Below are 52,405 nucleotides of genomic sequence, written 5' to 3' on the forward strand. Positions count from 1 at the left end.
AATATTAATTTCAAAATTTACTAATACATTACTAAAATCTTGTTAACATTAGTTAATGCACTGTGAACTAACATGAACAAACAATGAACAACTGTATTTTCATTAACTAACATTAACGAAGATTAGTAAATACAGTAACAAATGTATTGCCCGTGGTTAGTTCATGTTAGTTATTATATTAACTAATGTTTAACTAATGAACCTTATTGTAAAGTGTTACCAACGTTTGTTATTTGAAATACAATAAACTTTAGCTGAAAAAAAAGTATAAAAATACTTCTTTTATTTTAGCTAGTTGTCAAGGTAACATTTCATAGCAGCTCATTTTCATTTAGTTTAAGTTGTTATACTAGACTAATTGAAATTTTTATTGAATAAAACTATATATATTGAAAAAGAAAAACTGATGAGAAAAAAATACAATAAAGTTACTAAAACCAACTAAAATGAAAACCAAATCAAAATAATAAAAACTATAATAGTATTTCAATGATACTACTGGCGCTTTTCCACTGTGTGGTACAACTCGGCTCGCTTTACTTGCAGTTTGCTTTTCCACTGCGGTTTAGTACCGCTTCAAAGTGGGTGGGATTATAGGCTGATCGTATAGTTGCGCCGCCTCTACTGCCGTGGATCCGCTCCTCGGCTACCAACAAGTCTGCACCTCGTTTACTGACCATGATACAGCCATTTCTTTTTTCAAGTTGTGTGCAACATTCGATTAAAGCCAAACGTAGCGCAAACAAATGATACTGTGGTGGCTGTTACTGAATATTTAAATCTAGCAGGTTTTGGTGTCTCGTGTTTCAAATCCAATGACGCTGGTAGTGACGATTCTTTCTGACCAATCAGTGGTCTGCAGTGTTTACATGTCACATTTAGTATCGGTACGGCATGCTTGGAACCTCCACCGAGGTGGTACAATTTAAGCGAGCCGTACCGAACCGTACCATGCAGTGGAAAAGTGCCATAAAATAACACTGCATAAAATCCAGACCTCCATTTGTACACTGCACTGAGAAACTGACACTCAGACCATATAACGTTGGGATCCAAACAACATTGGACCCCACTGACAATCAATGTATGAAAAAAAAACGAAAAAAAAAAACAAAACACTGAGACATTTTTCAAAATATCTTTTTTTCTGTTCCAAATAAGAAATAATTTTCATTTATGGGTGAAATATGACCTTAAGCATCATGAGCATTGTGCCTTGAAAATACCCTTAAAGGATTAGTTCACTTCAGAATTAAAATTTCCTGATAATTTACTCACCCCCATGTCATTCAAGATGTTTATGTCTTTCTTTCTTCAGTCGAGAAGAAATTAAAGTTTTTGAGGAACACATTCCCTGTTTTTTTCTCCATACAGTGGACTTCAACAGAGTTCAACAGGTTGAAGGTCCAAATTGCAGTTTCAGTGCAGCTTCAAAGGGCTCTACACAATCCCAGACGAGGAATAAGGGTCTTATCTAGTGAAACGATTGGTCATTTAAAAAAAAAAAAAGTATGTACTTTTTAACCACAAATGCTCATCTTGCACTGCTCTGTGATGCGCCACACATTACGTAATAACGTTGTGAAGGTCACGCGTGATGTAGGCAGAAGTACCAAGCAAGTGTCTACAAGAGAACATGCAAAGACTGTCAAACTGCCTTTACAAAAAAATTAAAACAAAGATGTCGGACTATTTTGAATTAGGTGGAGAAAATGAGTTTTTCGCTTTACCACGGTACTTCCGCCTACGTCACACGTTACCTTAGTGCAAGACGAGCATTTGAGGTTAAAAAGTATATCAATTTTTTTTTTTTTTAGAAAATGACAGATCGTTTCACTAAACAAGACCCTTATTCCTCGGCTGGGATGGTTTAGAGCCCTTTGAAGCTGCACTGAAACTGCAATTTGGACCTTCAACCTGTTGGTAGACGTTGAAGTCTACTGTATAGAGAAAAATCCTGGAATGTTTTCCTCAAAAACCTTAATTTCTTTTTGACTGAAGAAAGAAAGACATGAACATCTTGGATGACATGGGGGTGAGAAAATTGTCAGGAAATTTTAATTCTGAAGTGAACTAATCCTTTAACCATGTAGGGCATAGTGCCACCTGGTGATCAAAAGTGATAACAGTTTCTCTGCATAGATTTCTTGAGCTTATTGAGTATAATGATGTATTTGTGTGTGTGCGTGCATACATTTGTGTGTAAAATATTGAAGAATACACCTACACATTTTATCTAATTCTCTACAAAATCAAAAGTAAAACAAATGCACATTAGGACACAGATGTTCTTCTAAAGTGATTGTTTTAATGTAAAAAACATGCATATGTGATCAATATTTTTGCATCTGTACATCATTATTTATATATACAAACATTATTTTATGTCTTTTTCTACTTCATTTCTAAATTAGCTTAAACTGTTGCATAACCTTACAACAGTTTAGGTTAAGAGTGACTGTTGCATTTCTAACTTAAGGAATATTAAAGAATAAGATCACAACTTTCAATCAATTTAAGAGGTTCTTCGATATAGAACTAGTCCTTGATCAGTTTATTTGAATTATTGTAAAATCGTATTTACATTTTATCATATTGTCAACAATATCTTAAAATAAATCACTTCAGCACTCACAAACTAGCATATAAAAGCATGTAGGCTAATAAGAGAAAGAAAATCTTTATTGTAAAGCATAACATGATATCCTGATGTAAAATGATTAACATATTCATTCAAATGTCAAGGTGCTTGAGTCACTGAAGCCATAAAAACAGGATGATATGAGAATCATAAAGGCCTTCTGAAAACGAGAGTAGAAAAAACCATATATCAGTGGATTACAAGTGGAGTTAAAGTATCCAAACCAAACTAAAGCATCAAAGATACTAGCTGGAGTCACAAAATTAAGACAGGAGTCAATGATAGTAGCAATAAAAATAGGCAGCCAGCAGAGATAAAAAACACCCATGACAATGGCCAGAGTTTTCGCTGCTTTTCTCTCTCTGTGTGCAGAGCTTTTGCTCTTCAACCCTCCTGTTGCTGCCACAGTCACTCTTTCTGACATAACCTTTGCATGTTTTCTTGCAACACAGAAGATTTTCATATACAGAGAGGTCATGATTGTTCCGGGAAGGAAGAATGTAAGAATTGGACATATAATACCCCACTGTTTGTTAAAAAACAGAACACAACTTCCCACACAGTAAACCTGCATGATAAACGACTCCAAGCCAATTTTGTTCACCCCTGAAAACACAATAGAAAAACTGTAGAGAAATGAAAACAGCCATGTGAAGGTAGTAAATACAGTCACAGTGTTGTTTGTGACCCTCATTTTGTACCTTAAAGGATCACAAATGGCCCAATACCTGTCAATAGATATTAAACCGAGATGTAGTATGGAAGAGATACAGAAGGTCATGTCTAAACTAGAATGAACTTTACACACAAAATCTCCCAGATACCAGCAGCCTTCAACAGATCGCACCATGCTGTACGGCATGACCAAAGAGCCCAGCAGACAATCACTGGCAGCCAGAGAGCGAACGATCAGATGAGTTGGAGACTTTAGATGTTTGAAGTGAGAGATGGAGATGATGATCAGCAGATTCCCAAAAACTGTTGTGAGGATCATCAGCACCATGAAAACATACATTGCCACTTTAACTACAGTGAGATGTTGCAATTTCGGACAGGAGTCCAGCAGGAGTGGATAGCAGAGAAATATATTTTCAGTGTCAGTCGCATTTGAAGTCATCACATTTGGCCCAGTTGCAGAGATGATTTTCTTAGTAATCGTAAAAAGGCTAACAATTATAAACATAAGTATAAAAAGAACAATTTCATGAATTACAGTTTGGTAAAGACTAATATCCAAAGAAAGATAAACATATATATAGTACATGCCCATCCAATTTAACTCCATTGATGGACTCAGAGCAGCTCAGTTGTGCTCATATATACTCTCATATTCGAAGTAACCCTCCTACACCTGTCAATTTAACCTATGGTTACAAAAACATCATGAACTCTGGAGATTATAAAAAAAATTAAAAAAAATCAGACCCCATTCATACAATGTGGGGGGAAAAAAAGAAAAGAGACCATCATTATTACATTATTAAAAGTAAAATACTAGCAGCTAAGGATGCACAGACAAACATTTTGGCAAAAACCAATTCAAATCTCAATTCAGCAACTGCTTACCAACCACTTAGAACAACATAGCAACCAGGTAGCAGCCTCCCAGAACACTTTAGTGACCCCATAACTTTTTAAATTGGTGTAAATTTACTTTAATAAACAATTTTCACTCAGAAATTGCTGGTAAATTTCACTAATAATTAAAGAAACGGCAAGTAACACACTGGATTAAACATGAAATTTTGAAGTATAAAAACTGAAATGGTAGCCTATTTTCTTGTAAAACATACTCTAGTAATCTTTATTTGTTTATTTATTTATTTTTTGCAACTTCAAAAAACACAGACAGACGGCCAGATTACAGTCTGACACCCTGTCGCCAAACCGGCGACAGGGTGTTGGGCGACCAAGGCTCATCAATGCACAAGGGCAACGAAGGCTATCCCTTCTGGTCAGAGCCAACAGAAGGTCTACTGTGGCACAAGTCACACAAAATATTATGATGGTTATGGAAGGAATGTGTCACGACACACAGTGCATCACACTCTGCTGCATAGCCACAAACTAATCAGAGTGCTTATGATGACCCCTGTCCACTGTCAAAAGCAGCTACAATGGGCATGTGAGCGTCGGAAATGGACATTGGAGCAGTGGAAGAAGGTTGCCTGATCCCGTTTCTCTTTTACATCAGTGGATGACCGTGTACATGAGCGGCGTTTACCTGGGGAAGTGATGGCACCAGGATGCACTGTAGGATGATGACAAGCCGGTGGAGGGAGTGTGACAGTCTGGGCAATGTTTTGCTGGGAAACCCTGGGTCCAGCCATTCACGTGGACATATATTTTGACATATTTATCTAGGTAAACCCCTTCATGACAATGGTGTTCCTAGTTAAAATGGCCTTTTTTTTTAGCAGGGTAATGCACCCTACCACACTGCACACATTGTTAAGGAATTGATTAAGCAACATGATAAAGAGTTCAAGGTGTTGCCCTGGCCTCCATATTCCCCAGATCTTAATCCAATTGAACATCTGTGGGATGTGGTAGACTAACAAGTTCAATCCACGGAAGCTCCACCTCGCAACCTACAGGACTTGAAGGATCTTCGGACTTGAACGTCTTGGTGCCAGAGACCACAGGACACCTTTAGGGGTCTTGTAGAGGTCATGCCTCAGCAGGTCTGCACTGTTTTGGCAGTACACAGAGGACCAACAGCATATTAAGCAGGTGATCATAATGGTTTGACTCATTAGTATGTGTATACAGTATATATAACATTTAACCCATTCTAACTAATACTTCCAAGAGTCACAATTCTTTGGCATAAAAGCAGTGGCAACACAAGGTCTAAAATATTCTCCTTTTTTTCCACAAAGAGACACAATCTATGCATACAAATTTTCATTATCATAATCTTGAGAACTTTTCAAAGCTATCCAAAAGAGTATAAAAGAGCAAAAAAGATGGTGAGGCCGATCAATGAACTGGGTGTACATGTAAGAACACAAATGATTGACTGAAGGATTCTTGTTCCTAATGAGAGCTTTTTTTCAAATATACCATGATAATATTTTACATTTTAAATTTCATGAAAATGAATTTAATTCACATTAAATTACATTTGCTTTTGCTTCATGTCTATTGTCACATAAACACACATGCATAGGGACTAAACAAACTCCCCGTACTCACAAACACACTCCTCTGCAGTGATGTAATGTTTTCTGTTATTTTGGTGAACAAAAGTTCCCATGAGACTTGTTACAACCACTCCATTTTAATGACTCTCAAACATGCCTCAAAATCCAAATGTGTGAAGTCCCATCATTAACACTGTCAGTCATTAGGATGAATACAACAACAGCCTCCTCAGCACTAATAACCCATCAGGTGCAGTATGACATCAGCCTGTTTACCCATAATCACCCACTGATCTTTATCCCAGGCGTGATATGAAATGGCAGTCAAGAGACGAACAGCGCACACCAGCACTTTGATCCAAACTTTCGAATCCAACAGCAGATTAAATGAGTCGAGTGAAAGCGTTTAACATCATTAAGAGAGAATTATCTAACTAAAACACAAACAATCATGTAACAGATGGCCTTGGACTCTAAAAACAACATAAACAGCATGAAATAATACTATATTTAGTATTAATTAAATCATACAGGAGTGCATTATTATAAATCATCAGCATAAATGCATTTAAGTGAGCATTATAATGATAGCACCCATACTGTTTCATAACAGAAAATGTTCACAAATAAGCTGCTTTTGTTACTACTATTTTAGTCATGATCTGTTCAGACAGAGTTTGAATATCTGACAACCAGTTATTAACGCAAGTGACTCTCTTTTGGACACTGACGTCTCTTTTGAGGTGCACTGCAATAAATTCACTGTAAAATCTCTCCAATGTAGTATTTCCTTATTCCAGCCTGCTTCAAAATAGAAAAGTATGGCTTACCAGGGAAGCACCATAAAAATGATTTAAAAATGAAAAAATAAATAATTGAATCTTCTGAGGCCATATGACAAATAACAAATGCAAAAATACATTTGAGAGCTGCCGCAGAGAGGAATATTTTTTAAATGGAAAATGCAGTCTTTGCATCACATAAAACTTCAGAGGACTTGGAATGTAGTGTAGTGCACAAACTGTATAGACTATGTTTGTGGTTTTTATGATTTTTCACACAGTTAAAATTCAAACGGAAATATCATTTTGGGGTAAACTATTCATTCTGAAAAAGTTTGTTATATATGATGTTGGAACATGACTCAACTGCAAATGATGAATATGAAATAGCATACATGAGCACTGCTCTTACTATTACTGCCATGTATAGTATAAGATACAGCAAGATGTTAAGAGTAGTGATGTGCACTTTTGAAACTGCTTCGTGACACAAGACTTTAGCAGTTTGATACCTGCACAACAAAAGATTCAAAACTGTGGTTCGGAGCGGGTATCAAACTGCCAAAGTCACGTGATTTAATCAGCAAGTATGGCTTCGTTACGTCACAGCTGTTTTGGAAAGTTTCAGAAAGGTTCACTGCTAGGGGGAGCGATCTCAATTTTGAATTTCCGGGTCGAATTTGTAATGTCTTTCTTACTTTGGAATATCATTCTGAAATAAATTGATTCTGAAATGTACAAATTAATAAAAGAACATATTATACAGACATTACATGGTATTATGAAATTGCATTTAAAAAGAAACCAAGAATAGTGTGAGAACACTGGGTTTAACGTTTTTTGGCTTTAAACCAATCTTCAGCCGACAAAGTTTTGTCTGGCTAGCGCGCTTCCCATAATGTTTAGGCATTAGGTAAGCAGGCGGAGAGTAGGCGGTCTTCTGCGGCTGTTTGAAATGCATTTGACCACATGAGCGTCTACACTAGGAAAGCAATCCGGTCGAATGTGTTTTCGACTACCTCTGGAAGTGGTCGAAAGTGGACAAGCTCAAAACATTTTACACCCCGTTTACATCTGTGTTTAGCGTCGTCCACTTGTGATTCAATTGACCAAAACGCATCTTAATACCAGGTGTAAACAGGGCCTTTTTGAAGTAAATTAACTGGCCCAAATGATTCGTAGTAAGAGTAGTATGCTATTCTGAATTAGGCATTAGTTAAGTAGTTTAACTGTTTTCTGCTGCTATTGTTTTGAAATATTTCCCCAGTTACTATAATCCTTACAGCTTTTCTGAACCAAGAATACATGAATGCATAAATAAAAGGATTTAAGGTGGAATTAACATAGCCAAACCAAACAAGTGCATCAATCAGCATCGGGGGAGTTGTGTAGCCAATAAAAGGATTCAGGATGTTACAGAGGAAAAAGGGAGTCCAGCAAACCAGAAAAACTCCAACCACGATAGCAATCGTTATTGTAGCCTTCCGTGCCTGACGTCGTGTGCTTCCCGATGAATAACTTCTCCTCAGCTGGTTCAGCTGATGACTAATAGATCTCGCTTGCTTTTGGGCCACCATGTAGATTCTAGAATAGATCCCAATAATGACAAAGCCAGGGATGTAGAAGGAAACCAGGGAGGTGATCACCGCCGGACCGTGACTAAAGAAGACGTGGCATCCTCCCACACAGCGTACATGTGTTTCATAGAAGTCCTTACCGCCCTGGAGGTTGAGCTCGAAGAAGGTAATCACGTAAGCGAATATGGCAGGGATCAGCCAGCTTGTAGAGATCATTAACAGCACCGTTGGAAAACCGATGCAGGAATGATATGTTAGTGGGCGACACACGGCACAGCAGCGCTCAGCAGACACACTCACGAGGTGGAAAATTGAAGCGGTGCTGAGAGTAATGTCAATGCATGTGTGTAACTTACACAAGAAATCACCAAAGTACCAACAGCCCTGAATGGAACGAACAGCACTCAACGGCATTACAAACAGCCCGAGCAGAAAGTCACACAGAGCGAGAGACAGAATCAGCTGGTTTGTTGGTGTGTGGAGTTGCTTGAAATGCCCTATGGAGATGATGACCAGTAAATTCCCAATCATGGTCACAAAGGTGATCAACATCACAGCGATGAGCATCGGAATGTGGACGCTGTACGGTTGTATATACTTCCCACAGGATCCATTCAAAGCCTCATAACAGAGATCCATTTTATTGTTTGATAGTCCATTCACCTTGACCCTCGATGAATCCGTTACATGAAGCAGAAACTCATGAAAACAAATAGTCCCATGGAATATGATGGGCTAGTTTTAGTCTGTTTAATTCAAATAGTTCTGTTGACATTTGTACCATCTACATTGTAAAACGGCTATAAATAACCACATGGTTTACATTAAACTGCTTTCCCAAAAAAATAGACTTTCTCCCAAGGGAGAAATAAATTTTCCTGAATTTTCCTTTTAAGGAATTTCAATAGAAGGAGCTACTATAAACAGTAGTCTTTTCAACATTTCTCATGAAACATTAATAGACTTCCTCCAGAAAGAACTGAATGTGTCTGTCCAGCTTCTGTTAGCAAATAAAACACATATGAACATCTTTAATTTATTAATTATTTTTAGGTGGAAACTATTGTATATAACTATGATATATAGATAGATATCATCTGTATATCATAATTTCTTTCCAAAACAACTTGCAACCTTCTGCTTAAAAAAAAGTGCAGCAGAAAGCCCTGCTGCCACAGAAAATGACTGGAAATGTCCAAGTGCCACCTCATGAACCAGCAAAAATAAGATATTTTTTCAGCAATTTGTTTTTTACTGTCATGCTTTTTAACTATTATTCATTTCCTCTTATTTAGGCCTGAAGACTACATCTCATTTTACATTACAGCGATCTCATTACATTATAGCAACCTGATTCTTCACCAGTTAACAATTTGCTCTTAAAGGCATGAAATGTGTTTTCCTATGTTTCAAGTGGTTCAAAAATTAGTCACATGGCATTTACAACTCAAAATAAATGTTTCTAGAACTGAGTTCAATCTCTGAAACTGCAAGAAAGTGACAATGACAATGACAACGCTGATTGGTTGATGGCATCACAAGAATGCACAAAGTCTCAAAGAAAGCAGACAAGGAAAAAAATGTTTAATATTTAAAGAAAAGTCTATTTCATGATTTAAAGGGTATGTTTACATGAGAACGATGTGCTAAAAACGGTAAACAACTAAAAACGCTGTATTATGCATGCCAGGCCAGTAGTTAGCGATGTAACTTGTTAAAGAAACACTATGGGCCCTATTTTAACGACCTAAGCGCATGGTCTAAAGCGCACTTAGGGCATGTCCAAATGCACTTTCGCTAGTTTAACGACAGGAAAAATGGTCGGCGCGCCCGGCACATGGTCTAAAAGGGTTGTCCCTATCCTCTTAATGAGTAATGGGTGTGTTTTGGGCGCAACATACAATAAACCAATTAGAGTTTTATCTCCCATTCCCTTTAAAAGCCAGTTGCGCTCGCGTCATGGCGAATTCGCTATTTGTATGGTGTAATTTGCAAGCAGAAAAAATTAATGCTTCTCTAGCAAGGAAACAGATCTGCTCGTACGTGAGGTTAAAGCGTTCGAGCAGACCATCTGCGGGACAAGCCGGATTCCACCAAAGTATTTTTATCTTTATGCACACAATAATAATCTTTTACATTGTAATCCTTTTATTTTTAATATTTGGCATGTGTGCTGCTGCACGTCCCTGTGTGTGTAATAAGCAGAGTGTGCGCGCGCTGTGCACCCGCCTATAAGTGCAGTAACACGCTCTTTAAATGACAAAATATAAAAAATTACACCATTGACTTTAGACCAGGTTTCAGTTGGTCAATGGCGCAGTCTATTTTAGTTGCCTCAAAATAGCAACACGCCAACAATGCGCCTGAACACACCTCGTTTTCAGATCAGCATGCCCATGGGCGCACAAATGGGTGCAAATGCATTTGCTATTTAAACAACATGGGCGCTGGACGTGAAAAGATAACTGCATTGGGCTGAAACTAGCAAAAAACACTTGCGTCATGCCTGGCGCCGCACTGCGCTGGGTCTTCACAAATTAATGTTTTTGTAGTTTACACAGAGATGATAACGCTATTGTTTTCAAAAACTTGCACTTTGAAACCCGTTTTCAAAAGTCTGCGTTTTCAGGCCCCCAAAACGCTGTTGTCGTGTAAATGAACAGCATAAAAAGTTTTCCGTTTTTAGTTAAAAACACTGTTGTGTAAATGGTCCCTAAGAGTCTTTCAAAAAACAAAAATCATTAGCAAAACATACTTTAATATAATTGCATAATAACTGGACAACAAGCCAAACTGACACTAGAAACACACACTCTTTTTTTACTCTTACTCTTTTACTCTTACAACATCTTGAGACCCGAAAGCCAATTAGGAATTCCTTGTAATCACATGACAAAAAGAAGCCCTTTTTTATTGGTTCAGAGAAACACACTCTCTTTGTGAAAGTATTCAAAAGGCAAGAAAATACAGACGTTCCATCAGCTGCTCAGGACATAGGAAGTCTTTCTGTGGTAAGATTACAAAAAAAGGACACTCACACACACACACACACACACACACAAGACACTCACTTATCAAATTGTAATCTTGTGTAAAAATAAGATGTAAATTTAGCAAGCTATTTTTATATTTTAAGTATGTAATTTAACGTTATATTTTTTAAAATTAATTTTTTTACGTTTTTTTATTGTCTCACTGGGTCTTTATACAGTATTTTCTAGTATTTTCTTTACATCAAAAAAGAGGCCTAATCAAGTTGTTTTCTCATTCTAGGTATTAAAAGTGCCTGTACAATGACTCAACTATGGACAGCAGAGTCTTTCGGCCTTTGTTTCGAATCCCTGAACGACTCATGTGTAAAAACTGTCTATTCTCCTATCATTCGTGCTCCCTTCTACCTCCTCTTTGCTATAACCATCATTGTGATTGTATTCGGCAACCTGTGGGTCATCTGCACCATCTCCTGTTTCCAGCAGCTCCACACACCCACCAACTACCTGATTGTCTCAATGGCTGTATCCGACCTGTTCCTGGGCAGCTTTGTCATGCCCCCCAGTATGGTGCGCTCTTTGGAGACATGCTGGTACTTTGGAGACTTCTTCTGCAAGTTTCACTCCGGCACTGATTTTACGCTGTGTAACGCATCTGTTTTGCACCTCACGTTTATCTCAATTGACCGTTATTATGCAGTTTGTCAACCACTGCAATATCACAGCAGAATAACCACACGTGTGAGCGTAGCCATGATCCTGGTCAGCTGGTGCTTCTCTGCCTTTTTTGGCTTTGGCATCATATTCTCAGAGTTGAAAATCGAAGTAAAAAGAACCGAGGAGCTGCATGTTGCTTGCAAGGGAGGGTGTTTAGCATTGCATGGAAGAGAAATTGGAGTGACATATTCGATTGTGTTTTACTTCCTCCCTATGTTTATAATTGTCAGCATTTACAGCAGGATTTTTGTTATAGCACAGAAACATGTTCGTGTTATTAATAACTACCCTTCAAGCTCATCAGTTAGTAAAAAGGATCTGAAAGCCACTAAGACGCTTGCTATTGTCATTGGAGTTTTTATGTCTTGCTGGACACCTTATTTCATGTGTAACATCATAGATCCTGTTGTTAACCACACAATACCAGCACTATTATATGAGGTCCTAATGTGGGTGGCTTATTTGAACGCAGTGTTTAACCCTTTGATTTATGCTTTCTTTTACGGCTGGTTCAGAGAAAAATCCAAACTTCTGTTCAAAAAACTATATAAATTGTGCTAATTGTGCTCCTATTATAAAATCTAGAAGCATATGTTATTTCATTTTTTTTATTCTAAATGCTTTCTTATTATTTCATTAACGTCATTTTCATTGCATGTGAAGCTTCTATTTATTATAAAAATGTTTTTGAACCACATTATAATCATTATAATTAATATAATTATTAAAAAATAATTGTAATGAACTATGATACTTTTATTTAATATACAGAACATGCATGCACTTATTTAGTCACTGATGCAAATTCCTACTGCCTTTTTACATATTTAATGCTTCTTGAGCATCCAACCTGTGTTTGTCTTGAAATCAATTATTTGTGACAAGCAAAACAGTCATACAATACATAAAATAAAATATTCTGTGTGTTTTCACTCCCTAAGGATCAGCTGAGGCCTTTTGACTCATATAGCCTCCCAATCCTGTCCTATTGTTCCTTATCATATGTTGGCTATAAACCCATCTGTGGTATTTGGCACTTTCCCCATTTTCCTTGACAGCAAAGAATGTTATCACTAAATCTCAATAAAAATTTCACAATATTACTTGGTAATTTGCATTTAAAATGTTTTAATTAAAAACAAATGGTCCTCTTAAATCCTGAATCATATATCACCAAATAATTTGTGATATCTAATATAAGTACTTATCAATTGTAATATGACATAATTATTAAATTAATACATGTTGCAAATAGATTTTTCAACATCTACTATAACTCTCACTTTACACTTGTATGACATTTAAGGTATAATATTATTGACCTCATAAAATCACAACTGGCCCCCCAGTTAAAATGGTCTAGGAACAGAACAATAGTGAATAGTGGTCCTGCAATGCTCCCCATCCCAACTTATGTGAATAATTATTATAAAGATGCAAGGGCATTGTGACAAAACTGATTAATTAAACTGATCTATTTAAGTCCATTATACTGTAATGAAATATTTCTGATTTAAATATTGCTGCACAATTCACACTTACAAATAAGTCACATAGAGTAAATGGTAAGCGTATTTGGTGTGCTTTCCGAGGAGAGGGCTCCGGGCCCGGTATTTACTAGTATTTCCCCCGTATTCCTGGCTGTGGAACCAGCCAAGAGTGAGGAGTCACCCCGGTAAAGGGATGCTAAAAAGCTCCGATTAGTCAGCTGGACCAGTGTGTTGTTATCGGTCAAGCGCTTCCACCATGTTTCGGAAATGTCACGCCTCTTACCATAAACATGAGTTTCAATACACTACAAACACAACTCAACCAGGCCTCGCCCCTTTATTACGTATGCCTTGGGCAGGAATTATTTATATGAGGAATATTTTGACTTGTTTGTTCTCGAAAGAAAACTCAAGACTACAATCGAGGCGTTTCAAGGAGTTCAGAAACAGTGCTTACTCATATAGAGAATAACTCCCTTTGGAGTGATTTTGTTCTTTGTAACTTTCAGACCCTTTTTCATTTTCAAACAGCAACACTGAACACTAAAGAAATTTGAATATTAAAAAAAAAAAAAAAAAACATAATAGGACCCCATTAAGACTGCACTGCAAAAAAATGCATTTCTTATTTAGTATTTTTGTCTTGTTTTTAGTCTAAATATCTATGAATTCTTAAATCCAGATGCTTGTACTAGATAAGTTAAAAGACATAAGATATTTTTTCTTGTTTTCTGAAGAAAAAAAATCTAAATCAAGTGAGTTTTTGCTTAAAGAAGCAAACTTATCTGCCAATGGGGTAAGAAAAATAATCTTCCCAAATAATGTCCCAAACAGAAACAATATTATTTTTCTTACCCCACTGGCAGATAATTTAGCCTGTTTTAAGCAAAAACTCACGGGAAAAATTATCTAATGTCATTTAACTTATCTAGTAAAAGCATTTGGATTTAAGAATTTTTAGATATTTAGACTGGAAACAAGACAAAAATAATAAGTAAGAAAAGCATTTTTTTGCAGTGTGAGCTTGCTCTAAGTGTAGTTGAAGTTAAGTGTATATTCACTCTGTTTATACCCAAGACAGCCTGTGTGTGTGTGTGTGTATATATATACACACACACACACACACACACACACACACACACACACACACAGGCTAAAAATTACACAAGAACGAACACACTTAAGGATTTTTATGACATTATATTGCTTATTTCCTACAGTTTGTCTGACTGGGATAGAGTGGATCAAGATCATGCAGTTTTACCGATGGGTCTCTGCTCTGCAAAAAATCCAATTTTAACAAATATTTTTGCATTAGTTTCCAGGTAGAGTATCTAATATTCTTTAAACAAAATACATTTGAGAAGAAATAATGACAATAACATATTAAGACAATAACATATTATAAACTTATAATATGTATCAGTTATACATATTATTATATTATTATATTATTATATTATAATATGTATAATATGTATCAGTTTTTGCGGTGTGGGTGAGTTATGAATCAGGATGATCAAGAAACATGGCAGATGGCCTTTATTTCTGCATTGCTGAGGCAAAATTCTAAGGCACATCAGATATGAAAATACAGCAATGTGAGAGCTAAGACACATGATGAACAAATGCAAAAAGTCATGTTGTTTCATTAAGTTCCAATAAACACAATTGGCTAGGTTCGCAGTGGTATCACATTTATAATAAGATTGTTCTTGAAGAATTGCTGTGAAATATTCTTCCAGACAGAATTACTCTAAATGCATGTCTGAACCAGCTATAAAAGAAGGCATACACTATAGGATTACATGTGGAATTATAGTAGCCGACCCACAGGAACAAGTCAAACAGCAGTGGAGGCACAGAGTACCCAATGAAGGGGTCGATAAGATTACATAGAAAAAAGGGAATCCAGAAAGTCAGAAACACCCCCATGATGATGGCTAAAGTCTTAGTGGCTTTTCCCTCTTTTTTTGATTCAGAATTCACGCTCTGAATGGCCTGCACCTGCCTTTTAGCCACATGTAAGATTTTCATATATATGCAGAGCATGACAACTGCAGGAACGTAAAAACAGGTCAATGACATTATGGTCGCTGCCTCTATGCTCTGAAACACCATGCATCTTCCATCACAGTCAAAGTTCTCATAGTAAAAATCTTCAATGCCAAGAATATTCAGCTCCATGAAGATCATGCCAAACCCCAGGGCAGCTGAAACAGTCCAGCATATAATAATCATAACTAGTGTGGCCAGTGACGTCATTTTACTGTGATATTGAAAGGGGTGACATATGGCATAATATCTGTCTAAAGAAATGATACAGAGGTTTAAAATTGATGCAGTGCACAAAGTCACATCAAGACTGCTGTGTAATTTACAGAACAAATCTCCCAGATACCAGCACGTCTCGATGGAGCGCAGCATGCTGGGTGGCATCACAACTCCTCCTACAAGCAGATCGGCCACGGCCAGCGACAGGATGAGGTAGTTAGTTGGTGTGTGAAGCTGCTTGAAATGAATGACTGTTATGATCACCAACATGTTTCCTATGATTGTCACAATCGAAGAGACACTAAAAAGGATGTAGAGTAATATTCGAGTTTCCAAAGGATAGACAAACTTCTGACAAGACGTGTTACTAAACTCATAACAAAGAAAAGACTTTTCCAGGATTCCATTTTGACTGATGTTGATTTGCGCGTCCATTTACACAATTCACTGGAGGTTCCCTGTTTGAAACAAGGCAGCGAAGTCAGTTCCAGCCTTTAAAAATGCAACTATGTTTATGCATCCTTATGAATGTTAAAACCTCAATGGATTTTAAATGCAATATTTAAATTGACCAAATAGGAGAAAAAATCTGCACTTAAGTGAATAATACTCCAATCATGTTCATCTACATGGAAATTTCTGTTTCACAGACTGTCATCCATGTTCTTACCTTTCCGTCTACAATGAACCAAAGCTATAGAGAGGGCACATTTATACTGTAGCACAAGAGTTTCATAACAACCTCCCTCCTGATGAATCACACAACATTTGAGTTTCCAAGGTAACAGTCTTCCCAAATGTCTATAACAAATCAGCAGAAAGTGCAACAAGGCCCTGTAATAGCATCTCAACAATGGCTAAATTTGGAATAACATCAACAAGGCATTTTCGCTCACAGAACTGCCGCTCACTGGATATTTTCTGACCATTCTCTGTAAACCCTAGAGATGGTTGTGATTGAAAATCCCAGTAGTTCAGCAGTTTCTGCAATACTCAGGTCAGGCAGTCTGGCACCAACAACCATGCCATGTTCAAAGTCACTTAGGCCTGGGACACAATAGACGATTTTCAAATCTTAACTGATTTTAAAACTGTGTGAGACCACAGACATAATGACAGTTTCAACAGATTTTTAGCATTATACTGTTCTGAACGCACACACTAGATCATTCAACCAGACTGCGAGACCACACACACCTGTTGATTCCAGGAACGATTTCACAGTGGCGCGAGATCATGGAGACTCGTGACTTGAGAAGAAAAACAAATGGAGGACAATTGACGTTGTCAGCAGGCTCTCCTGCCACACGTTCTGCTTTACAGTGAAAAACAAAATAGAAAAAAAAGAATATGGGTGATCTTCTTTCTCAATACTCCAATTTTGTGGCATGTTTGTGGCTGCCAAGTTTCAGTTAAAGAAGCAAGCAACATCTGGTAGGTGAAGCTTGCTCACTCTCATTGGCTATCGTGGGTATCAGGTCAGAGGCAGCCTGATCAAGAGTCAGATCAAGAGATGGAGCGTCCCCTATCTCAAACCATGAATATCAAACGTTTGATATTTACGGTTTGAGATAGGGGATGCTCCATCTCGATAGGGAGCAGTTAAATAATCGTAATGATACCACACAATAGAGGATTTTTTGGACAAAAAATAGTTTGCGACAAGCCTCAAATAGTTTGCGACAAGCATGACTGACACCCGAAGCGTGCGCACAGAAAGCCGCCTCTCTGAGACAGCATGTGATCGCAAATTCAGTTCTTTTTCACATCTTATTGCTCTTGAGTAGTCAGATAGACTGACAATAATGTCAAAATGCCCGTCATGTGGAGTATTCACATAAACTTTAGCTGTGTCCCTCCCAATTCAGAGGCTGCATCCTTTGAAGGCCGCATTCTAAGGTTGATTGCGTAACAGCGGCGCGACGAAGGCTGTTCCAATTCGAAGCCTCCTTCAAATGTGGCCTCCAAATACGGCCTGTGAAGTGAAGGATACAACAGATGGATCCTTCATGGCCTTGCCTACCCCAGAATTCATTGAGCGCCGGTGATGACATGATTTTTTTTTTAAATTCCCAAATTACGCTTTTAAATGTAAGTATTGGGTTTCAACTTACTTAAATATCTAATGATACAAAGGTAAAAATATGTTTTTTTAAAAGCAGTTCAAATGTTAAACTATAGCTTAATAAGAGGCAATTATTTATAGTTTATACTCTTTATTATGTACAGAAATGGACCATGGTGAACATATTTAGACAGTTTGTGAACCCTGTTTTGTTTTCAGACAGTTTAATATAACTTTTAAAAAAGTTGAGTGCAAACGTTACTCACAAACGTTACAAACAATCCTCCATAGGCTAGACCATCCTATTTAACAATGCTTGTTTCGACCTTCGTGGCCTTCGAAGGTGTGGCCTTTGAAGTCCACGTCCTAAGAAGGATACAGCCTGTGAATTAGGATGCAGCTATAGTCAGTTATGTCTTAAATTCACGTAAATAGTTGGGTGAAAACCAGATGTGTGTCAGTATATTAGATCTGTGCATTCGTTCTTAAAGGGACAGCAGCACAATAACCTGCTCTGTCTCATTAATGTTAATCAAACAAAAAAAGACAAAGAGAAAATCACTCACTGCTGTTGACTGAACCACTTGTATCTTCAATAAGAATCCGTTAATATTTGATTCATACAGTGAAGATTATGCAGTGTTTAAGTTACAATTGATTATTCAATTTCTGTAGTATTTCAGTATTTAACTACATGTTAAATAAACCTACTGTAGCTGAAAAACCTAAAGTTTATTTAATTTGGATCTCTGCTCTATTGTATTTGTCCGACTGTTTGTAATTTGCTTTATTGCATTGCTTTATTTGCATTGCTATATTGTTATCGTGAAGTAAAATTTCTCATACCGTGAAATAAGATTTTGGTCACATCGCACACCCCTAGCATTAGCCTTGCAAAACACTTTATAGCAGAACTTCATCAAATGTTGTGGACCCAAATAGCACTCCTTTCATGCAATGACTCAGTCAGCATTGTTTATTTGCATGTCATGTCTGTGCTGCTGTAGCAGCAACTGATTCATTAAAGTGTTCTCAATCCTATAGACCTATTCTCAGTCCTATTAAAAAGTCACAGTGGAGCTGAATGGAAATTCCCATGGAAATGAACAGTGAACAAATAAACATTTTAATGCATGGTGTTCATGTATTGTTTGTCTGTCTGTGTGGATATAAAAGATAGAGGCTGATCGTCTAGATATACAGTACTTGGTGCTTTACCACTTTTGACAGCCATGTTGAATTTATGTTGTTATATATTTAAAATAAAATTAATAAAACAGTTGTATAGAATTGTATCTTAGGGCCAAATTCTTTTTTATATGTGCATTGAAGGTTTATGTTGAAAGTGTGCTTATGGAGGGGAGAGGTTAGCACTGACCGTGCATTTTCAAACAGTAAAACTTTATAGAAATTAATTCATAAGGATCCGAGAGGGGCAAACATCAACACTGGCGGACTCAGAAAAGCTGTGAAAGTCGTGAAGCATATTTATACAGGCAGGTATATCATATTAATACACAGATTTGTTTTGCACTTCAAGTATGATGGTTCACTTTGTTCAAAGAGCAATTTTTACTGAATAACAAGTCAAACAACACTAATTATAAACTCATATCAGTTTTTGCAGTGTGGGTGAGTTATGAATCAGGAGATGATCAGGAAACATGGCAGATGTTTATACTTTGTTTCTGCATTGCTGAGGCAAAAAAAAGGCCCATAAAGTATCAAAATCCAGCAATATGACAGCTATGACAGATGATCAACAAATGCAAAATGTCATGTTGTTTCATTAAGTTCCAATAAACACATTTGGCTAGGATCACAGTGATATCACATTTACAATAAGATTGTTCTTGAAGAATTGCTGTGAAATATTCTTACAGACAGAATGACTTTGAATGCATGTCTGAACCAGCTGTAAAAAAAGGCGTACACTATAGGATTACATGTGGAATTATAGTAGCCGACCCACAGGAACAAGTCAAACAGCAGTGGAGGCACAGAGTAGCCAATGAAGGGGTCGATAAGATTACATAGAAAAAAAGGTATCCAGAAAGTCAGAAACACCCCCATGATGATGGCTAAAGTCTTAGTGGCTTTTCCCTCTTTTTTTGATTCAGAATTCACGCTCTGAATGGCCTGCACCTGCCTTTTAGCCACATGTAAGATTTTCATATATATGCAGAGCATGACAACTGCAGGAACATAAAAGCATGTCATTGACATCAAGGTAGCTGCCTCTCTACTGTGAAGCAACATGCAAATTCCATCACAGTCAAAGTTCTCATAGTAAAAATTTTCAATACCAAGAATATTAAGCTGCAAGAAAACCATGCCAAACCCCAGAGCAGCTGAAACAGTCCAGCAGATAATAATCATAACTAGTGTGGCCAGTGACGTCATTTTACTGTGATATTGAAAGGGGTGACATATGGCATAATATCTGTCTAAAGAAATGATACAGAGGTTTAAAATTGACGCAGTGCACAAAGTCACATCAAGACTGCTGTGTAATTTACAGAACAAATCTCCCAGATACCAGCACGTCTCAATGGAGCGCAGCATGCTGGGAGGCATCACAAATCCTCCTACAAGCAGATCGGCCACGGCCAGCGACAGGATGAGGTAGTTAGTTGGTGTGTGAAGCTGCTTGAAATGAATGACCGCTATGATCACCAACATGTTTCCTATGATTGTGACAATTGAAGAGACGCTAAAAAGGATGTAGAGTAATATTCGAGTTTCCAAAGGATAGACAAACTTCTGACAAGATGTGTTACTAAACTCGATAACAAAGAAAAGACTTTTCCAGGATTCCATTTTGGCTGATGTTGATTTGCGCATCCATTTACACAATTCACTGGAGGTTCCCTGTTTGAAACAAGGCAGCGAAGTCAGTTCCAGCCTTTAAAAATGCAACTACGTTTATGCATCTTTATGAATGAATTACATGTTAAAACCACAATGGATTTTAAATGCAGTACTGAAATTGACCAAATAAGAAAATAAATCTGCACTTAAGTCTTATTTTTGAATAATACTTCAATCATGTTCATCTACATGGAAATTTCTGTTTCACAGACTGTCCTCCATGTTCTTACCTTTCCATCTGAAATGAACCAAAGCTATAGAGAGGGCAAACTTATACTGTAGCACACGAGTTTCATAACAACCTCCCTCCAGACGAATCACGCAACATTTGAGTTTCCAAGGTAACAGTCTTCCCAAAAGTCTACAACAAATCAGCAGAAAGTGCAACAAGGCCCTGTAACAGCATCTCAACAATGGCTAAATTTGGAATAACATGACTATAGGGGACAAATAGGTATCTAAACAATTTAAAGATTAATGGTTAGTGCTCTGACAAGTCATGCTAAATTTGATGAGGCTGAACATTTCTAAACAAAATCCAAATAACATTCAAGCATCAACAACATCACTTTCCAATAATGCAAAAATACAAAACACTTTTTTTCTGCCTTTTCTTTATGTGATGAGATATGTTATATTAATGTTAAATGAGAATTGAACTTCAACCTTTAAACATGGCTTCTCTGAACACTCCAATAATGTCACTTCCTCTTGATCATTTGATTTAAAGTGATAGTTCACTATTATTTTGAGGTCAATAAGTGGTGTATTGGTGTCACTGATACAGGTGAAAGATACACACACACACACATAGTTTTTGTGTGAACAATATTTGAAACTAGGGATGTTCCGATCAAGTATTTTGTGCCCCCGATCCAATCCGAGCCATTGAATATTGAGTATTTGCCTATACAGAGTCCCGATCCGATACTTGTATTTTCCAAGTGGTTGGTCACACTTCAAGTACATTAAAGTTATTAAAATTAATCCAGTGTATTCAGTGATGTGAGAGAGTTTCTCAGGGACAGGGGCTCAAATGTAAAAAAATAAAATAAAATTAAAAAAAGGGCATTTATCACTACAAAGTATTTACAATATAACAATTACTACAGAAATTATATTTATAGGCCTTAAATAAGATACTCACAGTCAACTCAAAAGCAAGACTCAACCCAACGCAATGCGTTATGGCAAGGACGTTTCTAATAGTCTGACGGCAGATAAAAAATAACCAATAAATAAATTACTTTCGAGGGATTCTTTACAAAAGTGCGCATCAAATATGCTAAACACCAAAGCCTGAATGTGCGCGTAATGTTACTGTCAATTAACAGCAGCTGTCACAGTTGCTGGGCGGCAAGAACAATCCTCCATAAGCTAGACCGTCCAATTTTACAGCATTGTTCCGACCTTCGTGGCCTTTGAGGTGTGGCCTTTAATGTCCACATCCTTGAAGGATGCAGCCTCTGAATTGGGACGCAGCTATAGGATCTTGCGTATCACACACAGACATTTGAGCGTCTTCCTTTCCTTTTAATGGTGGTTGACAATCCCACTTGAAGGTGCATTCCGCCACCTACTGTCCGACACCTGCGTGACAACTGCCGTAAAATGAAGGATTGGGCTTAGGATAGCTGATACTGATCAGTTAAAAAATACTTAATCAGCCCAGATACCAATCCTTGAGATCGCCTCAGGATATCACCACATTAAACTGATTTTTTTTATGATTAAATACTGATATGACGAAAAGCATACAGTCTAAAATATTTTAAAAAGCATCATCATCATTGTCACATGAAATCATCATTTTTTAATTTGATAATTTTGTAATTAGTTTTTTAATTATACACTCACCAACCACTTCATTAGGTACACCTTCCTAGTACCGGATTGGACCCCCTTTTGCCTTCAGAACTGCCTTAATTTTTCATGGCATAGATTCAACAAGGTGTTGGAAACATTCCTCAGAGATTTTTGGCCCATACTGGCATGACAGCATCACAGAGTGTTGCGCTCGTCTCTTATAAAAAATCGTTCCAGCGGCCTCGTTCCGCTCCCACAGCACTCGGCCCTGCTCTGCTTCATACTACAGTAATGTTAATAATCTCATCCATGAACATGATTTCTGTCCATGTACCATCAGATTCTTTTCAACCAGCTGTGAGGTGAAGACAACATCTCCCATGATTCCGCACTCAATCTCGGTGTCATCAAGCTATGCCTTTGTTTTGAATAAGTGACCTCTAGTAGCGAAAAATTACATATTGTACCTTTAAGGCCTGTTCACACCAAGAACAATAACTATAAAGATAACTTTAACGATAACTACATTAGCATCCACACCAATGTATGATACAATATTTTTCTGTTTATATAAGCATGCGCTGCAGTTTTATCATCTGCCGCTTTAAATGCTCAATATCACTTAAGCAGGATAAATTCTGATTGGCTCTCAATGTTTTTATCATTCATAAGCTGGAAATCATTCTGAATCCAATGATATTGTTTCTCTGTTCTATTATTGTTATAGTTGTGGGGTGGACTCTGCAATTCTTTTATATTTAGAATTGTTTTTAGAACTATATCGTTATCCTTATAGGGCCTTTAAAAAGTCACAGGGAGCTGAATGGAAATGAACAGTGAACAAATAAACCTTTTAATGGAAGATGTTCATGCATAGTCTCTCTGTCTGTCTGGATCTCCTCAAATAAAAGATAGGGGCTGATAGTCCAGATATACATTTAATCATTTAGCAGACACTTGTATCCAAAGTGACATACAAATGAGAACAACAGAAGCAATCAAACCAACAACATGCAAGTGCTGCGACTAGTCCCATTAGTCTAGCGCAGTACGCATAGCACAGTATACACGCACAGTACAATAAAAAATAAATAAATATACAAAATAGAATAGTAAGTGTTAGTATTAATGGGTCAAGTGTTGATGAAAAAGATGCATCTTCAGCCGTTTCTTGAAAATGGCTAAAGACTCAGCAGCTCGGCTTCACTTAGGTAGGTTCATGGATTCAATGATTTTTATTGTCATTCCAAAACATGGTACATGAGCTGGAATAAAATTAAGTACTGAGGTCTGGTTAAAGCCACTCACAAGTAAATAACAACTAAACCACTCACAAATAAATACACATACAGATTCCCAATCATACATACACATATATACACTAAAAACTGAGAATTAGCAGCATAGCTATAAAAAGCAAGATAGAAGACAAAAAAAAAAAGTTCAGTTTGTCAGTTCTGGTGGTCATTCCACCAGCATGGAACAGTCATTGTAAATGTCCATGAAAGTGATTTTGTGCCTCTTTGGGATGGCACCACAAGACGCCGTTCACTTGCAGAACGCAAGCTTCAGGAGGGCACATAAGTCTGAAGTAGTGAGTTTAGGTACAGCAGTGCAGAGCCACTGGTTGTTCTGTATAGGCAAACATCAGTGCCTTGAATTTGATGTGATTGGCAAATGGCAACCAGTGCAAATTACTTAGTGTATTTAGTGCTTAGTGCAAATTACTTAGTGTACAGTACTAAGTGCTTTACCACTGTTGACAGCCGTATTGAATTTATATTATATATTTCAAAAAATGAATAAAAAGGACAGTTGTATAGAATTGTATCTTAGGGTCAAATTCTTACCAATCAGAAAAGGAGATATCAAGAAATACATTTGCATAATCTGTTTCATTATTACATTAGTGTTGTTCTTGAAGAATTTGTCTGAAATATTGCTTTGGATAGAATGATTCTGAATGCATGTCTGAACCAGCTGTAAAAGAAGGCGTACACTATGGGATTACACATGGAATTATAATATCCAACCCAATAGAACATGTCAAACAGCAGTGGAGGTACAGAGTACCCAATGAAGGGATCGATAACATTACAAAGGAAAAAAGGTATCCAGAAAGTCAGAAACACGCCCATGATGATGGCTAAAGTCTTAGTGGCTTTTCCCTCCTTTTTTAATTCAGAATTAACACTCTGAATTGCCTGCACCTGCCTTTTAGCCACATGTAAGATTTTCATATATATGCAGAGCATGACAACTGCAGGGAACGTAAAAACAGGTCAATGACATAATAGTAGCTGACTCTCTGCTCTGAAACAATGTGCATATTCCATCACATTTAATGTTCTCATAGTAAAAATCTTCAATTCCAAGAATATTCAGCTCCATGAAGATCATGCCAAACCCCAGAGCAGCTGAAACAGTCCAGCAGATAATAATCATAACTAGTGTGGCCTGTGACGACATTTTACGGTGATATTGAAAGGGGTGACATATGGCATAATATCTGTCTAAAGAAATGATACAGAGGTTTAAAATTGACGTAGTGCACAAAGTCACATCAAGACTGCTGTGTAATTTACAGAACAAATCTCCCAGATACCAGCACGTCTCGATGGAGCGCAGCATGCTGGGAGGCATCACAACTCCTCCTACAAGCAGATCGGCCACAGCCAGTGACAGGATGAGGTAGTTAGTTGGTGTGTGAAGCTGCTTGAAATGAATGACTGTTATGATCACCAACAGGTTTCCTATGACTGTGACAACTGAAGAGGCACTAAAAAGGATGTAGAGTAATATTCGAGTTTCCAAAGGATAGACAAACTTCTGACAAGATGTGTTACTAAACTCATAACAAAGAAAAGACTTTTCCCAGGTTCCGTTTTGGCTGATGATTCGGACGTCCATTTACACAATTCAGCTTCTCTGTCTGAAACAAGGGAGAACTTAATTTCAGACTGCAACATAAGTGCAAGTTCTATAATTTATGATCATTACAAATAATTCAGAGCATAAACTTTACGCAGCAGTGCTCTGCATAAAGCCAAGAAAACCTTGTTATAAAAAATACTTTAAATCACTTTGTTTTTGTGGCACTTAAATTACCAATATAGAGCACTGAAATCTTATGAGTTATAATAATTCAATTATAAAAACAGTTCATTTACATTAAATCTCTGTTTCAGATTCTCATCCAAGATCTTACCTTTCCTTCTATAAACCAAAACTACATCATGAAGCAGATAGGGCACATTTATAGCACAAGAGTTTTATAACCACCTCCCTCCTGTCAAATCACACACCATTTCCAAGGTAACATAGTCTTCCCAACAGTCAACAAAATACCATACAAAAGATCAACAAGGCCCTATAACTGCATTTCATTTAAAGAGGTTTTTATTCTGATAAAATAGGTAATTCACTAAAAAGATAGTTTACAATACAGGTGCTGGTCATATAATTAGAATATCGTGAAAAAGTTCATTTTTTTATTGTAAATTATTTTAAAAAATGAAACTTTCATATATTCTAGATTCCCTACATGTAAAGTAAAACATTTCAAAAGTTTTTTTTTTTTAATTTGTTGATTAGAGCGTACAGCTAATGAAAGTCCAAAATCCAGTATCTCAAAATATTAGAATATTTACATTTGAGTTTCATTAAATGACCATCCCTACAGTATAAATTCTGGGTATCTTTTGTTCTTTGAAACCACACTAATGGGGAAGACTGCTGACTTGGCAATGGTCCAGGAGACAATCATTGACACCCTCCACAAAGAGAGTAAGTCACAGAAGGTCATTACTGAATGGGGTGGCTGTTTACAGAGTGATGTATCAAAGCATATTAAATGCAAAGTTGACTGGAAGGAAGAAATTGGGTAGGCAAAGGTGCACAAGCAACAGGGATGACCGCAAGCTTGAGAATACTGTCAAGTAAAGCCGATTCAAACACTTGGGAGAGCTTCACATTGAGTAGAATGAAGCCGGAGTCAGCGCATCAAGAGTCACCACACTCAGACATCTTCAGGAAAAGGACTACCAAGCCACTTCTGAACCAGAGACAACGTCAGAAGCATCTTACCTGGGCTAAGGAGAAAAAGAACTGGACAGTGAACAGTGGTCGAAAGTCCTCTTTTCAGATAAAAGTAAATTTTGCATTTCATGTTGAAATCATGGTCCCAGAGTCTGAAGGAAGACTGGAGAGGCACAGAATCCAAGCTGCTTGAAGTCTAGTGTGAAGTTTCTGAAGTCAATAATGATTTGGGGGGGGCGTGACGTCTGCTGGTGTTGGTCCATTGTGTTTTATCAAGTGCAAAGTCAATGCAGCCATCTTCCAGGAGATTTTGGAGCACTTTATGCTTCTATCTGCTGACAAGCTTTATGGAGATGCTGATTTCCTTTTCCAGCAGGACTTTAGCACCTGCCCACAGTGCAAAAACCACTTCCAAGTGGTTTGCTGACCATGATATTACTGTGCTTTATTGGCCAGCCAATATGCCTGACCTGAATCTATGGGATATTTTCAAGAGAAAGATGAGAAACAGTCGATCCAACAATATACAGATGATCTGAAGGCTCAATAGTGCCTCAGCAGTGCCACAGGCTGATCACTTCCATTCCACACTTCACTGATGCAGTAATTTGTGCTAGGAGCAAGTCATTTGCTGTAATATGTCCTGCCGATCAAGTATTGAGTGCACAAAAGAACATACTTTAAAGAACTTTAACTTTTCTGTTTTGCAAATCCATTTTTTGATTGATCTTAGGAAATATTCTAATATTTTGAAATACTGGATTTTGGACTTTCATGAGCTGTACACTCTAATCATCAAAATTTTTAAAAAAACTTTTGAAATGTTTTACTTTACATGTAGGGAATCTAGAATATATGAAAGTTTCATTTTTAAAAATAATTTATAATAAAAAAATTAACTTTTTGATGATATTCTAATTATATGACCAGCACCTGTACGTTAAGTAATACTATTGCACTTGTACAGAGAAAAATCGGATAAACTACAGAATTTTTTTTTTTTTTTTTTTTTAAATCATAAGATCAGTAACCTTAGCTAGTGGTTAGTGCTTGCTATGATATTTTACACAGAATTTATTGAGGTGGAACTAACAAAACCAAATGCAAAAAGCCACTTTCATATAAATAGTAGAAAATTACTAAATACTGTTTTATCTGCTTGGAGCCATATCCCACGACTGCGAGTGTGAAATGCTCATATACAACAGTTCGAACTTGGACGGTACAAATCTATACAAGCCTATATAAGAAAAAACCCTCTTGTTTGTGGAACTACTTTCTTCCGCCACTGATTCAAAGCTGTTGATAGTTAACAGACTGATAACAGACGGACACAAGCCTTTCTAATTTTAAAATGTCACTTTTTGAATGTCACTAGCAGCAACATCTTGGACTGCTATGAAGTTAATAGTGTATTTGAGTAGAGATCGGGATGATGATTTGCAGCCCAAAAGCTCTCAAAAACCCGCCCAAATCATTTACTGCCAAAACAATTCTAAAGAATTCTATATTTTCATGAAGACCAAGATGTATAAGTACTATTTACCTCCTTAAAACTAAATGATGATGATTATAAAATAATTCTTCCTGCCAGGAGAACAATACAACAGGAAAACGGATCAAAACATGGCAAATACAATAAAAGAAAATTAGCAAATGAAAAAAAAAGTTTCTACCCAAGTAGAAACTATTAAAGTATGTCAAATATTTGCAAACACCAGGCAAGAAATTAACAGACTTTAAACCTCGCACACACCTTAAAGCTGAAAATGTGTCATTCGTGTTCAGAAAATTAACGGCAACCTTTAGCAAAAAAAGCAAAACAGCTAAAGCTAACGCTGCGGCTTTGGCAGTACTCATGGAAGGAAACCAGAGGCCGTTTTTTTTATTTTTTTTTTTAGGATATCGATGGAGAAGACGCTTCACTACACTGAATAAACCTCTTTTGTGAGGAAATAGCTTATCAGTTAATGAATCGACTGCCTGTCCGCTAATCGTCAACATGTTTTACGCTAAATACTTTTGTTGAGAACGATATGTAGATTGTACTATGATGAAAATTCTATAAGAAAAGGCGGAGGGGAATGTTGCGACAGTTATGAGTTATTTACGGCATCACCATAGTATTTAGGTGCGTTCCTGTAATTACGAGATTCTAGCTTGTAAAAAGCGATCACGTCCTTGTAGAGCTCGTAATTACCGCTTGTAGGCTGGGAGTTTTCTGAAAGCTCCCACGTGTACGACGTGGCCACTGTACCACCTGACCGCTGATTCATTTAGGCGTTGATTGTGGTGCCATAGAAACGCATAATTCCCAGTCCGAGGACATGAACAGCTCTGAATATAACGTCACATGTTGTCATCTCAAAATTCCGGTAAATATGAGGTGGCGTGAACGCAGCATTAAATAGTAATATTGAGTGATATTCCCCCGGTTTCACAGACAAGGCTTAAGCTAGTCCTAGACTAAAATGAATGTTTGAGCTGTTTTAACTGAAAGCAACTTGTACTGACAGATCTTAAAATATGTCGGTGCCATTGTTTTGTCTCAAGATGCACACCAGTAATGTTTTTTTCTAGTGTAAGTTTATAAAAGATACTTAAATATCCTAATTGAACTAAGACCTAATCCTGGCTTAGGCTAAGCCCCGTCTGTGAAACCGGGCCTAAGTATATTATATCAATATCTTAAAATATGATATTGTCTAAAAAAAAAAAAGTAAAAAATACTTATGTTTTCTTTCTTTGGCTTTCAGATTTTACCAATTATGTTAAGACTTGAATTATAACTGCATGTATGCATATGACAATGATTTTGTGCATTTCAGTGAATAAAGAGAAAATGAATAATTTAATAATAAATATTGTGTTACATTGTATGTTGTTTAATGAAAATAAAAATGAAGTGTTCTATCAGGTTAGACTTGTACTGTGTAATGATTTATGACTGCTGTGCCTAATGATGATGATATAAAGCGCTTTTTAATAAATGAAGGTTAAAAAATACATAATTTTAATGAATTAAATATGTATTAAATTACAATTAAGTTTTTATTGTAATCTTATATGTAGTTTCCATTGAGAGAACGCAGTGCGCGAATGGCAACCGTCTACTGTACGTTTACTAGCGATAGTTATATCTATATATACTCAGGAGAACATTTATTCACAAGACCAAGGCGCTAATCCAAAAGAAATTGATTAAACTGTAACCGACTAGCACAAAATGGCGGACACTTACGTTATGATATGCTGCCTCACGTGATCCAAGTTAGCCGTTACACTTTCTCCCTCTCATCTCCCCAATAATAAGACAATCTCCGCGCCACGTCTAGGACAACTCACAGGTATCGTAACGTTACACCGAAAGCAAGCACACATTCTTTTGTCAGTTTGTGGTCGGTAATGTTGTTATGTTTAAGGACATTATGAAATTAAGAGAATGTCTGTCCTGTACATTAGTTATGACTACATTGTACAATTAAATGCAATCGTTGCTATCGTAACTGAACATTTTACCTCAGGGCGTACGTTAACTGAATTAATCGATAATCTCACCTGAAAATCTGATAACATAAGAAATCTTCCTCCACGCTGATTTCCGTATTAAAGATTCTGGTTCGTGGCATATAATTCAGGGTTTTCCCAAATCCATTTAGGACTTTGTCCTTTTTGTTATCGCTACGCTACTCCACGTTATTGAAATAACTCAAAAGTGTGTTGTGACCTGGTACCTCCAGTAGGTAAAAGCACGCGGCAGTGAATGTAATCAGAATCAGAAAGATCTTTAAAGGGTTAGTTCACCCAAAAATGAAAATAATGTCATTTATTACTCACGCTCATGTCGTTCCACACCCGTAAGGCCTTCATTCATCTTCGGAACACAAATTAAGATATTTTTGATTAAATCCGATGGCTCAGTGAGGCCTGCATTCACAGCAATGACATTTCCTCTCTCGAGATCCATAAAGGTACTAAAAACATATTTAAAACAGTTCATGCTTGTTCAGTAGTTCTACCTTAATATTATAAAGCGACGAGAATATTTTTGTGCGCCAAAAAAAAAAAAAAAAAAAAAATAGTGATGGGCCGATTTCAAAACACTGCTTCGGAGCTTTGCGAATCGAATCAGTGACTCGGAGCGCCAAAGTCACGTGATTTCAGCAGTTTAGCCGTTTGATAGTAGATCCGAGTCACTGATTCGATTCGGAAAGCTCCGATGCAGTGTTTTGAAATCGGCCCATCACTGTATTGTTGAAAAGTCGTTATTTTGTTTTTTTGGCGCACAAAAAGTATTCTGAACTCGCATGAACTGTTTTAAATATGTTTTTAGTATGGGCATTGAAAAAGGGAGTGTTGTTGCTGGCGATGCAGGCCTCACTGAGCCATCGGATTTAAACAAAAATATCTTAATTTGTGTTCCGAAGGTGAATGAAGGCCTTACGGGTGTGGAACGACATGAGGGTGAGTAATAAATGACATTATTTTCATTTTTGGGTGAACTAACCATTTAATGCCACGTGTGCTTGCACACACAATGAATTTACCTTGGTATTGAAGCTTCCAGTACAAAAAACATTTAAGAATAACAAATGTAAAAAAAAAAAAAAAAAAGTATAAAGACACAGATAGGTTTAGTCAGAATAAATATTTACAGATAATGAACATATTTACAGATTTGTGAATAATAATATGAATAAATGGACTAAATGAATTTATAAAGATGTTGCACAAAAAGTGGGGTATTGCACTTGGAAGGCATTTAACTGTTCAAAAGGGAAATAGTATGTGGGAAGAAACTGTTTCTCTGCCTAGAGGTCCTTGTGATCTGAGGCTCTGTCCGGATGGCAACAGCTTAAATAGTTTGTGGCCGGGGTGAGTGGAGTCTGTGATGATTTTACCTGCTCTTTTCCTCACTCTGAAAGAGTAGGCTACAGGTCCTGGAGGGTGGGCAGGGGTGCACCAATAATCCTCTCCGCTGTCCAGACTATCCGTTGTAGTGTCATGATGTCTGATTTGGTGGCTGAACTAAACCAAACAGTTATAGATGAACAGGACAGACTCAATGATGGCTGAATAGAACTGTGTCAGCAGCTTCCTCAGCTGATGAAGGAAGTACAATCTCTGCTGGGCCTTTTTCACAATTGAGTCAATGTGATTGTCCCACTTTAGGTCCCGGGAGATGGTGGTGCCCAGGAACCTGAATGACTCCACTGCTTCCACAGTGCTGTTCATTATGGTGAGTGTAGAGTATTTTGAAAAATATAGTGGGTTTTCTCTTCTGCCATACCAGCACTTCTGGAAGGCTTCTCAGCCAATCAGATTCAAGGACCTGAATTATTTAACTATAAAATTCTGATGTTTGTACATTTTTGTTTAGAAATATTTTAAATATAATTCATACTGTACTGAAATGTTTTAATGCATATACTCCTTTAAAATATTTATTTAAAAAAAATACACAATCATCACATTTTTCTTTAATATGATATGTTTGTAATTAGTTTTTGGACGAATATATAGGCTATTTAAGCTTGCAAAACACATAATTAGTGCACTTCATTAAATGTTGGGTACACAAATGGCACTCCTTTTTGTGGGAAGACATTGTTTATTTGCAATGTTGTTGTTGTTGCAGCAGATTGATTATCTAACATGCTGATTCAACTCATCAGCTCAATTGTTGAGTGCTGTACTAACTTAACTGGGTGTCAGATAGTGAGGGGCCTGTAGAAATAGATTTGAGAACCACTGCATTAAAAAAAATTATACCTAGCAAGCTAAAACTCATATTATTTAAATAAAATAACATTGTTAAATACAGTATATTATTTTGTTTTAAATAGTCTAAAGTAGTTACAGTAGACAATAAACTATGTAAACATAACTAAGAAGTATATTACAAATACCTGAGTAAAGGTGTCTTACATCTTACTCAAAATAATTTTCTGAAATATGTGCTTGGTGCTACTGTCATGTTGAATTTGTTTTTAGAAATGATATACAGTAAAATGGACAGTCATTTAGAACTTTATATGTATAAGTGTCAATTTTTAAATATTTTCTCATGCTATTTGGAGTGATCTTCTAGCACTGACCATGCAGTTTTTACACACTCAGAAGGGCCCACAGCACACATATATGCAGGCACTTAAATCACATAAAAGTGTTTTAAAAACAGATCTGTTTTGCACTAAGAAGGTTCTGTTGAATTGCAATGAGAAAAAAAAATGAAACAACAAGAAATGCATTTTTATGTAAAGTGTTTCATTATTACAATAGCATTGTTCTTGAAGAATTAGTCTGAAATACTCCTTTGGATAGAATGATTCTGAATGCTTGTCTGAACCAGTTGTAAAAGAAGGCGTACACTATGGGATTACACGTGGAATTATAATATCCAACCCACAAAAACAAGTCAAACAGCAATGGAGGTACAGCATACCCAATGAAGGGATCGATAACATTACAAAGGAAAAAAGGTATCCAGAAAGTCAGAAACACGCCCATGATGATGGCTAAAGTCTTAGTGGCTTTTCCCTCCTTTTTTAATTCAGAATTCACACTTTGAATGGCCTGCACCTGCCTTTTAGCCACATGTAAGATTTTCATATATATGCAGAGCATGACAACTGCAGGAACGTAAAAACAGATTAATGAGAATAAAGTAGCCCCAGCTTTACTCTGAAACACAAAGCAGCCTCCATCACAATCAATGTTCTCATAGTAAAAATCTTCAATGCCAAGAATATTCAGCTCCATGAAGATCATGCCAAACCCCAGAGCAGCTGAAACAGTCCAGCAGATAATAATCATAACTAGTGTGGCCAGTGACGTCATTTTACGGTGATATTGAAAGGGGTGACATATGGCATAATATCTGTCTAAAGAAATGATACAGAGGTTTAAAATTGATGCAGTGCACAAAGTCACATCAAGACTGCTGTGTAATTTACAGAACAAATCTCCCAGATACCAGCACGTCTCAATGGAGCGCAGCATGCTGGGTGGCATCACAACTCCTCCTACAAGCAGATCGGCCACGGCCAGCGACAGGATGAGGTAGTTAGTTGGTGTGTGAAGCTGCTTGAAATGAATGACCGTTATGATCACCAACATGTTTCCTATGACTGTGACAATTGAAGAGACGCTAAAAAGGATGTAGAGTAATATTCGCGTTTCCAAAGGATAGACAAACTTCTGACAAGATGTGTTACTAAACTCATAACAAAGAAAAGGCTTTTCCAGGATTCCATTTTGGCTGATGTTGATTTGCGCATCCATTAACACAATTCAGATGCACCAATCTGTAATAAAGGAAAAGGTTAGCTGCCAACACTAGCAAACAATTAAGCATATTGTGTAGTTATTTCAAATATTGTTGTCCTTCTACTGTAATCATAATGACAGTATAAGCTCTTAAATTGTTTTTTCTAATTGCACACAAATAACAAGTGAACAATAAAATCAGTTTAGGCATATTCAAAAACAAAGTAAAAAATAAACAAAGAAAATCTAAACTGTACGTAGGTTTTGATGAAATAATGAACACAGATGACTTTATTTTAATATGCAAATTTCACTAGCATGACTTTACCATCCAAGCCCTTACCTGTTTTTTTCTTTTCTTTTTTTTTTAAGTGGCAAAGGCACACTAGGAGTCAGAGAGCCCAGATTTATAGTAAAGCAAACTCCCAATAGTACCTCCCTTTTGTCACCAATGGGATTGCCTTTTCTCAACGATGTACAAAAGCTGTCCCAAAAAAATGCAGCGCTTTCTCTAATTAGCATTACAACTGTTGTCACCTCACTGTCTGTGACACAGAAAGCATCATCGTTGTCCCCATGCCACCCACCCAAGACTGCTTAGTAAACATTTATTTTTAACAATAAATACCAGGGGGTTATTAAAGGCCATCTGAAGCGAAGTGATGGATTTTTGTTAGAAAAATATCCATATTTAAAACTTTATCAACTATAATAACTTCCGACAGATGGCCGTACGCATCGATTTGCAGTGGAAGAGTAACCTCTGACCTGACGCATGACATAATGATGAACACGGAAGCAGAGGATAGAGCAAAACAAAACACTGGTCATGAATTAGAAGTCTAAAACAAGAACGTTTAAAGACAAATGTCAGAGGATTTTGATATCCTTGAGCTTGAGTTTGTTTCCCAGCCCTATTTGTTTGAACCATGAGAGGCGTCTAAGCATACGCTACTCCTACATCCTATGTCATATATCGTGTCATGCGTTACTCTTGTAGCCCAAGTCGATCTGCACAGTATGTGTTCGGTCATCTGCCGGGACCTAGTTATTTTAATTTATAAAGTTTTTAAATGGGTTATTTTTCTTACAATAACCCATTTGCTTTAGAAGTCCTTTATTATATGCTTTAAAGTCTGCACCCGCCCCGCACCCGCAGTTATTAACAGCACACCAACCCGATATCCGACAAAAACACTAATTTTAGCCCGTACCCGACCCAACCTGTTTGACTTAAAAACTGCGACCCGACCCACACCCGCATTAAATCTCCTACATGAGGTAGGCTAGTCAAAAATAATTTTCTCATGTAGCCTAACACAAGCAATAAAGCTAACATTAAGCATTCTGTGTCGCTGCATTTAATTAAACATTGCATTAAACAACACAAGTAAAAATAATAGAACAAGGAATGTTTTAGTTGGCCTATTTTTAACTGTAAGCTTAAACTAGTAAATATTTTAGCAGATTCACTCAGCATTTAAACACGGTTGTCTCTTCTGAAACTGAGCCGATTGGCTACAATGCGCAGCGCTGCAAATCGTGCTGCCTTTAACGGACAGAGCGTGAACACAAACGGGACCATTTGAAAGCAGCTGTCAAATGCACCAAATTGAGTTGGAATAGTCTTGACTATTTAACCCGAAGTCCACCCAAGCCTACCGCATGTCTGACCTGCACCCGCACCACACCCGACACGTAAATATTATTCCACCTGTTACATAAAATTTGGCGGGTCACCCGTCGTGTACCCGCCCTCGTGCAGGACTCTGTCTTCGATTGTGTCCGTCTGAAAGAAGATATTCATATACACCTATGGCTTGAGGGTGAGTAAATCATGGGATAATTTTCATTTTTTGGTAAACTATCCCTTTGAGGGAAGAGTGACTGTAACACTACAGTTACTCATATAACCCTGGTTTCCTGAGATAATGGGAACGAGCATTGCTTCAGTTTAGTTGACGCTATAGGGAAACTCCCTATGTTTTTTCAGAATCCTGAAGCCTGATTGGTTCACATCTGTGCAACTGTGCAGCCCGCCAAAAGGGGCGGGGTTGACTGCCTATATTATTCACACTGGAACGCCACCTGTCAGAATCTTTCGACTGAACGTCGCCTAGCATGACTCGCTGGCAGCGTAGTAGCATGGCAAGCTACACAATGCTCATTCCTGTTATCTCAGGGAACCAGGGTTACGTGAGTAACCGTAGCATTCCCTTTCGATATGGTTCACTCGCGTTGTGTCAGTTTAGCTGACGCTATGGGAAATACATTGCAATAAGCCGTGTTACATCCGCAGAACGGAAGTCACTCTGTGAGCCGACAGTGGAGAGAGTTCCACTGTTGACACAGCCGTGGGTCACACTGAGAGGGTGCTGGCCCATGTGCCATGCGTAAGGTGGAACACGGCCTTTCAACCAAAGATGAAGAGGTCGCATATGGAGCAGGCCTAGTGGAACTTCTGAGGAAGCTGCCACCGTCAGGTTCAGCAGATTTTGAAACCTCTTGAGGAAGAGAAGAGACCCCAACTTGATCAAGGCTGCCACGCTCCTGATTTTCAGCGCACACTCTTGAGAGAGAGTGCATTTGAGCTGAATTGAAGACCGCCCCCAAGAACCAAAATCCGTTGGCTGGGGAGCGGCAAGCTCTTGACTCTGAATCCCAAGTTGCTCAGATGACTGAGGAGCAGAAATCTGTGGGCGCATAGCTCCTGTCTCAACTGGGCTAAAAGCAGCCAGTCATCGATGTAGTTGAGTATGCATACTCCCATCTGCCTCAGAGGGGAGAGAGCAGCGCCGACGCACTTCATAAAAGTACACGGAGCTAGAGAGAGTCCGAATGGAAGGACTGTATATTGGTATTCAACCCACTCGAACGCGAATCCCAAGAAGCGTGGTGGTCCGCGAGTGAATTGGAGCAAGTAGCCTTGTTCTATTACCCCAAATATCCAGCTCAACACTCCGGGAATGGCTTGCCAAGCCTGGAATCGAGTGGCAAATGATTGAAGTGCTACAGGCTGCCTCTCGCGCTGGAACAGGAGAGCGGCACCTGTTATAGCATCGAGAGGAGGAGAAAAGCTATTCTCGTGAAAATGTAAACATTTTGTTTTGAAGTGCTACAGGCTGTGTCTCGGGCTGGAGTGGGAGAACAGTACCTGTTACAGCTGCGGCCAATGGCTTGTACGGTGGCTTTGGCAGCGCGCAGGGTCGAATTTGTGGTGCTATGTAGCTCTTTGAACATCGCAGGGTCAGGTCCAGGCTTGTCCATGTCGTGGAGAAGCTTGGCCTGATAAACCTAAAACAAATGTGTATAATGACATGGGAATTACAACGTAAACATTGTTTATGAGGGCACTTCCTGGGCCCTATGATACACCCGGCTCAATGCGGTGTCAGGCGCGACACAAGTGTTTTTTCGCAGTTATCATTTTCACGTCCTGCACCACGTTGCTTAAATAGCAAATGCATTTGCGCCCATGGGCGTGCTGGCCTGAACACGAGGTGTGTCGAGGTGTAAGGTGCGTCGTTAAACTAGTAAAAGTGGATTCGGACACGCCCAAAGTGCACTTTAGACGGGCTTTAGACCATGCGCTTAGATTGTTAAAATAGGGCCCCCTGTGTCCTCTTAAACCAAAAGGCTTAAAAAAATGTTTTATAAAATTCAAAAATGGTGAAAGATTCCTGTGATATATAAGTTTAGGGGTAGGGTTAGTGTAGGAGGATAGAATATACAGTTTGTACAGTATAAAAGTCCCCGTATACCACATACACAAGTATGTGTGTCTGGTTCAGGTATTCCCTTCATTGTGTCCCGCACAAGCCAATACCAACCTCGTTGGGACATTTTTGGTCCCCATGAGGAAATCAGCTTATAAATCATATGATGTTATATAATTGTGTTTTGATGTTTTTTTGAAAATTACCCATGAAGAAAACAGCTTATAAATCATATAATATATAATGTTTTTTGAAAATGTAAAAATCCACAAAGTTTTCTGTAAGTTTTATGTTTAGGGGTATGTTTAGTGTTAGGAGATAGAAAATGTCATTAGCTCAGAATAAAAACCATTACGCCTATGTGTGTGTGTGTGGGTGTGTGTGTGTTCTTGTATACATGGTTCATGAGGACACAAATGTGTATAATGACATGGGTATTACAACGTAAACATGGTTTATAAGGACACTTCCTGTGTCCTCGTAAACCAAATAGCTTAAAAAACACACTAAACGGTTCTTTTGAAAATCAAAAAATGCAGACAGTTTTCTGTGATGGGTAGGTTTATGGGTAGGGGTAGTGTAGGGGGATAGAATATACAGTGTGTACAGTATAAAAATCATCATGTCTATAGAGAGTGCCCGTAAACCACATATACAAGTGTGTGTATTAATATTCATATGCTTGTTGAATTGATTGGGTTGTTAAATTAAGAGTATTTCAGTGTATAAAATAAAATGAGATAAATGCAAAGGACTAAATGCTTTCTGAAAGCACTGTATTATACTGTATATATCATTGGAAGTCTTTCATTGAATTGTATTTTTATGTGCCTCCAAGAGGAGGCTTCACTTGCTGAGGCTTCATCCTCCAGTGTTTCCTGAGAAGTACCATTGTCTTTAATACTAAAAAGAGAAGTGTTTCTTTTAGGAGAAAATCTGTTCTTGACAAATACATGTGATGTATTTGACATATCAAAATAATCAGAGTTACTTACAAAACTGAACATTATGTATGCATGTAATGGACGGGTCTCAAAGCAAAATGATACATGATGCACTTTGACATTAGTTCATATTTGTCATTTAATGTTATAAAGCATTAAATAGTCTACATTTAACCTGCACAGTTTTGATGTTGTCACAGGTTCAGGGTGTGACACCGGCTCTTCCTGTTGTTTGTCTTGTCCTGTCATTTTTTTGCAGCTCGTGATTGGAGTATCAGCGCTACGGTGCTTAATCACGAGCTGATCTCCCACACCTGTCGCTCGTTCCCTCTACCCTTTATGTGCCCAGCTGTGTCTATCCCTTGTTGTCAGTTGATCACTTCATGTCGCGTGGACGTTACATGTCGGTACTGCATTTTGGTTTGTGTTTTACCTGTTTGATTTTGTGTTCAGGACCCGTAGACGAGGAGTTTCTAGCGAGTTAGATTCTCTTGTTGGGCTCGTGCTCGTCTTCCGCTGGGTCGTCCTGTCTCCTGCTTTCTCGGTGGTCTCTCCTGCCTGTGTGTCAGCTGTCGTGTGCGCAAGACACAGCGAGAGCCACCAAACAGTTTCCTCAAACTGTCACCAGTTACTTTGACTATTATTTTTGGTGTCTCAGGTTTCACCCTGAATAAACTTGTTCTTTTGTTCACCGCAACTTGAGTCCTCCTTTCATTCACCGCCCGACAGAATCAACTGACCACGATGGACTCAGCGAACGAACTAGAGTTACGACAAGCTATTGCTCAACAGGGCATTCTGTTAGGACGGCAACAGGAGGAGTTGTCAGCTTCTCATCATGCCATGACGGAGATGTCACGCCAGCTAGCCAAGGTTACCCGGCGGCTCGAACGGCTTCAGCCCCATCCTCCCGTGGTTCCCACTACACCAGGTCTACCTGACACTGAGGTGGCAAACCCCCGCCGATCTGAACCCCGCCTTAACCCACCTGCTCCATATTCCGGTGAGCCCAACTCATGTCGCTCATTTCTGTCACAGTGCTCATTGACTTTTTCACTACAGCCTTCCTGCTTCTTGACGGAGAAGTCGAAGGTAGCCTTCGTCATCATGCACCTGGCCGGGCTTGCAAGAGAGTGGGGAACAGCTATGTGGGACAATGAGCATGATTGCTGCAGGTCATACGAGGATTTCTCAGCGGAGCTTCGCAAGGTATTTGACCGTTCGTCACTGGGCACCGAGGCGGCACGGGCATTGTCGCTGTTACAACAGGGGGCTCGGTCCGTATCGGAATATTCGATCGAGTTCCGTACACTCGCAGCATCCTGTGGGTGGAATTCGAAGGCACAGTGGGACCATTTTCTCCATGGCTTAGCTGAGTACATTAAGGATGAGATTTACTCGCTGGAATTACCCCCCGCGCTTGACGGACTGGTGGACCTCGCTATCCGGGTTGACAACCGGATTTCCATTCGTTCCCAGCATCGAAGGGCGGGGTTTCCTCACAGATCCGTCAGCAACGCACAGAGCACGGGAGTGGTTACATCACAACAGTCCGGCCTATCTGAGGAGGAACCCATGCAGATCGGGAGAGCTCATCTGACTGTCGCAGAGCGGCATCATCGCCTCGCCAATAACTTGTGCCTCTACTGCGGGGAGGCGGGGCACATGGCTGCGGGTTGTCCCTTAAAGGGGCGACGCTCATCCTTCAGAGGACGACGCACGGTGAGCGTTACTAACACGCTACTGCCGTCTGGTGGTCGATCCACACTCCCGGCTTTATTGCAGTTCGGAGGGGCGGCCCACCGAGTGTCAGCTTTAATTGATTCTGGGGCGGAGGGTGATTTTATGGATATAGGACTGGCTGAGCACTTGGGCATCTCACACTCTCTCTTGGCTGAGCCAATTTCAGCCAGAACACTTTGTGGTACCCCCCTCACAAGGATTACTCATTCCACAAGGCTTATTAGCCTCACCATTTCCGGGAATCATGCTGAGGAGATTCGATTCCTATTGATTCATTCTCCTTCTGCTCCAGTGGTTTTGGGGCACACTTGGCTGGTTAAGCACAACCCTCACATCGACTGGGCTCTTAATTCCGTATTGGCGTGGAGCCCATTCTGTTTGTCTCAGTGTTTGGTGTCTGCTTCTTTCCCATTAATGTCTGTTTCTGTGTTACAGGAGGAACCGGTGAGCCTGGCGGGTGTACCAGAGGCTTACCATGATTTGAGGGCGGTGTTCAGTAGGTCCCGAGCTTCATCTCTTCCTCCGCACCGCCCGTACGACTGTGCGATAGAATTATTACCTGGCACTTCTCCACCCAAGGGGCGCCTTTATTCGCTCTCCGGTCCTGAGAGGGAGGCCATGGAGAGATACATCAGCGATTCTCTATTAGCCGGTATAATACGTCCTTCTTCCTCTCCGGCCGGGGCGGGGTTCTTCTTCGTGGGGAAGAAGGATGGATCATTGCGTCCCTGTATAGATTACCGGGGGCTGAATGACATCACGGTAAAGAATAGCCACCCTTTGCCGTTGATGTCTTCAGCATTCGAACTCTTGCAGGGAGCAACCATCTTTACGAAGTTGGACTTACGCAATGCTTACCACCTGGTTCGGATTAGGAGGGGGGATGAGTGGAAGACCGCTTTTAATACCCCTACAGGTCACTTTGAATATTTGGTCATGCCCTTTGGACTCTCAAACTCCCCAGCGGTCTTCCAGGCACTCGTAAATGACGTGCTCAGAGACATGGTCGACCGGTTTGTATTTGTTTATCTCGACGACATCCTGATCTTCTCCCAGAACGAGCGCGACCATGTTCAGCACGTCAGGCGAGTGTTACAGCGGCTACTCGAGAATCGTTTATTCGCTAAAGTGGAGAAGTGTGAGTTTCACGCGCGGTCGGTTCCGTTCCTGGGTTTCGTTCTGTCGCCTGAAGGCATCCGAATGGATCCGGGGAAGGTAAAGGCGGTTGCTGATTGGCCCACCCCAGAGAATCGTAAGGCGGTCCAGCGATTTCTGGGGTTCGTCAATTTTTACCGACGATTCATTCGGAACTTTAGCCAGGTCGCCCTGCCACTGACGAATCTCACCTCCACACGAATTCGTTTCTGTTGGTCAACGCAGGCTCAGAAGGCGTTTGAGCAACTAAAGCGCCGCTTTGTTTCGGCCCCGATTCTCACTAATCCCGACCCGTCTCGTCAATTCATTGTGGAGGTGGATGCATCAGAGGTAGGAGTGGGAGCGATTTTGTCTCAGAGGTCACCTTCGGACGACAGAGTACACCCATGCGCATTCTTTTCTCATCGTCTCACTCCTTCGGAACGGAATTACGACATCGGGAATAGAGAGTTACTGGCTGTTAAGTTGGCATTGGAGGAGTGGCGTCACTGGTTAGAGGGCGCGGGGGTTCCATTCTTAGTTTGGACCGACCACAAGAACTTAGAATATATTCGGTCCGCGAGGAGGCTAAATTCTCGGCAGGCTCGCTGGGCATTATTCTTCGGCCGGTTTGTGTTTAACATCTCCTATCGCCCTGGTAGTAAGAACGGTAAGCCCGATGCGCTCTCACGGATTTTTGAGGCTGAGGCTAGTCCCACTTCCCCGGTGACCATTGTGGCCCCCAGTCAGGTGGTCGCAGTGGTTACCTGGGGAGTGGAGTCCAGGGTATGTGAGGCGTTACACGACGTCACGATTCCCGCGGGGTGCCCAGTGGGTCTACTGTTCGTGCCGGAGTCGGTCCGAACTGGCGTTCTTCAGTGGGGTCACTCATCCGGTCTAGCTTGCCACCCGGGAGCGGCTCGAACGTGTGCGTTAATCAGGCAGCGGTTCTGGTGGCCCTCGCTGGCGCAGGATACTCGGAAGTTCGTATCTGCCTGTCCGGCGTGTGCGGTGGGTAAGGGCTCTAATCGACCCTCGGCAGGGCTACTCCGACCGCTGTCAATCCCTTCAAGACCCTGGTCACACATAGCCATGGACTTTGTCACGGGCCTACCCCCGTCTAGTGGCAATACCGTGGTTCTTACCGTGGTGGACAGGTTCTCGAAGGCGGTTCATTTTGTTCCCCTCCCCAAACTACCCTCAGCGAGGGAGACAGCGGTCATTGTCTTAGACCACGTTTTTCGCATTCATGGCCTCCCGGTGGACGTGGTTTCTGACAGGGGTCCCCAGTTTGTGTCAAGGTTTTGGACAGAATTCTGTCGACAGCTGGGGGCGACGGCGAGCCTATCTTCCGGTTATCACCCGCAGACGAACGGTCAGGCTGAGCGAGCCAACCAGGACTTAGAGAGAGTCCTGCGCTGTGTGGCGTCGGCAGAGCCGTCTACTTGGAGTTCCAGGTTAACCATGGTCGAGTACGCACATAACTCACTCCCTGTCTCGTCTACGGGATTATCACCCTTCCAGTGTTGTTTAGGCTACCAGCCCCCATTATTTCCCTCCCAAGAATCCGATGCCATTGTTCCATCCGCGCATTCGTTCATTCAGAGGTGCCTTCGTACGTGGAGGCTCGCCAGAGAAGCCCTTTCACGGACTGGCGAGAGGAACAAGGCGTCAGCGGATCGTCACCGTTCTAAGCCCCCACTTTACGTGTGTGGTCAAAGGGTTTGGCTGTCAGCCCAGGACATTCCCCTCAAGCTTCCCGCACGTAAACTGGGACCCAAATTCATTGGACCGTACATCATAACCAAGGTGCTTAACCCGGTGACGGTTCGACTTAAATTACCGCCCCAATTTAAGAGAATTCACCCGGTGTTCCATGTTTCCAAGATCAAGCCCGTTATTCGCTCCCCACTTCAGCCCCAGACCTCTGTTCCGCCGCCTCCCAGACTCATCGAGGGGTTGCCTGCCTACACGGTAAGGCGACTTCTTGATGTGAGGCGGAGGGGCAGAGGCCATCAATATCTGGTAGACTGGGAGGGTTATGGTCCGGAGGAGAGATGCTGGATTCCAGCTCGGGACGTGCTGGACCGCGTTCTTATTGACCAATTCCATCGGCGTCATGGTGAGTCCTCTGGGGACGCCAGGAGGCGTTCCTGAGGGGGGGGGTTCTGTCACAGGTTCAGGGTGTGACACCGGCTCTTCCTGTTGTTTGTCTTGTCCTGTCATTTTTTTGCAGCTCGTGATTGGAGTATCAGCGCTACGGTGCTTAATCACGAGCTGATCTCCCACACCTGTCGCTCGTTCCCTCTACCCTTTATGTGCCCAGCTGTGTCTATCCCTTGTTGTCAGTTGATCACTTCATGTCGCGTGGACGTTACATGTCGGTACTGCATTTTGGTTTGTGTTTTACCTGTTTGATTTTGTGTTCAGGACCCGTAGACGAGGAGTTTCTAGCGAGTTAGATTCTCTTGTTGGGCTCGTGCTCGTCTTCCGCTGGGTCGTCCTGTCTCCTGCTTTCTCGGTGGTCTCTCCTGCCTGTGTGTCAGCTGTCGTGTGCGCAAGACACAGCGAGAGCCACCAAACAGTTTCCTCAAACTGTCACCAGTTACTTTGACTATTATTTTTGGTGTCTCAGGTTTCACCCTGAATAAACTTGTTCTTTTGTTCACCGCAACTTGAGTCCTCCTTTCATTCACCGCCCGACAGATGTAGTGGCTCAGAAATAAAAAAAAAATTTAAAAAAAAATCCCTTTTTTAATTTAAAAGTAATGCAATACCTAAATTCTGATCTCACATTATATTTTTTATTTTAAAAACTCCCAGACATTTGGCTGGTTAGGTTATAAATAATGCAAGCGTGATCTGGTTACTTGGAATCATGGTTACTATACAGAGGTGAAATTATTACTAGTTACATAGCATGGACACATGAAACATATCCAGGATATTTCTATGTTTATTTACATTTATATATATTTTAAAAATAGTCATTTCTAATCATTTCTTCCCATCAAGTCAAGTTGTGAAGAATTAACTTGAAATATTTTGGCCAAAAGAATAATTCTTAGAGCTTTTCTAAACCATCTATAAAAGAATGCATACACAAAAGGGTTACACAGAGAATTCAAATATCCAATCCACACCAAAACATCAAATATGGCTGGTGGTATTGTGTGATCAAGAAACGAATCTATTAGACTACAGAAGAAAAACGGTGAGACGCTCACAAAAAATACCCCCATGATGATAGCCAGGGTTTTTGTGGCCTTCCCCTCAGTTTTGTTTATAGATATGCTGGTTTTCTTGTCCATGTGTGTTGAATGCTGTATAAATTTTGATTGACTTCGTGCAACAAGGAGAATTTTTAGATATATGCTGACAGTAATTATTCCAGGGAGGCCAAAAGCAAGAATTGAGGAAATGGTGCTGGCTGCGTGGGTTTGAAAGATAATACAGGCTCCCTTACAAGCTATATTATCAAAATAAAACTCCTCTGCACCCAAAATGCTGAGTTGAAGAAACACCATAGCAAATCCAACAAAGGCTGCCAGACCCCAGCTTAGGGAAATCATAATGAGGGAAATGGGTGGTGTGATTTTATTCCGGTACTGAAGCGGGTGACATACAGCATAATAGCGATCAATAGAGATGAAAGTTATGTGCAAGAGAGATGTGCTGCCTAACATAATATCAACACTGCTGTGTATTTTACAGAACATGTCACCCAAGTACCAGCAAGTCTCAACAGAGCGCAGCATACTGGGAGGCATTACAAAGCCTCCGATTAGCAGGTCAGCTATGGCCAGCGACAGGATGAAGTAGTTTGTTGGCGTGTGCAGCTGTTTGAAATGAATGATGGCAATGATGACCAGCAGGTTTCCACATACTGTGGTAAGCGCTATAGCACTCAAGAACAAATAGAACAAAATCTGAATCTCAGACGGGTAGACAAATCTCACACATGAGTTGTTGAACGACTCAAAGCAGAGAACAGGCCCACGGTCAATCCTAGTCTCAGGTCCATTTCCAGACATGGTCTGTTGAAAACAAACAAAAACTGTTTTCTTGTTATCATAATAATAACCACTAATAATTATTACAGTAGATTTTATTGCTTTAAACACAAAAACATTGTCATACCTTTAGACATTCATGACACAGATCTTACCTGTCCATGCAAGAGTGAATGTGCAGAAAGCACATATTTATGTCTCTTTCCCCTCCTGCATTGCATCACTAATAACAGAAATCTTTTCCTATGTGATTTCCCTCTAATTGTTTACATAATTGTTTATAGGAAATAGGTCATTCTGATACATGCAATGACTCCATTATGACATGTAGGCATTTTTATCCTTATGTACACAATAATAATCTTTTACATTGTAATCCTTTTATTTTTAATATTTGGCATATCTACATCCCTGTGTGTGTAACAAGCAGAGTGCCTGTGCGTTGTGCACCTGCCTATAGGCGCATATTACTAACGCGCCCTTTAAATAACAAAAAATATATATATACTGCGCCATTGACTTTAGACCAGGTTTTTGTTGGTCAATGGCTCAGTCGTTTTCAGTTGCCTCAAAATAGCAACACAGCAACAATGCACCTGAACACACCTTGTTTTCAGACCAGCACGCCCATGGGAACAGATAGGCGCATTTGCTATATAAACAACGTGGGCGCTGGACGTGAAAATGATAACTGCGTCGTGCTGAAACTAGCAAAAAACACTTGCGTCACGCCTGCCATCACATTGCGCCATGTGTATGATAGGGCCCAGAGGCTTTCCTCTCAAGCTTTTTAACACAATGTATGTTGTAGCCATCTTGTGGTCAAATAAAGAATAGCACCTACCAGTTATGTTTATTTTTGGTAACGTATGTTTCTAATAAGTAACTAAGACAGTTTGGGGTGTGAGTGTGTGCAGTTTACATTGTTAAACTAAACGTCAAAGTATCATCAACTTTACTTTACCAGAGGCTTTATTTTACTCATAAATTGAAAAAACACATTATAAAACCCTATAGGAAAATCTCAAAAGAACCAGCAGTGAATTTGACCTGTGGGGGCATTTTTATTGTATGATGATTTTTAAAAATGTAAAACTGCAGAAAGATTTCTGTGATGGGTAGGTTTAGGGGTAGGTTTAGGTTAGGGAATACAAAATATCATTTGCTCAGTATAATAACCACTATGCCTATGGAGAGTCCCTGTAAACCACGTGTGTGCGTGCGTGTGTGTGTGTGTGTGTGTGTGTGTGTGTGTGTGTGTGTGTGTGTGTGTGTGTGCGCGTGCATGCGTGTGTGTTAATATTAATATGCTTGTCAAATTTATTGCGTTATTAAATGAAGAGTATTTCAATATGTTTAACATAAAATGAGGAAAATGCAAAGGGCAGAATGTTATCTTTCATTTAATTGTATTTTTTTATGTGCCTACAAGTCAAAAAGAGGCTCCACTTCCTCAAGTGTTTCTTAGAATGTAACATATTCTTTTTGAAAAAAATTAAACTTAAAAATAAACTCAAAAAATTAATATTATTTAATATAATAATATAATATAATAAATGTAATATTTTGAATATACATGTGATTTATCTGACATTGAAATATTCAGATTTACTTACAAAACTGAACATTATGTATGCTATGCTTGTAATGGACGGGTCTCAAAGCATAATAATACTTGATACACTTTGACGTTAGTTCATATTTGTCATAATGTTATAAAGCATTAAATAGTCTACATTTAACCTGCACAGATTTTATTTAGTGGCTCAGCAACAAGAAAAAAAAAATCCCTATTTTAATGTGGAAGTAATGCAATACCTAAATTCTGATCTCACATTACATTTTTCTTTTTATTTTAAATACTCCCAGACATTTGGCTGCTCAGGTTATAAATAATGCATGCGTGATCTGGTTATTTGGCATCGTGGTTACTGTACAGAGATTAAATTTATTCTAGTTACATAGCGTGAACACATAAAACATAAAAGGATATTTCTATGTTTATTTACATTCATATATTATTTACAAAAAATAGACATTTTTAATCACGTCTTCCCATCAAGTCAAGTTGTGAAGAATTAACTTGAAATACTTTGGCCAAAAGAATAATTCTTAGAGCTTTTCTAAACCATCTATAAAAGAATGCATACACAAAAGGGTTATACAGACAATTCATATATCCAATCCACAAAAAAACATCAAATATGGCCGGTGGTATTATGTGATCAAGAAACGGATCTATTAGATTACAGAAGAAAAACGGTGAGACGCTCACAAAAAATACCCCCATGATGATAGCCAGGGTTTTTGTGGCCTTCCCCTCAGTTTTGTTTATAGATATGCTGGTTTTCTTGACCATGTGTGCTGAATGATGTATAGATTTTGACTGTCTTCGTGCAACAAGGAGAATTTTTAGATATATGCTGACAGCAATTATTCCAGGGAGGCCAAAAGCAAGAATTGAGGAAATGGTGCTGGCTGCGCGGGTTTGAAAGATAATACAGGCTCCCTTACAAGCTATATTATCAAAATAAAACTCCTCTGCACCCAAAATGTTGAGTTCTAGAAATACCATAGCAAATCCAACAAAGGCTGCCAGACCCCAGCATAGGGAAATCATAATGAGGGAAATGAGCGGTGTGATTTTATTCTGGTACTGAAGCGGGTGACATACAGCATAATAGCGATCAATAGAGATGAAAGATATGTGCAAGAGAGATGTGATGCATAACATAATATCAACACTGCTGTGTATTTTACAGAACATGTCACCCAAGTACCAGCAAGTCTCAACAGAGCGCAGCATACTGGGAGGCATTACAAAGCCTCCCATTAGCAGGTCGGCCACGGCCAGCGACAGGATGAGGTAGTTTGTTGGCGTGTGCAGCTGTTTGAAATGAATGATGGCAATGATGACCAGCAGGTTTCCACATACTGTGGTAAGCGCTATAGCACTCAAGAACAAATAGAGCACAATCTTAATCTCAGACGGGTAGACAAATCTCACACATGAGTTGTTGAACGACTCAAAGCAGAGAACAGGCCCACGGTCAATCCTAGTCTCAGGTCCATTTCCAGACATGGTCTGTTGAAAACAAACCAACAAACACATTTATTTATAAGCAAATAACGGACTGTGCTCTTATTATCATAAGAGCAATGTGACTTATAAAATACCACTAATAATTATTACATTAAATTTCATTGCTTTAAACACACAAAAACATTGTCAGCCCTGCTGCTTGAACAGAAATCATACCTTTAGACATTCGTGACACAGACCTTACCTGTCCATGCAAGAACAAATGTGCAGAAAGCACATATTTATATCTCTTACCCCTCTTGCATTGCATCACTAACAACCGAAATCTTTTCCTATGAGATTTCCTTCTATTTGGTTACTGAGTCTGTTAACCTGTCAGTGTCCAGTGTCCCACCTTTTCCCCTATAATATATTTTTATAATCATCATAAATTAGGTATTATTCGAAGGCTTATACACTCAAAATTCAATCTGTAAAAACCGTTTCGAAATTGGATGTTACCATGGAAATCTTGACAAAACATATTGTTGGACAGGACTGAGAATCAAGGTTCCATGTTTTTTGGTTTGAGACTCGAAGTTCTACTGATTTGTGATAGATATGGTATAAAGAAGTGGCGGACCAGCTGGGACTGGAGATTAAAGGGGTCCTATAATGCCTCTTTTACATGATGTAATATAAGTCTCTGGTGTCTCCAGAATGTGTCTGTGAAGCTTCAGCTCAAAATACCCCACAGATCATTTGTTATAGCTTTTCAAATTTGCCCCTATTTGGGTGTGAGCAAAAACACGCCGTTTTCGTGTGTCCCTTTAAATGCAAATGAGCTGCTGTTCCCTGACCTCTTTCCAGAAGAGGGCGGAGCTTTAACAGCTCGTGTTTCGGTTGCTCAATAACAACAAAGCTGGAGAATCTCACGCAGCCAAAATGAGGATTGTCAGTAACGGTGTTCAGCCTTACATTGTTCAAACCAGAGTGGGACACTGATGGAGAGACTCAGGAAGTTATAGAATGCATCTGGACATTTCTGAATGGTTAGTGGATAAATTTATGTAGTTGCTGTGGAGTTGATTCAACTCATGGACTGGCATGTGCCGTCATGTTAATCTTTTGTGCAAATCCAGCGTTGAATTGATCCTCGTTTGTGAAGCGATCTGGCGTAAAATGATGGCATGGTAACAACACTCTACTACAACAACACTTCCTCTTCTCTAAAGCAGCCCAACATGGCCTTGTCCCCTTTGTTGCATGTTTAAGTGAGCAGGGTTTATGTAAATTTTAGGGTTAGTGATGTCACTAACCCGGGAAGAAGCTCATTGTAGTCCCTACCAGCCGTTTGTTGTAGTTCTTAAACAGAGAATTCTTTAAAGAAAATATCTAACTTTGCAGACGTTGTTTATGCTCTAACAGTAACATTACACACTAACTAAAGTTAAAAAAGTGAAATCATAATCAACCACCCTTTTAATGTAAACATCCCCTTCCAAAACATAATAATGTCCAGAGGTCAGCAGCAGTTCACCTTCAGTATAGTGGGAATGTGGGCGGAGTCTTCCTCCATTCCCTCGTACTCCACTAATATTCCCACGGCGGCACATGATGTTGCTGGCTCACGCACCTGGTCAGACAATTTGTGAGGCACAGGTTCCGAGGTGCAATGGCTGGCTCAGTCCTTCTTACTGGCACTGGTTTATGCATCACGGCAGGATCTAGCTCTCTATCTGCGGTGGGCTCTGGCATCGTGTCCGTGCAGAGGGCTGATGACTGGCTGCGCTCTGGGTTCTGACTTCTTCTCACAATTGCAAGTTATAAAGTCAGAATTGTGTGATATAAAGTCAGAATTGTGAGTTATAAAGTCAGAATTGTGAGATATAAACTGCGTGTTTTAATGTCCAATTGTGAAGGAAAAAAGACGTTTTTTCTCAGAATTGCGAGTTTATATCACACAATTCTGACTTTACAACTCACATAGTGCAATTCTGAGAAAAAAAGTCAGAATTGTGAGATGCAAATTCGCAATTGCGAAAAAAAAAAAAGTCAGAATTCTGAGATAAAATGTTGCAATTACCTCTTTTTTATTTTTTTATTTAGTGGCGGAAACAAGCTTCCATAACTTTGCTATTTTCAGGTGTATTTTATGTATAAATTTTATTGTTTTGCCCTTGTCCCAATCATTTTAAAATAAGAAAACCCTTCATAAAATACAAATTAATGCATTTTAATAACTATGTTAATTTAAAGAAACAGTTAAATAATCATTTCCATTTCCATTTATTTGTTGTGTGAAAATATTTTTTTTTAACTGCAGATTACAGCTGTCCCAGCGTGACCCATAATTTTGCCCCATAATACTCAACAGGTTCAGTGAAGAACTTCAGATGAAATATGAGACATATGATGTGTGAAGAAAAAAAAGAAAAATCCAGGTAAATTTCACATACATAACAGAATGTGTTTTCTGTCATTTTCAATCAAGTGTGAAAATATGATTTATTTCTGTGCATTTAGGATACCTAAAATGTTAGAAATGAAATTAGCCTTTCAAGACAAAGTCTGACATTATGTTCTTAAAATGTTAAAATGTCATTTTCATCACAGAATGTTGTTAACATGACATTATCTAAGATGTGCTGGAAAATGTTTGTGATTTGTTTTTTTAAAGCTAGATTATAGAAATTGAACTAACATCATTGTTTAAATAAGGCCTTTGCCTTTAAAAGAGTAGGATGGTTGTTGATTTGCATTTGAAACAATGCAAATGTGTGTAAAGAGAATATATGCAGTCATCTAATTGTGTTAATCAGTGTTGGGGAAAGTTACTTTTAAAGGTAATGTGTTAAAAAAAAAGTAATTGTGTTAGTTACTTTTTACGGAAAGTAATGTGTTACGTTACGTTTGCGGTACTCACCTGGGCTAGGCTTGCTTCTTTGTTTTTTAATAACAAATAACACAGGCTTTCCTCTCAAGCTTTTTAACACGGTGTATGTTGTAGCCATCTTGTGGTCAAAATAAAGAATAGCAACTACCAGTTATGTTTATGTTTGAAAACGTATGTTTCTGTCACGATCACTGTCTGTTCCTGTCAGTTCCTGGACTCCATTTCCCATAATCCTCCTTGCCAATCACATGCACACTCCACACCAATCACCAGTTGCCACATACAGCTTAGCACACTACCTGGACTATAAAGGACTTACACACACACCACCTCATTGCGAAGTCTTGATTTGCTGTTGTGATCATTACTGAGCGTTTTCTTGTGGACTGTTTCCTGGTTTCCGTTTGGATTGTTTATTCTCTGTGACCCTTGCTGCCTGCCCTGATCTTTGCCTGTTTCCTGGACTGTGATTGTTTGCTGCCTACCCTGATCCTTGCCTGTACCCTGATTCTGTTTGTCTGCCGCCTGCCTCGACCATTGCCTGTCCTTGTTTATGTTCCTGCCTTTGCCCCTGTCTACCTGTGTAAATACTGTTCTTAATAAAGCTTGCAAATGGATCCCCGCTCTGCCGACCCATCGTTACAGTTTCTAATAAATAACATTGTTAAACTAAACGTCAAAGTATCATCAACTTTAGTTTACCAGAGGCTTTATTTTACTCATAAATTGAAAAAAAAAAAAAAAAACCATTATAAAACCCTATAGGAAAATCTCAAAAGAACCAGTAGTGAATTTGAACTTGTGGGTTCTTATGTCATCCCTGCACCACACTATACCAGAAAACTTTGGCCTTGTGGGAGCATTTTTATTGTATGATTTAAAAAAAAAAAAAAAAAAAAAAAAAAAAAAAACTGCAGAAAGTTTTCTGTGATGGGTAGGTTTAGGGGTAGGTTTAGGTTAGGGGATAGAAAATGTCATTAGCTTAGTATAATAACCACTATGCCTATGGAAAGTCCCTGTAAACCACATATACTGTATAAGTATGTGTGTGCATGCGTGTTTTTGTGACATATCAGGACACAAATTTGTATAATGTCATGGTTATGACATAGGTATTATAAGGAGAGGGTGATTTATGAGGACATTACCCTATGTCCCCATTTTTCAAAAGGCTTATAAATTATACAGAATGAGTTTTTTTGAGAAAGTAAAAATGTGCACAGTTTCCTGTGATGGGTAGGTTTAGGTGTAGGGTTGGTGTAGGGCGATAG

The 52,405-nt window shown here is 39.1% G+C and overlaps 8 protein-coding genes and 1 pseudogene across 8 annotated transcripts; 1 reads left to right on the plus strand and 8 right to left on the minus strand.

Moving 5' to 3' along the window:
* Positions 1-2,485: 2,485 nt before the first annotated feature.
* Positions 2,486-4,394, minus strand: LOC127502456 (trace amine-associated receptor 4-like). The gene has a single exon (XM_051875395.1). The coding sequence runs from the start codon at positions 3,924-3,926 to the stop codon at positions 2,730-2,732; it is 1,197 nt and encodes a 398-aa protein (XP_051731355.1). The 5' UTR covers positions 3,927-4,394; the 3' UTR covers positions 2,486-2,729.
* Positions 4,395-4,529: 135 nt separating this feature from the next.
* Positions 4,530-8,914, minus strand: taar1b (trace amine associated receptor 1b). Its single transcript, XM_051875403.1, has one exon. It carries the CDS (start codon positions 8,783-8,785, stop codon positions 7,775-7,777), a length of 1,011 nt encoding a protein of 336 aa, XP_051731363.1. The 5' UTR covers positions 8,786-8,914; the 3' UTR covers positions 4,530-7,774.
* A 2,525-nt stretch (positions 8,915-11,439) lies between these two features.
* taar11 (trace amine-associated receptor 11) lies at positions 11,440-12,540 on the plus strand. Its single transcript, XM_051875404.1, has one exon. The coding sequence runs from the start codon at positions 11,440-11,442 to the stop codon at positions 12,412-12,414; it is 975 nt and encodes a 324-aa protein (XP_051731364.1). The 3' UTR covers positions 12,415-12,540.
* A 2,501-nt stretch (positions 12,541-15,041) lies between these two features.
* Positions 15,042-16,055, minus strand: taar10b (trace amine-associated receptor 10b). The gene has a single exon (XM_051875409.1). The coding sequence runs from the start codon at positions 16,050-16,052 to the stop codon at positions 15,042-15,044; it is 1,011 nt and encodes a 336-aa protein (XP_051731369.1). The 5' UTR covers positions 16,053-16,055.
* Positions 16,056-19,518: 3,463 nt separating this feature from the next.
* LOC127502473 (trace amine-associated receptor 1-like) lies at positions 19,519-20,533 on the minus strand (annotated as a pseudogene).
* Positions 20,534-24,358: 3,825 nt separating this feature from the next.
* LOC127502468 (trace amine-associated receptor 4-like) lies at positions 24,359-25,269 on the minus strand. Its single transcript, XM_051875406.1, has 2 exons — positions 24,683-25,269; positions 24,359-24,428 (listed from the first exon to the last, which is right to left on the minus strand). Exons 1-2 carry the CDS (start codon positions 25,267-25,269, stop codon positions 24,359-24,361), a joined length of 657 nt encoding a protein of 218 aa, XP_051731366.1.
* A 7,401-nt stretch (positions 25,270-32,670) lies between these two features.
* On the minus strand, positions 32,671-33,684 carry LOC127502472 (trace amine-associated receptor 1-like). The gene has a single exon (XM_051875410.1). The coding sequence runs from the start codon at positions 33,679-33,681 to the stop codon at positions 32,671-32,673; it is 1,011 nt and encodes a 336-aa protein (XP_051731370.1). The 5' UTR covers positions 33,682-33,684.
* Positions 33,685-44,196: 10,512 nt separating this feature from the next.
* On the minus strand, positions 44,197-45,237 carry LOC127502459 (trace amine-associated receptor 1-like). Its single transcript, XM_051875397.1, has one exon. The coding sequence runs from the start codon at positions 45,235-45,237 to the stop codon at positions 44,197-44,199; it is 1,041 nt and encodes a 346-aa protein (XP_051731357.1).
* Positions 45,238-47,257: 2,020 nt separating this feature from the next.
* Positions 47,258-48,298, minus strand: LOC127502633 (trace amine-associated receptor 1-like). Its single transcript, XM_051875688.1, has 2 exons — positions 47,977-48,298; positions 47,258-47,904 (listed from the first exon to the last, which is right to left on the minus strand). Exons 1-2 carry the CDS (start codon positions 48,296-48,298, stop codon positions 47,258-47,260), a joined length of 969 nt encoding a protein of 322 aa, XP_051731648.1.
* Positions 48,299-52,405: the final 4,107 nt, after the last annotated feature.

Source organism: Ctenopharyngodon idella, chromosome 20, assembly GCF_019924925.1.
Source record: "Ctenopharyngodon idella isolate HZGC_01 chromosome 20, HZGC01, whole genome shotgun sequence".
Classification (NCBI taxonomy): Eukaryota; Metazoa; Chordata; class Actinopteri; order Cypriniformes; family Xenocyprididae; genus Ctenopharyngodon; species Ctenopharyngodon idella.

What these genes read in the sequence shown, in the direction of transcription:
- taar11 (XM_051875404.1), top strand. Translation starts at nt 11,440, where the DNA reads ATGACTCAACTATGGACAGCAGAGTCTTTCGGCCTTTGTTTCGAATCC.
- LOC127502459 (XM_051875397.1), bottom strand. Translation starts at nt 45,237, where the DNA reads ATGTCTGGAAATGGACCTGAGACTAGGATTGACCGTGGGCCTGTTCTC.
- LOC127502468 (XM_051875406.1), bottom strand. Translation starts at nt 25,269, where the DNA reads ATGGACGTCCGAATCATCAGCCAAAACGGAACCTGGGAAAAGTCTTTT. An exon ending in AAATGTGATGGAATATGCAC is followed by an intron (nt 24,429 to 24,682) that starts ATTGTTTCAGAG and finishes TTCATTGGGTAC; the next exon opens with TCTGTACCTCCACTGCTGTT.
- LOC127502456 (XM_051875395.1), bottom strand. Translation starts at nt 3,926, where the DNA reads ATGGAGTTAAATTGGATGGGCATGTACTATATATATGTTTATCTTTCT.
- taar1b (XM_051875403.1), bottom strand. Translation starts at nt 8,785, where the DNA reads ATGGATCTCTGTTATGAGGCTTTGAATGGATCCTGTGGGAAGTATATA.
- LOC127502472 (XM_051875410.1), bottom strand. Translation starts at nt 33,681, where the DNA reads ATGGATGCGCAAATCAACATCAGCCAAAATGGAATCCTGGAAAAGCCT.
- LOC127502633 (XM_051875688.1), bottom strand. Translation starts at nt 48,298, where the DNA reads ATGTCTGGAAATGGACCTGAGACTAGGATTGACCGTGGGCCTGTTCTC. An exon ending in GTACTTGGGTGACATGTTCT is followed by an intron (nt 47,905 to 47,976) that starts GTAAAATACACA and finishes TCATCTCTATTG; the next exon opens with ATCGCTATTATGCTGTATGT.
- taar10b (XM_051875409.1), bottom strand. Translation starts at nt 16,052, where the DNA reads ATGGACGCGCAAATCAACATCAGTCAAAATGGAATCCTGGAAAAGTCT.